Genomic DNA, 72,089 nt, shown 5'->3' with positions numbered 1-72,089 from the left:
GGGTATTGGATACTGCTGTGTGTATGGCTGAACTGAACTCTGGGATGTGTTCCACACCTTCAGAAAGTGATCACATTTAGTTTTTGGCTTCTTGCTTCTCTGTCTTCCTGGTATCAAAGTAATAAAGCAATAACTTCATGGAATGCAGATCCAGATTTGTTCTCTTTAATTATCTAGATAGCAAAAGTCAGCCTGTAAAATGGAAGGTCATAAAAKAATATATAACAAGAGTAGTGAAATCCCTGAGGGCTGTTGCTTCTTGCACATGGAACCAATATCTCAGTTGTGTYAATAAATATTGCTCATAGATGTTTCCCTTCTCACATGTTCTCTAGTCCACCTGAGGCAAGTGTTGGTCTGAAATTGGATTCATCTGAGTTTGTACTTTTCCACAGACACTGACAGTGACAGCAGGACCTTGTGCTGTGAGACAATAATGGTCATGACAGTTTAGCCCCTATTTATTCCTTCCATTTTGCAGCCCTAATAAATCTCTGTCAGTGACTGGAAAGGTGAGTGTCAGAGGAGTGAATTCCAGAGAAAGTGGGAAGATTAAATGGTATCTAACTCACAGTGCAGCTGGATGGATAATCTTTACTGTAGCCCATTCATTAGACACCAATGTTTCCATCATTTAACTCATTTTTCATTGATTATCAGTACTTGGTAACTATGTCATGTCAGTGGACTATTTCAGGATGTGCCATAAGGTTAAAAAGGAATTCCCTGTGCCTTTAACAGCAGAATGCAGCATGTACCAATGTGGATCTGTTTGTGTGAATCCAGCACGTCCAGGCTTGTCACAGCCACCTTAATGCCCTTTCAGTAACACTGTAATTTCTTCAAACAAAAGCTGTTGCAATTTGAACAGAAACATGCCTGGCACACAGGCGGTGTTACTGAGTGCACAGGACATTTTGACCTAATCATAGCTGCAAGGTTCAGGCTTCTCACTCGTACACTGTATTTTCCTGTTGAGCAGCATGTTTGTTCTAAAGGTTTAGATTTCTATGAAAATTTTTACTTTTTTGTTTTCCTGAAGCTTGAGTTGTTATTTAGAGACTAGTCCTCCAATTTTCTTTTCAGWAGAAAATTACTGCCCTTCTGTTTTTGTTGTTGACCTGAGACTGACTACAGATTATACCCTCTCTGTACTCATTTGTATCATAGGAACACCGTGTCCAAAAGATGGAGGGTAATTCTTTACCCTAAGCAATAAACACGTTGTCTTAGGCAAAAATGCCAACATAATACAGTGGTTTAGCATCATCAACCTGCACCTGTTGGGTCACTACACTGGAGTGACAGAGKTATGGATGCCGGGGAGCATCTCTGGAAATGATCTGGTCCAACTCCTTACTCAGAGCAGGATCACCTACAGCAGCTTGGTCAGGGCCATGCTTGGTTTTCAATATTTCCAAAGATGAAGAAACCACAATTTCTCTGGGCAACCATTCTAATGTCCTACCCTCATGGTAAAACTATTTCAAATGGAATTTTGTGTATCTCAATTTGTGCCTGTTCCCTCCTGACCTTTCAGTGGACACCAGTGCTTATATTTAAGGATTAGAACCTAAGCATTTAGCTGTTTCTGTTTGGGATTATTGTATCATTTAATAAAATTTCATTAAGTCAGGAGCTGGACTAAAAAGGTCATTTCTGTTTTTCCCACATGATGCTTCCGCACTCCCTCATTTGAAGTGCTGAGTCCTGCACTTGGGTCACAGTAACCCTTGCAGTGCTGCAGGTTGAGAGAAGARTGGCTGGAAAGCTGGAAAAGGCCCTGGGRATGCTGCTGACAGCAGCTGAACATRAGCCASGTGTGCCCAGGTGGCCAAGAGGGCCARTGGCACCTGGGCTGTACCAACAACAGARTGGCCAGCAGGATCAGGGCAGTGACTGTCCCYCTGTGCTGGGCACTGCTGAGGACACAACTCGAGTCCAGTTCTGGGCCCCTCAATGCAGGAAGGACATTTTGATGCTGGAGTATGTCCAGAGCTGGAGAAGGGTCTGGAGCTCAAGGAGCAGCTGAGGGAACTGGAGGGGCTCAGTCTGGAGAAAAGGAGGCTCAGGGAGAACCTTCTCACTCTCCACAACTCCCTGACAGGAGGGTGGAGCCAGGTGGGGTCAAGCTCTGCTGCCAGGTAACAAACAACAGGATGAGAGAAAATTGCYCAAGTTGCATCAGGGTAGATTTAGATTGGATATTAAGATTCGTTTTTTTCATGGAGAGTGTTGTCAGACATTGGAACAGGCTGCTGAGGGAAGTGAAGTCAACATCCCTGAAAGTGTTCCAAAAACATGTGGTTGTGGCACTTGAGGACATAGTTTAATGGTGAACATGGTKGTAGTGCTGGGTTGACAAGTTGGACTTGATGATCTTAATGGTCTTTTCCAACCTTGAAAATTCTGTGATTCTGTAACTCTGTGATTTCCAGGTCAGGAATATCTGAGGGCTGTAACTTAGTGACACAACCCTGTGCTAGCTCTTTACTGGTTCCCCAAACCGACATGAACTGTTGTGAATGACAGACTGTGTTCCTCAGGGACAGTGAGACTCATCATTGTACCACTGGGAAAATCACACTCTTTCCTACTGAGTTGGTTTTTCTCTTGTTTTATGGAGCATTCTGGTATCTGTTGAGAAAATTTTGTTTAGAAATGTGTATTAATGGTTCAGAACATGAAGTCATAATTTGTATAATTTGAAGRGAGCAGAACCACCTGTATGTCCAGTCAGAAGTTAGTGGTTAAACTGGTGCTTTGCTGAGCAGAATGGAGCATTTCTTACTGCACTCATAATACTCGACAAACAACTGTATTTGCAGTTTGGGGCTGTTAGATATTTGCAAGCACAACTGGGTGTCCAGATCCCTTCTAGCAATGGAAACCAGCAGGTCTTCTAATTGACTGCAGTACATCACAATAAGGCTGRTGTTAAGCCATATCTTCATCAAGGTTTGCAGGTAGAAAGGTAAATTCAGGCTGAAGCCAGGTGGCAGGTATAACTCTCCATATGTACACAAAATTATAGTAGTTTGACTTTTTATGACTTTTTAGCCTTTAAAAATATTTTTAATACTAAATTTATTTGGAAGTAAGCAAATATTATTTTGGTCTTATGAATAAGCTTAGAAAAAGGTTGAGTGATTCAGAATCCACTTTTTAAATAGTGTTAACTGAGACACCTGAGCAAGGAAAAGATCCAAGAACTATTTTCAGAGTTTTCCAGTCTTGGCAGGTTTAYAGACCAAGATGCAGCGTGCTGAAGTTGTCATGTGCGCAGCAGGAAATGACTCATGGGGAGCCAATATCCTAACCTGATACCTGTTTTGATAATTAAAATGAAATTAATGGTTGTTTATTCCTGCAAATAGTCTTGCAATAGCTTTCACGTACAATTAAGTATAGAAACACAGGTCTGGAATATCAAGTGATAAAACATGTCCTCCTGCTCTCAGTCGTATCTTGCCTATCTCTTGCTTCTTTGGGAACATTCAGTGATGCCGATTCAGCACCTATAGCAATTAATCTCTGACAGGGCTTAATTATTGTCCTGAGAGAAACATTTTCCTTTATTAAAATGCTGTTGCTCTGAATGATGCTATTTTTCTTTTTAATAGAACTTTATCTGTATAGAAGACATAGACCAAATTTCCTTCAGTCTTTGCTTCCTTAAACTAAACAAATTCAGTTCCTTCAGCTTGCCTTCAAGCTTGAGGCATCATTTCTAAATGTTAAGTGGTTTGGTRTGTTGTGGGKTTTTTTTGTTTATTTTAGGGGTGGGTTTTTTCACCTTTTCCAGTCTTTCTCCAGTTATTTTATATCATTCTTAAGCTCCAGTTTTCAGGTACAGGTAGGGTAAATAGCACTACCAATGAAAATTACTACAGTTAAGTACATCTTTACTTMATTGTTTATCCAACTCTCTTTAAAGAACACTTTATTTGCTGGATTTTTACATGTTTTTGAATACTTYAACATTTATATGATTCCTCCAGCCCTGGTGTTTTCCCAATAAAAGCTTCAGTGATGGTCTCAACTATTTGTTACTTGCCCTGCAAGTGCAGTGCAGYAGTACTGCACAGTTTGCAGCTGCCATTTGACTTCTAGAGCATTAGTCTCTCTTTGGAGGGAATTTAAGTTTTCCTTAGGGGTGTGATCAGACTCTGATCACCCCTCACTGAAAACAGCACAGTTTTGGAATCAGAGAATTGCTCTGACATAAATTCAGTGTGAAGGATACCCTCACCAGTGCTTTTGCTCTATTACCTCAGAAAACAGGGATACACCTCTAACACCTCCCCATCACTGTGTGGATCCAGTGTGGCTTTATGGCTCCCCCTTCCACTCTGTAATGTATAGCAGACTGATAATCTCTTAAAATATAAATCTAATAGCTCCTAACCCTTATTTGTGAGGAGGAAAAGTGTGTTGTGGGTCTCTTCACAGCTGGATTTATGCCTATCTGAATTACTCTGTGTGTGTGTGAGAAAAGATTAGTGACAGCAGTTCTGTTGCAGATAAYACCCAGTCCCCTGACTATCAGTCACGAGCAGAACGTGTGTTTTAGCAGCAGGGCAGAGCAGTTTGCTTAATCTTTTGGATACAAAGGGTAAAAGGTCTTGCTTCTGACCCTTGCTGAGTCTGTGCCTCACTCAGGCACCTTGGAAAGGCCCGTGAATCAATTTTGAGCTGAGGCTCTCATGCCCCGCTCAGTGCGTGGCTCCAGCCGCAGCATGGCTGGGCATAGCATGGTAACATAGCAACAGCTTCAAAATACAGAGCCGTATTATCTAGGAAATTGTCCCTGCACAGTGATTGCAGCAATGGCAAACACAATGTAAATAACGTAGTCACACTGAGAGAAAATTAAAMCAGGATTTATTTACTCCTTTATTTTTCCTTATGTGTTCCTTCTTGTGGCGCCCTCTTTGATGTTCTGAAAACAAGGCTGTTATCCCAGCATGGACTGTTTTTTTCTTTTGAAACATCTCAGAGCTCTTTTTTTTGGAGTGAAAAGTGTTTTCGGATTTGTGGATTGATTACTTTTTTGCTGCCCTCGAAAACCTACCTGAATAGCAGTTCTGTCACCTACTAAATGTATTCTTGTCCAATGCACAGCAATTTGCATTATATCGAACTGGTTGTTTCAGAAGTACCCAAAGAGTAGCTCTACTGAGATTAATATTTTACTAACACAAAATAATGCATAATCCCTGCAGAGCAACTGGTGATGATAATATGTCAATTATTTTGGAGTCTGCATGAGGAAARCAGCTTTTCTGCTCTGCTCTTTGTTTTTTTTAGATACCAAGGGTTGGATTTGGCACAATTTTGGATACAGGGTGTATCTGTAAGCCATTAACTACACCTATGCAGGATGTCTAGGCTCTTTTTTCAACAAAAAGCTATCTAAAATAAAATGATGGGAGGTTAATTCCTGTGGCCAAGTGCAGGCACCACCTGTAGGGCGAGGTTACTGGTTTGGTAGACTTCATTGTTTGTTCATTGTTTGGAGTGGGGCCTAATTCAGTCTTCCAGCCATGGGCRTCCTGTGCTGGTTTAAATGTCTAAAGACTTCCTTTTTTGCCTCCAGCTGYCTCTGCAGGCCCTGGGTGTCCCATAGATCCTATCTCAGGATTGTTTACAGATTCCTCAGCTGTCCTATCAAATGCTGCTGGATATCCAGGTTAAGGCAACAGCATCAAGCTACAAATTTTCACTGAAAACAATGACATGGTCACCTTAAGTTAAATAAATTGAACGCCTCCAGTGACAATTTAAATACAAATCTGGGATTACTAGATTAGACTAGAAATGAATTCTGCTAATGGATATCTGGAAACAAACTTTGGACTGGTTTTTTTCTCTCCAGGTTATTTAATTTCCCCTTTTTGTTTCAGTGTCCACACTCAGCAACAACTGAAGACCAATAGTGATCAAACATTGTGATGCTGGACACTTAYGCTGTTCACTGCACAGTCTAAATTAACCAGATTAAATAATCCAATACATTTTAGCATTCTTCCTTTAACTTCAGTCAAATTTTACCCTTTTTTAACAGCAATTCCCATATTTGTTGCAACTATATTTGTTTTAGAATTACTTTTTATTTTAGACACCATAGTAGAAGAGAAGGGCCAACTGAACAGACTAGATTTGAATTACTAGGTACCACTTCAGACACAGTTTAGGATTTTAACTGGGAAAATTTCCTTTGGTTCTTTCATTCATTTTGAAGGGAAAATTTCCACTATTCTACCCCTGTATTTACTGGTTCATTTAGAAATATTTTCAATGTGCTCTCATACCCTTGGTTGTGGCTGAAAAGTGACACATAAATAGGTTTCTGTWATGGTGGCAATTTTAAAAATATTTACCACTTCTTAATGGGAAGTATTATGAACCTTTATGAAACTGTCTTCTGTGAAAACGAAAAAAAAAAGGAGGAAGTGTGTCACTCTAAAATGAGTCATTGATTTGTCATCTGYAGGTATGATTTTATATTTAGATCTTTAGATGATCTTTTTCATATCAATTAATGAAACAATTGTAGTTGAATTTTTAYTGTTGGTAGTCTCTGATTAAGGTTAGACATGCATGACATTCATGATGTTAAATGATGTGATCCTGGATAGATGTGAAGGGGATTGGTCAGTGCACACCCTTGGTTTCAGTACATCCAGCCGTGTTTGAAACCAGGATTTTGATTCACAAGTTGATTGATTTTCTGTTGCAGACTCCATGCAGGTRTTAATGAAATAAAACTTGAGAACACATCTTCTGAGAGAAAACCATTATCTTCTGCTTATAAGCTTATAAAAAATGAAGCACAGAAAGGTAGAAATSTACACACTGACCAAGATGGTTTCTGTGGGGATTCTAGGTAATCTGCAAAAAAAAATTGTGGGATGGGAATTTTGGGACATGAAATAGAATCTTCTGYCACGGGCTGCCTCATCATGTAATCCTTCATTCATAGAGTGATCAAAGTCTATTTAGAAACTATTACTATTATTATTCATTTTGGAAAACAGTTTCAGAATGTCATTGCTCTGAAGGTTTGACGCTTCAGTTTCCAAATGACGTTTATTCATGTGCAGCTAAGACATCCTTGCTCTTGTGCTAGSATGGTCCATTAGCATTCATTCATGCATTTAGCTCTTTTTAAAATCAGTTTAGGCTGAGACAATCTCAGATGTTTTGGGCTTAAACCAACCAGTCCTTTTTGTCTCAATTTCTGCCAGTCATCATAGTAATCCCCTTCTGAATATATTTCCTTTGCACAAAGGTGCCTTTTTTTTAATCACAGCTGCATCTTGTCTCAGGTTGCTTCTGCTTTTATAGTTAAACTAAACAAGCAGCAAAAAGATTCTTTTAATAACCTCTTGGTTTAAGATACSTATGATTGTTTAAGCAAACAAATTCTATTTGAGGTGAAATGTCTGTATTACTGTGCTTTGGGAGATATCAACACTGTGTCCCTGTAGCTTGAGGGCTGGTTGAAAAGTAAATGGAAGGAGTGGAAATATTGCATCTGAAATTATAGGCATTTAATCACTCTTCTGACCTCAGCTTATATGTGTTTGGCCTATTTTTTATTTTTTTAAAAATCTATTTCATTAAAATCCAACCAGACAGAAGTGTTTTATATTTGCCAACTTTTATACTTGCTCTATAAATATAGTCATCCTTATCTGTAGCACTGATACTGTGGGTGGCCCCTCATGGCAAGAGGGTCTCTGTTAGCCAGAAATGGACAGTGAGGTGTCCAAATAGTGCTGGCAAGGCCTCAAAAAACAGGAATACCAGGAGAAATAATTTAAACCTATAAAATTTTTATTTTTGTTAATGTCATCAGAAATTCTTTCTAATTTTAATATCTATTAGCTAGGAACTTTCCAGATGAGTATTGGAGAAAATAATTCAGGAATACTGAATTTCATAGCGTAGAATTATTGACCTAAGAGACTTTCTTTAGCTTTTTTTTGTTTGTTTTTTTAATGTCACACTGTGATTCAGGCATGGCAGGTAACCTTTCTTTCACATTTCATGGACTTTTTTATATGCCATCAAAAAGTGCCATTAAGAATGAAGGTAGCACACATATCCCTGTTGTTAAAAAAAATGTGCTGCAGTACGCTGAATGCTCTAATGCTTATCCATGAAAAATATAAACCTATTCTCGTATAGTCTTATATGCCTAATGTTTAGCTATAACAACTTTAATTCACTTTTTTCTCACCATTTTAAATTAATTTCTCAAAACCCTAAGTTACTACAGTCATATTTCCATGAAAAATTACTAAAAGACTATACCAGATGAAGGACCAGAATCAAAAATCTGTTGTACACCCTGTGGCCTGTTTTGAAGGGGCAGCAATCTGCCTTCCCTTTCTTTGGTGAGCACATGGATTTGTAAATAATCACGGTAAGTAGTTTCTGGTTACACAGTACATAGTTACACAGTGACATAAAAAAGAACACCTTTGTAAAAACACCAGAGATTGATTTATATGTATATCATACTGCAYGATTGCATAATTTATTGGGCTTTAGGAAGCACCTTAAATTTACTAATTTCCACCAAATGTAGGCAGGATGCTTATCTGTTGAATCAGTAACTTCCTCATGGTCCTGACTTCGTGTCCTTGGTGTGCTGGCGCCTTGCAGGAGTCCTTATAAAGAACAGCCGAAGTTCAGAGCAGCAAATTCAGAGTCATTTGGTTCCTCCCTGGGAGATTACTGCGAGTGAAGTTTGGCCGGAGCAGAGTTTCTCCGCGGCCCCAGGCACGGATTGGCCCCGCACCGCGGCTGATAACAGCTAAAAATAGCCCCGGTATAAAAGCCCGGCTGCTGCTCAGCTGCCCTGGCATTCCCTCCTCGACTGCCAGCCAGGGAGGAGACCGKGCTCTCCAAGTCCCTGCAAGGATGTGACCAAAGAACACTCTGCTGCCTAATTCCACTTAACAATTAACTTGTCAAGACTGGACTGTGTGACTCATGGGGATGGTAACCAAGCACTACCTTATAACAAAAAAAAAATAGACACAAACTGAAGGCCAGATTTTCCAAGCAGGTTTTTCAAGCAGATCATGACAGGTGGGCTGGTGGAAAGTTTTTGGAAGGGTGCCTGTAGAATATTGTGTACAAGACTGTTGTACTTTTATATGTATTCACATAATCACCTGTATGGAGAGCATACTCTGTGACGGTGGAATTCTGAACACTTGGAAAAACAAACGTGTTTTCATGTGACAATGGTTTGACTAAGCTGGCAYTGAGGAGTCCAGGAGTCTATTCTTAGCTTGCTGTTGATTCTGGGGAAATTGGGTCATTTCCTTGCATTTTTGTTTGATTTCAAGCTTTTGTTTTAAGCTGTAGGCTGGGGGTTCAGTGACTTCAGTGGCTGAGTGCATTGCAAGATAAACCTTTGGGTGTCTGAAGTCCTTTGGATGAATAAAGAAGACACCAGAGTTGAAGAACTCCTTTTTTAAAGTCTGGCAAAAATTACATGAATTGAAAACAGTGTGTGAACAGGGAAAGTATTAGAAGGCATCAAAAATCAGTGGCACTATCAGCCCTATCAATCGTAAACTATTCCCACATTCATTATTTCCAGTGGCTCCTCTTTGATCGTATGAAGCTTTGCACTATGATGTTTGTATGTGTGGACTTCCCTTCATTTTATTTACAGAATTTTTTGTTGTTGTTGTTTACAATAATACAGTGCAAGGTTTATGAAATCTGAGGAGATTGATAGATGACCTGACTAACTTGCTTTCAGTTTTGATTCCTTATACTTAATTTTCTGGAAAGGTCATTCAATTACCTTTTAATTTGTTTAATTGCTAGATCTTTCATGGCAAATGAGATCATTTCAGAGGGTGTGTTTTTGATAGTTCTATACTCTAAAGTCTTCTTCTTCTGGTCAGGAGACCCAGCATGGGCAGAGGTGATAGAAATTTCCTCACAATGATTTCCACATAGTCGAGATGCAGAGCTGAGAGGAGTCAAACCTCACAACACACCCAATTTCATCCTCCTAAACTCTGCTTTTCCTCTCTGAAGGCCAACATTCTGCATGAACCTGTAGGCAAGACTTAACTGGAAAGTCTCTGCTGCCATCCTCTCCAAGGGAATTTAGGTTTTCTCTCAACATCATGAGATACCTTATTAATTAGTCTGATATCAACTCTGACTTGCTGCTTGGGTAGAAATGGATAGAAGTTGCTAAAAATGAGCAAAGGGGTCCATATCTCATTAGAGCTTTTCTAACTGATGTAGGTAAAACCTAGTCCATTTTGTACAGAGTTGTATCAGAATACCAGGTCAGAGCAGTGAGACTGCAAAGACAAACTGGCCTTTTGCATTTTGGTGGTCTGTGASGTTGCTCCCAGGTATTGCAGCTGGTAACTTTCTTACAAAAGTGATACCTGTTACATGTTCTGTGAAAATTTTGTGATTTTGGCAAAAGATGAAACATTTTYGGAAAATCTTCCATTTAATGGGAAAAAAAAGCCCCTTATGTCTTTCTAGTTAGACTACCCAGTATTCCCAGTTCTGACTGACTTAAGCAAGGCACCATTGTTATTTAGTCTGTGTTCAGTGCTGAATTTCACCAAAAATTTTACTTTCAGTCGTAAGCCAATCTCCTTTTAAAGAATTGCCACCACCATCTTTCCCTTAAGGATACAGGACACGTTCTCTGAAGTCCTAATGACCTGGGTTTGGTGGTTGCCAGCAAAAATCTTCTGATGTGAAAGTGTATTTGCAGAAGAGAAATTCACATCTGTGCTTAGCTAACCACCTTGCTTCAATTCATCACGGATGTCTGCATTAACTCTGCAGTGAAAAGGGTCCTCAAACAAAAAAAACACTAAAATGGGATATCGCCAAGTCAACATTAGGTGCTGCAAGATGCTGAACTCTTATGGTGGAGTTCTTAGAAAGGAAAAAAAGAACAAAGAACTCACCATTCATTTCATAACAGCTTGAGGTGATCCACTAAGGCAAGTGAGCTGGAAAACTTKGTGGAAACTTTATCACAGAAGTACMAAAAGGTGAAATGAAAAATGAATGAAGGCAATTTATTAAGGAGAATGGAAGAGTTCTTCAGTAGACTGTGAGGCTCAAGGTCAGCCAGCTGCATTAACACAGCCATTGACCGGGCGGACCATGTGTAGGGGTTAAACTTTGCTGCCACAAAGAGATGTTAAGGGTGTTGAGCCCTGCTATTTCACACTGATCCAGTGTGAGTTTATCAGGGAGCAAAAATCCAGAGGCCCTTTTCTTAAGCCAAACAGTACATGCACCCCAGAGGATCCTAAAATCCACAGTGCAGATCCATGCACATAACCGACTGTGCAGGTACTGGTGCCAGCATRTGAACCCATGGAGACTAGTCTAAGTCATGAGTAATTTCAAACTGAGCGGTTGAAGGCTTCACCTTTTTAGAAACAATGTGCATCAGACCACAGAATTTCAGCTTTCAGCCAAATTGTTTGCTAAACAACAGTGTGAAACACAAATGTATCCAATGAAATCAGCAGCAACCGTGCATTCTTTGAGCCTTATTTAACAGGAGGAATTGAAACATCCCGAGATTTGTATGAGTTGTGCATGCCACTTTGAACACTTCCTGTAAATAATAATTCATAAATCAGATTAAAGTAGTGTGCTGGTCTTTTGTTTGGGGGGTGATTTAACCCTAATTTGCATGCTCATGCTTCAAATCCTAATTAAATTAGACTTAATTTGGGACAAAAAGCATACAAAGAAGTGAACAGAAATAATCTAAATGGGGATTTGCACTCCTGTCAAATGAACTCCTGAAAATAAGACAGGAATAGGCATTACTTACTCTAYTGCAGACTTGGAAGTAAACTCATGTAATTTTASTTCTATGACAGTAGTGAGTCAACAATAATGAGWACATCACACTTACCTGRTGYTGTTTTTCTTCACCACACTAAACAGCATGGAGGATTAATTTTGAAAAGCAAGGGCTGAGGATTTCTACACTTCTCCTTTCATCAGCTGCATTATCCATATAGTTCACAGTTTGGGACAATCTGTCATGCTCTCCATTGTATCTCCTACAATACCACTTTCCAGAGCASTCTCAGTCCTGATTGGAAGTATCTTTTGTTTTTAATTGAAATGTCAGTTTTGGAATGATAGTGAAATAAAGGAATAAACCGCTGCTCTCTAGAAGCCTCTCTACTGAATGCAGCATTAGGAGATGATTTTGGACCTTTTCAGAGCCACTTCCTTACAAATGGGTACCTGTGGCTGTCTCAATGTGAGCACTGAGATCATTATCCATAATGAAATCCCTCTTCACACTGAACAGCAGCAGGTTTTTCTCTTGAAGGTGTTAATGCTTATTAATGTTACAGCAAAGTTTGATGCTGCATCCATGTGAAAACAGAATTATATATAAAAATAATTCCATGGTTTTGGACTAGAATTTTGTGAAGCTCCAGTCTGAGCTGATTCATTCTGTTAAACAGAGGAGTTCCGGCAATATCATTTTAGAGGTAAAATAATGCTTTTTAATAATAAGATAAAGGACTGCTGYTGTAGCTCATGGCTATGATGGATTCATAATACCTGGGGGTGGCTACAGAATGGGTTATCTCACACTGGCCAGTTAACAGAGAGCAATGATTTCTGGCCAAGGCTTTTCCATCCCATCCTGTTTCTTGGGACATTCAGGCTGCACAGCTGYAGTTGTAACTCTTGATGTCTTTTCTTCCATTACTTTGAGTGTGGRAATATTTACAAGAAAGAACAAAATCAGTTCTTCCATCAAACCAACAGATTCTGAGGTACTCTACCTCTTTGGAGTTGAGGGAAAGTATCTGCTCACCCAGTGCTGATAAGAAGAGCTTTGTATGTCGTTGCATGTCTTGTACATTTAGGGAGGTGGAACTTCCTGTCTGGCTCCAAATACCTGAGACAAATCCTTTTGATTTTTTCTGAAATTCAGACAAGAAATCAATAGTGACACATTGTAACTCAAAAGAAAATTAAAATTATTGGATTGATTCCTTGCASTTGTTAACTTGTTAAATGTGTTGCATGTCAAAACTACTAGCATCCAATACAATTTGCAGTTGCAAATTGTTAGCAATTCAGAATTGTCTMTGGAATAGGTGTTTTCATAACCCATTCAAACCAGCTGGGTTGGAGCCTGGCTGCTACTTAGGTGTGGGGKTTTTTGGCAACTAACCAGTTAATTAATTCCCTGCTAAAACCATACCCCCAAATACCATTTACTGCATTTACTGCAGCTGCACCAACTTTTTACTTCCTTTCATCACAACAATGAAAAACGTTGCGTGTGCTGTGTAAAACTTGCAATACCTGCCCTCATGGAATGAGCTGGATGGAAGCACTGGGGGATGGATGTGCTTTGTGCCCTGATCCTTCTTGGTAACGTAGCGGTCTGCTGGAGAACTGCATGATAGAGTTACATTCTGGATGCTTGGCCTCTGATTCACCCCCTCGGGACAAATCTTTGCTGGAAGTGAAGCTTGGATCAGGCCTGCGAAAGCTGATAGTGCACCAGAGCTCACCTACAATAGAGGTCTTATGTGGGGACGTGGCTGTTCCTTTTCTGAAGCCGTCCTCTTCTTTTATTCATGGGATGACGTGCTCATATTCATTTCTATATCTCATAAACCTCAAACTATAATGACTTGGCTTATGAGGAGTTCATAATTCAGTGTCTAATGTTCTTGCGTGTAACTCAAAGCCTCTGCTACTTCTGACTTGTGAGAAAATGATAGCCAAGCTAAGTGACTCATTCTTTGCAGTAAAATGAGCGTGTACTAATTATTTATCAGTGTCTTACCRTTAATTTGGCTGAAGAAAGAGCTGATTTCATAACACACAAAAGAGCTGTGTAGACTGTAAAAAMCATTATAGTCAGAAAGGTTCCACCCAGATGTAAGCGATAAGTCAGTTTTATATGACAGAAAAGCAGTAAATGCATGAAYAGATTCTTAAAGCAGTKCATAAATATATATATATATTTGTATGCATCTATATATATTTCCTCCTACTCACTGCTTTCTACAATGTTTATCCTAATTTCAGCTTTCAGAATCTATTTCTAAAAAGCCAGCATTATATGAACAAGGGYTCTGTTATGCTTGGTCTCTTCTAGCAGTATTTTTGAAAAGCTGAGGATTTTTTTTTTTTAAGTGGGCTGGTTTATTCTTTCTGAAGATACCTAAAAGCACAGCTGGAATACCAGACGTGTGGTATTCACTCCACGACTTCTGTAGCCCCTGAGCAACCTGCATCAAGCCCTGGGGCAGGGGATGAGTACAAGGTGATGCCTTATGGGTGGAAGCAAATGAGGAAGGCACCTTCCAGTGCCAGCACTCATACACTCCTTGAACCAGGTGGAATCTGGCCCATTCCTGCAGCAGTTTATATCAGGMATAGGAATGGAAATGGCTGAAGGGCATCTTTCACTCCCTTTCTCTGTATTGCAAAGTTTCCCTTCTGCTTTGCTGAGCCTCAGCACAATAATCTTCATCTGCAAACTAATTATAACGCACAGCTAAATCCAGACAGTAACTGGGAGGGAAGGATTTGAATGTTTTGACAYGTTGAGTCTCCACTGAAATTGCTACATCTGGAGTTGAACTTTCAGAAGCTCAAGGCAGGCACAACTTCTGGATAGAGGGATGGCACGTGCACAGAAATCAGGCACTAAAGCCACAGATTTCTTTTACTTAAAAATTACTGCAGGATTTGTCTGACCATTACATGTTTATCTCATTACCCTGAGCTCAGTGGAAAAAATTAGACACTTCTAGRGCACATTTTTTCATTCTAAAATAGACATCTAAATAGGTCACATGCATCACAACTTGTAAGTGCCAGTATCTCGAAAGCTGATTTTATTTCTACATTTTGGTTTAGCATTAGCAGCATTACCTCATTACTGTGCTCAGAGCTGGCAWTATTTTCTCTTCCAGAGCCAATAAAAACTCCCCTGTAATAGAACTTGTTCAAACCACTTACCTGTATCAAAAAATGTTTTCAGTGAGGCTGGAGCTGCAGGCAGCCTCAGTCAAGATGACCCATTTCCCATTGTTTCCTGGAACAATATTTAAAGGCAAATTATGTCACCATGAGGTGCTAAAGCAAAACAATTTTTCAACAAAACTCAAAAGCTTATAATTGTATAGCAATAATAGGATGCATTTTAGAGATACGGTGATTACTCTTAAGTTTTTGGCAGACTTTTATAACTGTAATKCATAATTACAATGCAATTATTCTTTCTGCCACATGTGAGCACACTTAGCCCATGTCCTTGGAAACTTGCCGGTAGGCCTAAGAATAATTGTACTCTAAATATTTGGTAATTAATATGCCTAATATGCCTAGTCCAAAAATTACATGTAAAAATTTGAAATCAAAGGAGTAATAACACTTAATTCTTTTATAGTTAACCTTCCAGTTACTTGAATGAGTGCTAATTAGATCTAAAAACCATAAGCATGCTTTTACAGTAATTATAATGATGATTATGTTGTAATTACAGTTGTAACAGCATAATGAGATTTACTCCTTAACCATTTCAGTCCTTCATGGAGTTCACATGAAGCAGCTGTTGTGGGAAAATTCCCATAGAACTTACCCAAAGGGGCACAGAGATGTTGGCTGTGACAGCTCTGGAGCTGTTTCAGATGCCTAGAGGTCACAGAGRGAATTGGAGATCACCACAAAAGCACACAGCTCAGAGCATTTTCAGGAAAGGCGAGTGCTCGATCATGTCAAAACCCTCCCCAAAAAGCTCTGTGTGTCAGGAGGGGAAGGTAAAATTGCTCGTGTCTGGCAGCTCGAGCTGCCAACAGCCTGTGAGCCAGAGCTTTGGCAGCCCTGAAACAGGACCAGGGCCAGAAGTGCGGGAAGAGACTTCCCGAGGGCAGGAGGATACAAAGTCCCTCCAGGGAGGGATGAGGATGAGCAGGAGGTGCCATTGACCCCTTTGCCTCTGCCCACTGTCCCTCCCRTGCCAGCACCCCTCCCTCCGTGCCTTTTGGCTGTGTCAGGACTTTCTATAGGTGCCACCTCATGCTCAGGGCTGGTGTTTGGTGCCCTCTGAGTCAGGCAGGGAATGCAGGGTGAAGGAAAGAAAGTAGAGATGACAGCAGCACGTCAGCAGCAGGCTGAGGCCCTTGGAACTGCTGTCCCTGCTCCACCCAGCGAATCATCGCTCTCCTGTCCCCCCTCTACAACCAGCACCCCGAGGGACACACTGAAAAACAGAAATGGGACCCAAACATTCCCATTCCTCTGCTTCCGAGCTCCATCATCTCTGGTGGCATCACCRCAGGTGCTTCTCTCACCTGAGTATTCTGTTCTGGCTTCTGTATCACTTTGTACCACAAACATGGCAGGGGCTGCTGAGGCAAAGCTCTGCTTTTCTGCCCATTCCTTGCATTGATCCAGCAACCGATGCACAGGCTCTTTCCCCCTTATTTTATTTAGCAATAACAATTTAGGATTTTGAACAGCAAGAGCAGGACACACACCCTGCAGAAAAAGCAGGGAAAAACATCCCTGTTGCTTAAATCAACGAAACCAGCSCTGCTGCAGGACTTCCTTCTTCCCTGTCCCTGGTGCTCCCAGCTGTAGAATAAGGGAGGGAACAACAAAAATGCTGAAAACGGGGAAGAGCAGGATTATTTGCTCCGAGACGGATCCTGCCGTAGGTACCAGGAGCTTGTCTCCTCCCCTGTGAGTTTAACCCCACCCTCTCTTTTTTTATGCTCTGGGCTATTTTGGGCAGGCAGCGAGGGCTGCGGCTCTGACAGATGAGGATACTGTACCAGAGCACAGCAGCACTTGTTGCTCTGAAGAACTACCGTAACAGTGRCTGCTCCTCTGCTGCCTGCTTTTTCTTAATTATTATTAATTTAATAACCTGCAAACTTGTTTACTCTGCTGCTTTCGAGCTTTATCATTACAAATGATGTTTTAAGAGCTTTGTGAGAGTGATTCAGAAGGGAAACTCACACGCYGTGCAGTTGAAACCTCCTTTTGCCACTTAATAGCAAGAGATCAGCTGGTAGCTTTGGGGGTGAAAAATGACAGACTCTGTTGCTGCTAATGGGGATGGAAAGGACCCTGAAATTGAGCTCTTTGTGAAGGTAAGTTGCGCTGTGAACTGGACACTGGTGTGACTCTCGGATCGGCTCAGCTTCTACTGAATAATCAAACTTTAATTTTCTGGCGCTGAGCGGAAGCGGTGCTTTGACAGCCTGTTATCTTTTGCACACACGCTCACTCTGCTTTCTTCTTCGTGACATTAGAATTAGGTAATGTTGTGGAGGGAGAGTCAGAGTTCCTGTGTTTTATTGTTAATTCTCTCCTCGTGAGTTTGTTCTGTTATTCTTAGCCTGCTGCCTGCAATGTACTGTGTCCTAACTTTAGACTTGAGGCTGTAGACTTCAGGTTTTGCTTTATGAATCCTGACTATCTTTTCCATTTTTGGGAAGAGCTGAGGGCTGCCAGGGTTTGGTACCTTTGCAGAGGCTTTCAGGTCTGAAATGCTGATGGATCATAAAACAATAAGGATTGAGATAGGCTGGCAGTCTTCTGATTATTTACTGCAATACTTGCTTTTTTTTTCTAAACCAGTAAAAGATAAATCAGATTTTACTCTCGGTTTCCTCAGCCCTGAAGCTCATTGCGATCTTATAGAAGAGCAACTGARAACAGAAACCAATTTAATGAAAATATAGAAAAATGAATACACCTGTTATGTGGTTGKGTTTCAGAATGTTTCAAGTTGTGARYRACTGTTGGTCTTGGGCTGTGAAAAACTTACCCTCAAAATCATTGGCACAGTTGAAACTTATGACAAATACAACCTTATTAATAGCAAACTTTGTGCAAACTCTGTCTCAATGAGGAGCTCAGATTTTTTTGATGCTCAGAGAGTTTTAAAGCCTCTACAGCCATTGAGGCTGAAATCCCCTATGTCCATGTAAAATCATGGAATCACAGAATGGTTTGGGTTGGAAGGAACCTTAAAAATCACCTTGTTCCAATCCCCCTGCCATGGGGAGGGGCATCTTCCACTAGACCTGGTTGCYTAAAACCTTGTCCAGCCTGAACACTTGCAGGTGTTTGGTCTTGCTGAGTTTGAACTACCCCTGTAAATCCTTAAGATTGTTATTAATACGTAGGAGTTACCTCAGACCCTTTGCAAACAGAGCCATGAATGATTAGGAAAGCAGATTCCAACCCCTCCCTTCTGTCAAGATKAGGGTATGTAATTGCTTTGTACTCCCTGACAGATATTTTGGGCTGTAAGTTGAAATGTCAGCCACATCTGTGATGTGTATACATCACACATGTTCCTTCACACATCTTCCAAAACCAGTCAGTTCAGGTGCAGCTGCTCTGACTGAGCCAGCAGTGAGGTGTTCTTTTTCCTAGCAAACAGATTTGACAAGAATTTCAGGTTTGTAAGTGCTCTGTGGACCCTTTGTACAGAGAGATTAATATACTAAAATGGACCAGCGTGAGTCCATATAGCCAAATATCTCACCTCTTACAAGTTGTTTCTACCAAATTGAGTTTAATAGAGATGTTTGTGGGCTAAAAAATAGGTTGGTGAGGTTGTTGGGCACTCTGTCATYAGTCAAATGTGTGCTGGAATGGAAATCTGTTGCTGCTGATTTGTTTTAGTGCTCGCACTATTTCACCGAGGCTGATACGGATGTTTGTGATATGTGGTTCTTTGACTGCATCAGCTGTTAAAGTGAAGGTCATTGCCCAGATTCATTGTGTGAAGCTCCAGATCCATAAGATATTGGGAAAAATGAGCACTGAATTAAACCAAAMCTTGCCACAACCTGAAGATTTATAACTCCAGAAAGAACATTTTTAGTAATGTGACTTCCTGCATAATGCATATTGCAGAATTGCATAGAGACTCACATAAAACTCAGAGCTGGAGCAAAAGAATTAATTGGTATCTTCCTGGAGACTTTCCATTTAGGTTGAAAAATTGTAATTCTTGATGTTTTGGAAAGGTGCCATTAATTTAATTAAAAGTTTAAAAGGTTGTATAGTAAAGCATGTAACCAGACTATTAAATTACATATCTCAGAAGTTCAAAAATAAAAAAGAGAAGAACATCCAAAGGAGAGACAAGCTGAAAGCTGAAAAATAGGACCATGTAAGAGAATAATGGGCAGGTAAAGGGCAGGTAAAAACTTTTCTGGAAGATGACTTTGCAAATAATAGGATATTAGTAAGGGGAGATAAACAGGGAGGCTGATCAGGAGACATGCTGCTAAGGGGAATATTCTTACTCTATTTTAAGGCTGGAAAGAAGAGAAAAGTGGAAGCTTCTGTAGGACCATGAGATACTGGGACRAGCAGCAAATATAAATATATTGGACCACACTTGAGGCAAGCTCTAAAAGCAGGGGATGTTKGGATCAATGAGAAATTCCTCATTTGATTTTTGTAGAGCTAATACTTCAGCCTAGGAAAAGCATTCTATCCTGCATCCTTGAATGAACACACAGAAAACACAGAGAAAGAACAGTGAGAAAATATAGGGCAGTAGATGTGGCCTGGTGGAAACTATATCTTCYACAAGCCCAAATAAACCAGAAAGGGCTGTTTTTCAGCAGCCACAGTGTCTSTAATAAAAGCATTTTCTGTCTCAGGTTAAAAAAAGAAAGGTGTTACACAATTGCTCTATTTCCCTTTTCTGTTTATCAGCCAGGAGTGCAGGAGCCTCTGACAGACAAGCAGAGAGCGGGGTTGTAACCAAAAGAGCTGCTCTGTAACCTAATGCAGGTTGGCTCAGGATCTCCTGAGCCTCACAGACGGGCTGGGCACTGCCAGGACACARCTGAGCTGCGGTGGCAGGGACAGGTTAAGTGGTTATCACACCTATTTGTTATCATCCCCATTGATTTCACTCTTTTTCTAACGGTGCCCTAACCTGTATCTGTGAGGTATTTCTTTTTAAAGAAGTGTTTTTTCTTGCAAGGTGCTTAAAGGAGAGCAAACCCCCCCAAATCTGGGGCAGAATACAAGGAGAGTGATGGTGGGAGTGCTGAGGTCTGGAGATGGTACTGCCTTGATCAGAGGTGCAGCTTGTGCAAGCAGGCCTTTGGTGAAYGCTGAAACTCTCCAGCAGCAATTCCCTCTCTAAACTTGTTTGACAGGGAATTGGAGGAGGCTGCCAGAGAGAAAAGTTTGATGCGTGAGASGCTTGTGGCAGCAGCTCTGGGGAAGTGAACATCAGGAGGTAGTGCTTGCTCTGTGCTTAACCCAGCTTGCTGTAATTCAGGCAAATTTCTATCCTTTGTGTGCTGGAGAAGCAAAATGCTTCTGTATAAGTGACGTGACACCTTGTTGAAAGGTACATTTAGCTTTTCTTGGCAGTCTTGCACCTGTATACATGAAAATTACTAAACTGAAGTATTGCTCTTTTTACATGAAGTAATACAATTAAAATTCCTAAGGGAGGACCACAGAATATTGATGGCTTCTTTCTGTTTGCAATGGAAATGGTGTTTGGATGTACATTCCTTGCCTTTCAGGATTAGAGCAGTACCTAATATCTAGAAAAGTTAATTTGAAGGGAGATCTGTTGTACCTGTGGTAAACGAAACATGATGCAAAGAAGACTGCATTACTCAGAATGAGTGCAATCTAGAAAGCAAACAAAGCCCATAAGTGGACCAAAGTACATTTCATTTTAAAAAATCTTCCTTCTTTGGAAGCACTCTATATCAAGATGTTTCGTAATCCATATTTTTGATAATGAAAAAATGGTGATATCATGGTAGCAGGAGAATGTGTGGTAAACTGGAGGCAGCTCCTTCTAGGAGTTATTGTTGTGGCATTGATGAATTAATTTTAAGGATTGATGTCCTGGGCTGCACTGAAATCAGTGGGATGAGCCAGTCAAGAGAGGTGATTCTGCCCCTCTACTCCACCTTTTGAGACCCCACCTSCACTGCTGCATCCAGCTCTGGGGTCTGAAGCAAAATAAATATGTGAACCCATAGGARTGAGTCCAGAAGAGGCCACTAAGTTGATCACAGGGCTGGAACACCTCTCCTATGAGACAGCTCGGAGAAGAGAAGGCTCCAGGAAAACCTTGTAGAAYCTTCCAGTACCTAAAGGGGGCTAGAGTGGGATCTTCCACAAGGGCACATGGGATAAAGGGAAATGGCTTTAAGCTAAAGGAGAGTAGGTTGTTACTAGATATCAGGAAGAGATTCTGTACTCTAAGGGTGGTGAGACATTGGGACAGGTTGCCCAAAGTTGTGAATCCCTGGCAGTGTTCAAAGCCAGGCTGGATGGGGCTCTGAGCAGCCTGGAGTAGTGGAAGGTGTCCCTGCCCATGGTAGGGGGCTTGAATGAGATGATCTTTAWGGTCCCTTCCAACCCAGGCCATTTTAGGATTAGATGAGTAAGAGCTTTTGMTTGAAATGTGTAAGGCTTTACTCACAGGTTTACCCACCACCCCTCTAGGGAAAATGTGAAAGTGCTGCAAATGTACAAACCAAAAGAGACCTCTYAAAGGCCTTGAGCTTCCACAATCACTACTTCAGACATTTAACATGTCCCTGTCTGACAGCTGACTGGGTTTGTTCGGATTCTGTGTAAAAGTGATGGCAAGATTTTACATCAAAATTAGTATTGCTGAATGAATGGGTCAGTCAGAGAGCCTGACTGCCAGGACAGAGCAGTTATCAACAAGTGTGCTCCATCAATGTCCCGGGAGCTGCTGCTCTCAGGAAGGTGTTACTACCCCTCTTTTGGACACAAATATCCCAGAATTTTTTTTTCAGAGGTGCAAGTTGTTTTTCTTTTAAAATATGGGGTTTTTTGGGGTACATTTTCTAGATTTTTTTCTTAAAAAAGTTATTTCTGCTGAAAGGTGATTTCAGATCAACCTTGGTTTGGATTTTGGTGAAGTCACATAGCCTTAGAGGAAGATATAAATAAAAAAGTTGCACCTATTATAAGCAATTGTCCCACACTATTAAGATTTTTTGTCATTTTAATGTAAGAGAGTCACTTTGATAAGAAAACAGATTTCAGTTTCAGAATTTCAGGGTTATCACAACCMATACTGGCTTTGCAAACCTTGAGAGATAACTTGACAGGAACCTTTTAACCCTTTAGAACAAGATAAGCTCTGTGGTGTGTTTGATTCATTGACTCCCCTCAAAAAGTTTTTTTTTTATTGATGAGTAGAAATCAGAATCAGATCTGGAKGGCTCTAAAAGTTCATTTCTGTTTCTTGAGAGGCGTGGGTATTATGACCTCAGCTTGGCTTTCACACAAAGTCATTCCTATGTTTAGCTAAACTTTCTAGATAAAGAGGAAATAACAAAGATAAAAAAAAGCACAAGGAAGAATAATGTTACTGAAACATCTGGTCCAACCTGTCTGGTGCTCCAAGACTGACAATAGCATTTTTTTGTTGCCAAGCCTTTCACATTTCGAGGGAGCCACAACCACCATGGTACAGTGTGTGCAGTCTCTGACACTTTGCAGCTGTCACCCTGGTGGTGGTATGAGCACAAAGATTATTGTGTATCTTGAATTTTTACCTTTTGSAGCTGCCAAGCAGGTGATGGGCACCATGGTCTGTGTCTCTTCAAACTTCTTTTGGTGAGGCAGTGCATGATCAGAAGCCTGRGTCTCTTCCTCCTGGGCACTGGCTTTGTGCTTTGGTATTAAGGTTACAAAACTTACAAGGCTTACCAGTAGTCTGGAAAYCAGGGAGGAAAATAATTTTACTAGGTTTGTTTAAACATCTGTAACTGAGTTTCATAGGTTCCGTGCAAGAGAGCTCAAGTATTTCAGTGTAATGGTTCTGCTAAGATCTTGTCAAATCAGGAGTGACAAATCAATAACAACTCYACTTCTGGCCCACTTAAATCAGGGAAATGCTGCCTGGACTGATAGTTGCTTCTCTAGTATTTTTATTAAGCATTTTCAATAAAGTAATTAAAAAAGTATAGAAAAACATCCATCTTGTGAAGGGTTAATTTTGCTTTAAGATTATGTTGCTAAAAGAGAATAATTCTATAAATTGYCAAATAGCTGCCTAGCAAATGTTTTAAAATTGAGAGTTGCTAGTTTTTCCTTGTGATGAAGAAAAACAATACTTTGAAGAAGCTTTAGCCTGAGTTTTACTACGCAGCATCCGTGTGTCTGTTCTGTCTCTGAGCATTTGCAGGTGTTGTTTTGCATCAAGACAAGTGCTTTGTTGGTGGGAATATTAGAGACAGGCAGTAAATAGTTTAAGCAGGCCAAGTTTATAAAATCACTTGGCAGAGATATATTCATTATCCCTGCCACCTTGAACCTAGTCTGGAATGCTTTTAGGATTTCTTGGGAAACTGGGTCTCAAGTTAAGAAGGGATTTCCAKCTGTGTCTCCTGCCTAAATTAATGGTTTAATCGATAGTTTATGGTTAAAGGWGAATGACACCCTCATCTGCCATGGTTTGGGGGTTTTCCTCTATAAATGGCTGTGACCATTTGCTTTTCATTAAACTTGGTGGCATTGATACATATATGTATCAAAACATCTGATTAAAATGAAACACATTCSAGTGCTTTGTTGAATATGCATAATTTCTTTAAATGCCTTTATAAATTGTATCTGTTCAAATAAATAAGAATTCAGAAACATTCAGCTTGGGTCATATTCTATGGCCACAAAAGCAAGTAAGTTTTGTACTTCTGAGTTCAGTGGCAGCAGAACTAGCCAGCCTTATTTGAAATCTTGTTTGAGCTCCACTTGCTAACTCCTTYCTTTTTTCCATCTTTTCTGAGCCAYGTAGTCAAATTGGGTAAATACCATGTTTTAATTTTACCACAAAGAACTGGTGATATTTGTAATTACTATTGCTTGTTCTTAGAAATAGTCACTGGTGTACTTTGGGTGCTCTATGTTTAGCTGCAGGTTGCTCTTTTTCCATCTCTGGCAGCTCACATCTCATCAGACTCACAGGTTGTTGTGTCATGGCTCAGTGATGACAGTGAAGCTCCCGTAAGTGTCCTCAGGAAACTTTTATTGGCAATACATGGCTCTGCTGAGGCTAATCCAGAACAGCAAATGTCACTGGGATCGTTTGACATAACTTCCCAAAAATACACGGGGATCCTTTCCAAGAGAGCCAGCAGGAAGTACGTCTGCCCGTGCTCCTGGATTTAATGTTGGTATCAATTCACCTGCCTGTGTCAAATAGAATTTCATGGAAGGCTGTGTAAAGATTGTTTAGGAGAACATACTGATCATTACAGCAACAATATCACTTATGTCTTGTGTGGGACATAATTCTTCAAAATGTGGCAGATACCAGCAAAATAACCCCAGCAGTGCTGCAAAGAGGTAACAGAAACATTATTTTATTGGTTGTATTTCCATTTTTCAGCTAAGAGCTCTGGAATTTTTCAAATTACTTCTTTTTAACAGAGTCAGGTAGGTGTTAAAGGGCTGTGACTTAATGTGTTAGATTTATACATGAATAACAGAAAGTTTGAATTATAAATTTCTTTTATTTCAGCAAAGGCTGACACAAAATCAGGGAGAATGAGTTGGAATAAGGAAGGGTTTGTTTTTGTGCTAGATTCAATCTATAAATCTTACATGAAGCAGGAAATCAGAGCAGGTACCTGAAGTGCTATAGTAGGTACTTTGTAAATAGCTTGAAGTGATTTGTTTGATGCAGTAGAATTTCAAGTGGAAATTTCCTTGTTCCCTTTCCTTCCTTCTCTCTTGTTTGCCCCATTGGTTTGCACTTCTGTTTTGCTGACATGCAGTAAAACTGATCTGGATGGGGTAATAGTGATATATATCTACATCTGGAGCTATGAGTTAAAAAATCTGTTTTTGTATGTCTGAGGAGTTTAATTAGCATCATGGATTCCTGGCATGCTTTTTTATATTAAACTTGGAAATTATTACAGTGGAACAGAAGTAATTCAAACTGTATCCAGCTGTGTTTTACAGTTCCAAAGCCAGTAATTTTATCTAATAATACCTAAGGGTAGAACTTGATTGCATTTACAACATGTCATTGCTGTTTGTTATATAACTTGATTGCCAGTACACACGTAAATGTAGAACGATTGAGTCCATAGGATTTTTTCTCTGACTCTCCTAAATGTAATGATTCTTTGTAAATGAGTATTATTCTCACTCTCTCAAGAATAATTTCATGACTTACGTTTTAGAGTGTTTATGATTTTACCCTTATATAAGTATCACTTTTTAAGTGGTGGTGTTCACTGGCTGAAGTGATCTTCCATGATATTACACAGAATCACCTTTGATTCAGTGGCTCTGATGCACCACGGAATTTTCATGTGTAGAGTGTCACAAGAGGAGATGATCTCAGAAAAGAGACKGAAGCACAAAACACCTGAGATACAGTTCTCTAACACAGCATAGCAAAGCTTTGCCATGTTAAAATGGCCCCAGTGTTGTCAAAAAAAACAAATCAACTTTTTTTTCAGCTTTCCATTCTATGATCAAATCAGCACTTCAGCACTTTATCTTAACAGAAAACAGCAGCACAGCTCCCACCATTCAAACCCTCTCATTTTTATGATTTTTTCTAATCAAACTGTGAAAAGGTCCTGCAATGCAAATTTTRCATTTTGGAAATGCTTGACATTTGCAATACATGTCAAGCTCAGTAATATTCCCAGGTTTCAACCCAAATTCTTGGCAGGCTTTCTTTACTTTTGTGCTTTTYTACCTCTTTCAGTGACCCAAGGCAAGTTTTTCATGCTCCCCTCACCTTGATAAAATGCTGATACCACTCTTCCTCTAGTGCCAAGTTTGTGCAGATGTTTTGCATCTTCTGTAGGACCAACTTCTCTGCTTTTCCTTCTTCTTACACATTCAAACTCTAATTTTATTTGAGTCTTACAATCCCCATGATTTCTGTGTTGGTCCCCAAAGTAGYCTGGCTACTTCTAAAGAGGTATTGTGTATCTGTAACACAGGTACTTCTCCATTTTTTTTTTTCCTCTGTGCACCTGATTTCCAAAAGATGTTAAAATAGCTTCTTTTTATGTATTTCTGGCAAGCCTTCATAAAACTGAATTACAACATTAATTGAAATGCATTTCAGGGKGTTTGTTGTATTAATTTATTAATGCATCTGTAGGTCAGTAGGAGTTGAAGCTGTCCCTGCTATTAAGCTACTCTGCCATAAAGGACATTGTATGAAGGGTGAAGGTGCTCAGATAGTGACAAGTGAAAATTTGCTCTTCTAAATCCTCATTTTGATACTAATTTTGTGTGCAGTGCAGATGACAGAAGCCCATGGCATTTACCTTTATATATTTGCTGCAAAATGTTGAATGTTCAAGACCTGATACTCAAGGCTGAAACTGATTTTCATTTACTTTACATTCTATAAAACTTGCAAAGATTTTATATGAGAATACTAATTTTTTTCCACTACTTTATGTAACTAAGGCTGAAAAAAAGCCATTTCTTGATTTTTTTTTTCCCCTTCTCTTGTGTTTTATGGAATCATAGAATAGTTTTGGTTGGAAGGGACCTTAAAGCTCATATAATTCCCACTCCCCTTCAAACAAATACCTTCCACCTTCCACTTTCCTCTAGATGAGGTTTTTCAGAGACCCATCCAGCCTGGCCTTTAATAGTTTGAAGAAAGGAACATCCACAATTTCTCTGGCCAATCTTTTTGTTTCCTCTGGTCTAAGAAAAAAATATCATGACTCAGTTCACCATTCACCAGTATGTCAGGTGTTAAAACTTCTTTATGATTCTGGGAATGGGGTTTATGCACAGAGGAAATTTGCTTGATTGAAGTATGGCTTTAGTTTCTGTTTCTCTTAACCATGAAGATGCCAAAGCAGATACAATTTTTTTGAACTTCTGCTGCTATTAAAGACATGTAAGTGTAATACTCTTCTGCTTGGAGAAGGGCTCATCCCTTCCAAAGAGTGTGCTGCTGCAGGCTCACAGTGGAGCCCAAAGCATGACGAGCTAACCCTTGTATGCTTCATCTCAGAAAACATCTGACAGCAGAGTCCAGCAATTGTCTGTAATTCAGAAAAGGCTGTTAGCATCTGTTTTAAATGTTAAGCACTTGGATTTTTTTGGTGAAAGTGTTGATTTTTGGTTTTTTAAATAGCTATTAGTAAAACACAGGGTGATGCTAGAAGTTTTCCAACCTGACTAGACGCTGATAGCAATTAAGCATCCTTAGATCCCAGTTCTGCAAAGGAGGCTGTACAGGCTGCTCCATGCTTTGGCAGCCACTGCTGAACATGATTTTCTTCACAAAGCCCATTCCCTGATATTAAAAAAAAAAAAAAAAAAAAAAAAAAAACACCCAAATGCCTTTTTATAGAAATTCTGAAGCACTGTGAAGTCACGGTCAGCACCTTCCAGGTGCAGAAGCTGAGAATCTGTGGCCTTGTGCAAGGACAGCCAGCAATAAATTCATCTTGGTCCTGTGCTTTGTCCTTTACTCATAGCTCTGGTGTCTTTGGGGTTTTGTACAGCACTCAGCATGACTGATTCAGTAGCCACACAGGTTTAGTAATTCACAGTAAACAGCCCAATAACAAACACACAATCATACTAGTCACAGCTATGCATTTTTWYTTTTTTTGCCATTGCTATTAGGGAGAGGCCAAGGTTTAGATTGTCTTTTGGCTGTCTATTTTAAACACAAACAAAGCTAATGTGTTTTAAGACATTGGAAAAGAAGTAGATAGGAATAATTTTAAGKCTTAAAAATTGCTTAAGATTGCCATCCTGAAGGCAATCTTTCTCCTTTAATCAAAAGAGCAAACATCACTTGACTGCAATATTAAATATATCTGTGGGGGCTTTTTAGTACAGTGGTAACAAGTATTGCAAGACAGAATCACAGAATAGTTTGATTTGGAAGGGACTTAAGGGAAAGGGATTTGATTGGTTTGATTTGGAAGGGACTTTGTTTACTTCCAATCCCTCTGCCATGGGCAGGGACACCTTCCACCAGACCAGGTTGCTCCAAGTCCCATCCAACCTGGCCTTGATCCCTTCCAGAGATGGAGAATTTACAACTTCTCTGTGCAACATATTAATAGTTAAGGTCAAATGTCATCATGTTAGGAGTAGACTTAATAGTAACTATAAAGGTGATTGATTACCTATTGGAACGAACYACCCAAGAAGTCATACCTTCCCTGCCTCTGTCTCACATCAAGACTAGATATGCTGTAATGAAGCACACAGACTCAGGGACAATAAAGGAATAAACAGGCAAGAAAATATGCAAACTAGCAGGGCATTGCAATGGAGGAGGYCTTGACAAACCAGAGCTGGGCTTGGTTCCAGTAGAGAAGGAATCTTTGATTTCTGTGTCTGTGAACGACAGCACAAACTTGGTTGAGGCTGATCTGGCAGAAATGATGCTGAGAGGCTGCTTACGTGTCCTGGGTGTGATAAGGGATTGTGATTAATTCAGGTGGTGGTTAAATATGAGATTGCTTATCTTATATGCTTATCATATTTGGGGCAGACTTTGGAAGAGCCTCCAAGGGCTGAATAGATGTGTGCTGTGTCAGTACAGGTCAGACCTTGAAGATGACACGAGGAAGAGCTAAGGTGGGAGATACAAGAGTGAATTCCCTTTCTTTCTGTCATTGCCTAAGTTGTGCCACAATTTTGTGCCTTGGCTTCATTTCCTATGAAACATTTGCTYCAACATCCATTTTCATATCTGTGTAGTCCAGTAGCATGTCCAGCTAAAAATGTACCCCTTCCTTTTCCTTTATATAGATGAGTGACTGTAAAAGCTACTCGGGCATTGTGGATTTACTCCTGACAAAATACTGAATTAATTCTCAGGTTGAGCTGGTGCTTCTCTGAATTGCCAAGCTTGTCCTCCCTGTGGCATTTTAACACCCAAATAAACACCCTGAACCTTGACATGCAGGACACACAGCTTGTGTTGTGCATGCTGCTGCATGCCTGTACCTGTGTATTGTCCCAAACAAGTGGAAATCAGRGAAACCAGCCCCGATGGATCATCGCTATTGTTGCTGGTGTTTTTCTAGATTGTGACTCGATTTGTGTGGGTCAACAGGCACGYTGTGTTACTGCTTTCCTTTTGCTTTTAGCTGCTGAATGGGCAACTTCAAACAGATGCAATGCATAACATGGGGGAAAATTATTTTCTTTCACTGCCCTGTGTTTTGTGAYGAGCCATTGCTGCTGATTCAGTGTGCAACTGGAAATCTGTTTTGTTTGTTTATTTTATTTATAGTATTTTTAAAAAAGCTCTTCCTGAATGAAGAGGGATCAAATCACGGAATATTCTTGTAGGTTCTAGGTTCTCTCAGAATGGCAGTTTCAGTTGTTTTTCTGTGCTCAGTTCTTTTTAAGCCCAGGACATGCCAAGAGGATCCAGTGCACCAACCCCCTTAATAATTAAAATTATTTTCAGTCTTCAGTTAGGATTTGGTTCACTTTAATCCACTTTTTGTTTCTGAGTGTTGACTCACCCATGCAGTTTGACAAGGAATTCTATTCTGCCTTGATTCAGTGAGTTGCCATTTCTTGTACCAAGATACTCTAAATTTGAATTTTTGATTGTTTCTGAGTCTTGCAGTTAAGGGCTAGATCTAGTCCTAGGTCTGGGTCTTGTTTGAGGTTCAAAAATGATATTTTCTCTGCATTAGGCACTGAGTACTCACCCTGCTCCAAGATGTAGCCATTAGGAGYTCCTCAGAGCGCAGGGATGTAATCTTCTGTTACATCTTTCAATTCCATATTTACAAATCTTGAGTTACATATTTCTCTAAACACTCCATAAGTCTCTCATATTCAGTCTCTAATAAAGCAGGTGAACATGGGTGTGGGAAGACTTGTTTCAGTGTGGGAAGTATCCATTGCCCATCCTGTCTCAGCAGCACGATGATCTGTGTTTGTGGGAACATCTCATTCTCTCACTGAGCATGATCTCTGCTCGATGGCCTCATGATTCAGTTTATCTCAAAAGAGATGATTCAACAACAACAATAAAAATAATAATAATAAATGTTAAAAATTAAAAATGCTGACTGTAGACAGCTCTTCAGGTCCAACCTTGAAGAGCTGGGGAAGGATATGACCAAGAAGAGAACTTTAAAGAAGTTACATAACTTCTTAGAAGTTAGACAATTTTTAATAAAGTTTTATAAACTTTGTAAGCTTTATAGAGTTATAATTAGTCCCATGACATCTCTTTCACTCTGGGCACCAAGGATTATGAATTTTTTAACTTATTTAAAAAAATTGAATATTTATTAAACATGTATTTAAAGCCATATCCATGATCTTTGAAAGTAAGTGCAGTGTTATTATTAATCACCTTGTGCCATGATGCCAGAAAGAGGGATTTTGTACTAACAAATGTTTGGCTTTTCATTAGAAGTGTGATATTGTAAGATTTCTCTTATTTTTTATTTTTAAAAGACCGCCTACGCGTGCTTGACTTTTTACAATTAAAAAAAAAAAATCTCCATTTTAGAGAGAACTGTAAGTAAAGATGAAAAAATAGCTAATTCTTGAGATCTGATTCAGGCCTTGAGGGAATTGTGTCTAGCTGTATAAAAATGTATAGAAAATGTTCAGAAATTTTCCTGCCAAATGCTGGTTTCTCAATTACCTGATTAACCTGGATTGTCTCCAGAGAAGGCGGCACCTTCTTTTGAACTTAACAATAAATGGGTAAGGAGATTTAGAGGGCATGACCCTCATGTCACACTCCATTTCCACTGTATCAAAAAGGATTTAATTTGAATAAAGCAGCTGGGTGACAATGTCAGAGAAGCAGAGGCTGGGGGCAGATCACAGTGTTGCTGTCACCAGCTTTTGGTAAAGGCCAGGGAAGGGGCGCATGGCTGAAAGGTGAGKGGCATAAAATGAAAACAAATCAACAAAGTGGTATTTTTTTTGTGGTAGAGAGAGAGTGAGAAACAGATATTTGGGAAGAAGGCTGCTGATTGCTCCTGAGACAGGTWTGAGAGGAAAGAACAGGCTGGAGGAGTTTTGCTGTACAGCCATTCTGGGGCCCATTGCTGGGCTTTTTGGACAGTGCTCCACTTGGAGCATGAGGGATTTAGGAGTGGTCAAAGATCCCAGAAATAAAAAGGACAGGAAGAGGTAAAGAGGTGCTTGGGAAAGTTCAAWGATATTGTTAAGATTATTTTTAAAGTTAAAAAAAGTATTAATTATTTTAATATATAGCAATTATTAAATTTAATCAAACTTTGGGTTTGGTTTCTTTTCATGCTGCCTRAGAGGATAAAATGAAATTAGAGGAAATTCAGTCAGAGCATCAAGTCAAAATTTGTTTTGAGATAATTGTCAAAACTGTTCTGTATGGAAAGTTTTAAAAGCATTTCAAACTGGCCCAAACAGTACTACTGAGTAAACAAGAAATGTGTTCCAAACTCCTCTCATTGATCTGTTTTTTTCTATTTGCAATATTTATCATACATTATTTTCAGAAGCCCATGCTGCAAAAAAAAAAAAATTTGTAAATTCTACATTTACTAATACACACACTTATTCAAAATTTCTCAGTAGCTTTTGAAAAGCATCACTGTTTATTTTCTCCAGCATTTGATGTTGAACACACAAGTTGTTTTGCTTTTAGGTGAGTCCCAAGGAACATTTACTTGCTGTTTGTGTTTATGTCTTAGATTCTTGYTTTCACTGCAGGTATTTACATTTATAAACTCAGAACTTGCTCTCTGTTTTGTGTTTAATGAAATATTCAGAGAGAGTGGCATCAAAAAAGAGTGCCTGGTAGTGCAGCACCCCTCTATTGGCTACATACGAGTGCATGTCTGTGTAGATGATCAGATGAACAAATACAGGAGTAAGAGTACATAAAAAGTGAAAAAAAAAACAAAAAAACCCCTAAATACTAAACTCTGTAATTATTTCTCTGTGAGTAGCTGGAAACCAGAAAATTTATTCATATGGCATTTTTATTCTCGGGGCATTAAGGCTGAGTCCAAATGCCAGTAATATTTTATTGACAGTGAGTTTATTGGAGGGATTGTGGGTTGTGCTGGGGAGCCTCACCAAGATGCAAACATCAAAGCAGTGATGGKTTTGGGCCTGTGGTTTGCTGCTCCTTTGCAGCACAGCTTGATYTGCTCTCGGTGAAAGTCACAATCATCACATCTGGGAGTGGAGCATCTCCCATGCCCTCGACAGAGCTGTGAGCTCTGGAGATGCATAAGGAGAGAGGGAGGAAGACTTGGTCCTGCCCACTGTGGGACACCCCCTGAGGGCTGCCAATGGCTCATTTAACTCACTCAAAGTCTCTGATGAATGGCGTTTTTATGATGTTAATAAGATACAAAACGAGACCCCTGAGGGTACATTATGGGGTTGGCTGATGTGGTAAATGCCCCTATCAGCAAYACCCACCATCCAGACCTTCATTTGCAGTGCCTGCAAAAGACTCTCTTTTCTAATGCTGCAAATAAAGTCATGGAATTTCAATAAATAATTCAGCTCTGGATCTTATTTCGGGTTCAGCATTAACTTTCAGCACCTGGCTGCTGTTATTATTTGTTAGTCTGATACGATGCTTAGAGGCATGGAAATTTGGCTGCAATTCACCAACATTTGCAGAATATGCTGTATGACCAGATTGCCATCCCTGGCTCAGAGATTTTTAACAGACGTGCAAATTCCAGATGTGCCAGATTTAATTCTTACAAGAAAAACTGCGTGCAGGATTCTGGTACTGTAATGGGAGCTCTGCATTGAGCCTTGTTTGGAGAAACAACTCCTGTATTTGCACCTGATCTCCACTAGAAACAGGAATAATTTGGCTATAATTTGCATTGCCTATGATACCTTTTGACAATGATCTATTTCTCATTTTGTTTTCTGCAGCTGCCCTGGGGGGATTTTTTTTTAACATCTAATTAGCTCTCAGTATATCTAATCATCAATATCTGAAAGTATTAAAATATGTTCTTTGTGAATAGATAAATAAGAGTATTCACAAATTCTTTCTTCAGAACACATAAACCCACTTGYAGTTTTAATCATTTATTAGGAAGGAACTAGTGAATCCAAAGTATGACTGCTTTCACTGAAGCCAGTGGAAGATTTACCATTAGTGGGAATATTTTGTGTGAATACTGGCTGTTATGAAATTACTTAAGGTATATTATCASTGAATCATAGAATAATCYGAGTTRGAAGGGACATTTAAAAGTTATATATTCTGACTCCCTTACAATRATCAGGGACATCTTTAACKAGATCMGGTTGCTYAGAGCTCTSYCCAGCCTGACCTTGAAGGTTTCCAGGGATGGGGCATCCWCCACCTACTCTGTTAGAATATAACACATTAATGGTGTGGCACCTAAAGGCAAAACCCATAATGAGATCCTGCAGGCGTGAAATTACAAAATGAAAGAGCTGCATTATGGATATACAGAGCATGAAAAGCCAGTAGTATCAATATCTTACAGGACAAGATCCTTCCAATACCTGAAAGGAGCTGACAAAAAAGATGGAGAGAAAATATTTACAGGAGCCTGGAGTGACCGGATGAGGGGGAATGGCTTCAAATGGACAGAGAAGAGGTTCAGATTGGATATTTGGAAGATGTTTTTCCCTGTGAGGGTGGTGAGACACTGGCACAGGTTGCTCAGAGAAGCTGTGGCTTCCCCATCCCTGGAAGTGTCCAAGGCCAGGTTGGACAGGGCTTGGAGCAACCTGGGATAGTGAAAGGTGTCTCTGCCCATGGCAGGGGTCAGAAASAGAAGATCTTTAAGGTCCCTTACAATCAGAACCATTATGATTCTATTATTTGTCTTTAAATAAAGAATGTGTGACTTTATTGTTCCAAGTCCTTACCTCGTCCTATAAGATACACCATTGTATCCAAAACAACCAATCATCTCTATTGACTTTTTACTAAAATTGTGATGATTTTCTGAATACTGCTGTGTCCTGACTCCCCAAATCCTGTCTGTAAGGCTCCTTCCAATACTTAAACCCTTAAAATGGGAGGTTGACTTCCCTGGCAGCGAGAGCTGCTCYCTGCAATACAAACTGGGAACGCTAGAGGGGATTTTACTACCACTCTATTTCAGGCGTGTGCCTCTCCCGAAAACCCTTCCAAAACATATGTTCTAGTTCAGCCACAAGATGTTGGCTGCAGGCTGAGCGAAATCTATGTTTGTATGATTCAAAAGGTCAGGAAAGATTATAATAATTGTCCCTTTTGGCCATGAAACCTCTGAGTGAAATTCTGGTCCCGGGCAAAATTGCCATTGATTTCACTGGGGCCAGACTTCATCCCGTGCAGGTCAGAGGGAAGCAAAAGTCTGTGGCACCAAGCACCCAACAGAGACAGCAGGAGCAGCTTTATTGTCAGAGTCACTAACATATACTGTAAGAAAGGATTTTTTTTAAATATGTGCCTCCTCTCTGCTCTGCAGCAGGATGAAATAAATCAGGAACAGTTTTACCAACTTCTTTTGATTTCTTCAAAGCCTCCACTAAATGCAGATTACACAACCTCCTTAGAAAGCCTGCTTTGTGTTTCATTAGTCCTATAATTACACTCGTTTTTCCCCTCCTAAATCTTTATTGTTGCAAATTGAGCAAAATACTTAATCCCTTCCTCTGTGGGGAGGAATAACAATGGATCATCATCCTCTTTGGAAAGGAGCCTTGTACATGCTTGAGGACTGTTATGTTGTAGTAGAACAACACATTATCCTGTTGCTGTCGGCTGTAGGTGCACAGACTGATGATTCATATTGTTTGTGATTTACGTAAAACCTCCCTCTCTTCGCCCTCACCAGCTATTCCCCATCCTGCATTTTGTTTTTCTCACATCTTCCACCTTGAGGTTTGTTTTACTGAATTTCATATAAGTGATTTCAGACACTTTGTTCCAACTTCYTAGCATCACTTTGCGTCTACTCCTCTCCTGGGAAATCCCAGTAACCTCTCTGTGCTTGTTGTTGTCAGGAAATTTTGTAAGGTTCTGTCTGTTCCTTCCTCCATTTTGCTAATGGAAGCATTAAATATGACTCATCTTGTCACAGACCTTTGYGGTACCTCTATTTGTTATGTGTTGATGCACTAACAGAAAACTTGATTATTGCTGCTCCATAACTATTTTTTCAGCTACTCGTACAAACACTTTGCAGAGGTTTCATACAGGTCCTGTTTCCCTGTTTTGTAAATGAAAATACTGTCTGGATCTGATGTCATAAACCTTACAGAGGTCAGCTTCTGGGTACCTGCTGCTTCCTTCGTACCCAAAGTGCTGGGAACCCTGGCAGAGAACAAAATTTGCTTGGGTTAATTAATGTCTTTTGTTCCTAATATGTCCATATTGTCATTTTTATCAACTTTAGATTTCCATGTGCACTTGTAAGTTACTGTTACTCATTGGTTCCAGTATCTTTCTATATATTAAGCTTGTGTATCTTCCATTTCCTGATTCTTTTCTTGTTCCTGTGGTGTCTCATTCACAATGAATTATTGATGGGTCCCCAAAAAGCAAAGCTTTTAAAAGCTGTTCTCTGAGGTTGCCTCCASTGGCTGATGTGGGTACCCAGGATCCTGTGCCAGTGATGGGAGCACAATTGCTTTATTAGATTGAAAAAGGCTCAGGAATAAGGGTAAAGGATGATTGTTGTTTGTCCATCAAGCCAAGAATGAAACACCTGTATTTTCAGTCTACTATGTGCTGAAGCACAGGAACTTTTTGCACAATCTGCTATCAAGAATGGCAATTTTTGGTTTTGAAGAATTTTAAGATTGTGCTCTAAAATGCTCTAAGTCTAAAATCCCCATTTAAAAACATTCACAACATTATTGAAAAGAGGCTGTGGTGGGTTTTCTGTGAGACGCGGAACTACAATAGTAATTTTAAAAGGAAATTTTGGCTGCTTCATGGGTTGCTGGGCAGCCAAGAGCTCTGCTGGGATTTAATGGCTTTGTATGGTCCCAGCACCCTGCCTGTCCTCAGGGGCTGGCCAAAGACCACAACTCCAGATGCATTCCCATGGGGATATGGCCGAAGTCTTTGTGCATCTCCATCAGGTATTTGTCGAATTCCAAGTGAACTCCTGTAAGAATATTCTTTCAATGGAGATTTTATTTTTCAACACTCCTAATTTTTTTCCTAATTGCTCAAGAAGTTCACAATCAGTGTTACTTCCCTCTTACAGGGGCTTTTAAAATCAGCTTTTCATTTTGGGTGGCTTGTGGCTTGATTTGCCAAGTGTAGAGTTGATACTTGTGAGAAATCAACTGCCTTCAAATTGTTTCACAGGATCTAAAACTTCTGGCCACTCTGGAAATGTCAGCCTGCATTTATCACCCATCCTTTAGACTGTRTTTTGATGACATTCAAAGTACATCAATTAAAGACATGCTCTATGTGATTTCTTCCTGCAGCGTTGGTGGTACTTAATGAYTCTCACTCTTCTGGGGTCTTTTCCCTAATAAAAATCCTGTTAAAGTAGATCCTGGTGTTCAGAAATTCCTCACAGCAGAGAGGCTGGAATATGGGCTCTTGGAAAAAAAAAAAGTTGATACAAAACTTATACACATATATACATATATATATATATACATATATATATATATTTGTATATATTTGGTGTAGATATATTGTATATTTGTATATATTTGTTATAGATCCCTCTACCTCTGATTATCTGATATTAATTTCTTATTAGGTTGACCACATGCAAAGCTAAGTAACAGATCTACAAATATAAATGAGAACAAAATAAAATCATGTTCTAGGTTGTCAGATCAGTCTGTGCCCTTCTACTCTGCTGATATTTGTCAAGTCATGGAACTTTAGAAGAAAGCAGAAGAGGTGATGGAATAACATGGAATAATTTCCATGTGATGAGACCATTCACCTGTGCCTAGTGTGTAGTTTTCTAAATTCAAACTTCAGAGAAYTGATTTGAGTTCTCAGACATAGAAAAGTTTATTTCAGAGCAAAACTTATTTAATGCAAGAGCAAATACAATGGCCAGTGGCTCCAACRAAGCCCTTGAGGCAACTGAGACCCATTTGTGCAGGTTGATCCCTGTGCATTCAGTTCTTCTGCTCCCAGGACCACAGCAGATGTGGCAGACGAATATGATCTTTAACTGTGAATATCCTAATCCATCATGAAAGGATTCTCTGGAAGTAGCCAACCTATGGGACTAATCCCTTCCTGCCCATGCTGCCCCTTGCATGGATATAAAAWGTTGAAAAATCGTGATTTACCAAACCTAGAGACAATATTTGTCATGTGCTAACTACATGATACCCCCCAGGGGTCTCCAATCTGTAATTCCATCTCCTGAAAGTCCTGAGTGTCTCAAGCATACAAATGCATCTCTTCCAAAGCTGCAGAGATCTGAGAAGTGCAGTGACAGCTCCTTGGAGGTCCTCAGCCCTGCTGATGTGCTGCTCAGCTGGTTTGAACCCGGTGTGAGGAGCCAGCTCCTCTCAAATTGGCCAGCAGTGCAGACCCAGTTTAGCTTATGTGAATCTGAAGTATATGCCTGTATGTAATGCCAAGCTTGGACAGCATTTTGGCTGCCTTTTGGAGAGCTGGCTGAAGAGTCTCACCACTTCCTTTTTGTTTTGTTACTGCCCTGACAGTCTTTCAGGCAAATGCTCTATTTTTGTTTGACATGTATGCACATGGTCCATTTCCATATGTGTTGTGTGCTTAGGAATATATTCCTGCTCTATCTTGCCTTCCCTTGGACRGCTCTACCCACAGCTTCTCCTAGCAAAATGAAATCTCAGGAAAAGTCCAAWGAAGTTAAAATGCTGCACAGCAAATTTATTGTTGTTTTTATAGGCCCCTGCTCAGGAAARTACTTAAGTATGTGCTTAAGTCCTATTGAAATCAACAGGACTTAAGAACATGCTTAAAGTCAAGCATATACTTCCTCTGAACTGGGATGTATTTCAGCACATGCTTAAATGCTTTCCTGAACCAGAGCCACAGTCAACAAGAGTGTCCTATGACACCCAGGGCTTGTGTGACAAGATTTACTTCTTACTTGAGACCTACCAGTTCTGCTCGATGAATGTACGGTGCTTAATTTGCCTCTCCGTTGGTGGCACTCCAAAAAACTCACTGGCTTTTGCATTTGGACAAGAAGTTGGGAAAGAAAGGAAGGCAAGAAAATGGAAAAAAAAATATTCCTTACTAAAGCAATACCTTGGCATGTCTGATCTCATGTTGCAACTYCTGATTTTTGCCTGCAATGGAGATTTGTGCTATTGTGTRTGTGGTATAATTACTAAGACAGATTTTTTTTTTTCCTAATGGCACAATTAATAGGATATTTCCTGGCCTGTTCTGCATTTTGAGTGGGATTTTCACTTCTCCTTTGGGTTCTGAGCGTAAGAAGAGTAAGTGTCAAAAGGCAGGAGCTTTCCCAGTTTTAAAAGAGAGAGGGTGTAACCATGTGTAATGTGAGTCTCAATTTTGATTGTAGAGATGATGAAATAAAATCCTCCTTAATCCTTACTGGGAAACACTGAGGTGAATTAGTCTGTTTGTTTTTGTTAACTTGTTATAATCCTTTTGTGAAAGAAATGTGTTGTAGTATCATCAAAAATATCTCCCTGCTTTACCCCAAAAGGCTAACAGAGCCCTGGACCATGTGCAGAGTGACCTCAATGCAGCGAAAAATGAAAGGAGAAGGAGAATAGACAAAACCAAATATATTATTTGCCTGGAAAAACACAGTGCTTTGCCATATGCAATTCTTTCCAGCACTGCCATTTTTGAGCTAGATGCTTAGTCATTATTAATGATGGTGTATTTCTTCAAAATTCTGTATTTTGGGAAATAATTTTGCCTTTTCTTCCCCTCTTAAGGTTAGTTAAAATAATATACAGTAGTCTGTGTGTATTGGAGTCCCTGTGCATGTACCAGTTGGAGTATTTTTGGAATATGTGAGGAAGCTTGTTCCAGTTATTTCATTTATAGCAAAGTATAAACTTGAACTTGAGAAGAGGTCCCTGTTCACATTGGTCAGCTGTGCTGTGCTGTGGTTGGAGGCTTTTGATGCTGCCATGACTTCACAAAAATACTTGACACAAGTTCATAAAATCACTGAGACCATTTGTTCTCCCTCCCAAAACCTCCTTAATTTTGTTAATTGATAAGGTGTCCACGCAGCCCCCACTTGTGCACACAAAGGTCGTTAAGGCTTAATTAATTCACTAAAAATAGCTGAACTATTTAAGGAGGAGCACCTTATAATTAAKAAAGGAGAACATGTTGTTCATTCTTGTCATTACTCAGATAGAGTAAAGCAGCTGGTATGGCTTTTCCTGGTGTGATTATACTGAGTTCCAGGGCAGGACCTTGTATGAAGGACAGAAACAGCTGGAGATGAAGTAGAAAAGCATACTTTTTGAGTAGGTAAACTAATAAAGTTATGTTTGTGGGAAGCACTGGGAGCAGAAAGTGATGTTTCCAAGATGAAGAAAAGTAAGTCTCTAGAAATTCAGCCTCCACAAACCCCAGACTTTACTGTTACTGGGGTCCACATTCATCCCCTTTAAATTCAGACACTCGGTGGATTCAAAGTGAAAGGTGGACAGATTGATCTTTCAGATGTGCATCTTGGCCTTGCCTGGACAGGAAACTTTCCCTTGGGCACCTAAGTCAAACTTTAGTGGAGTGAGTAGTGACTGGCCAAAGAATCTCGCCCAGCAAATCCTCAGATCTGTTCTACTTCTCCACAGTCACTATTGAAATTTGCCTTTTCAGGTCCAGCTCTTCTCTACTGGGAATGCATTTTAACAACTCTATCTCCTTTATCCAAGTGCTCACAAAGCCTCACAGTCCCTAGCTGCARCCTGTTAATCAGAATTGTCAGAACTGTCCCTACTTGCCATCATTATATCAGAAATATCCAATATTACTGGCAGGGAGAGTGCATATATCACCAACTTGCTCTGTTTTATAAGTGCTCCATCACTTTTACTGTGTTTCAGGGAAACTTCATGAGAAAGCTTTTTTGAATCGACAGCAGGGTGAAATGGTGTTTCTCCAGCTTGTCAATAATTTGTTCTTTTCTTTCCATTCACTGCTTGAGTTCTTGATCTTGATGAAGGTATTATTTAATTGCTGCCTTTCTGAGTCCTTACTCTTGGACAGATATGTAATAGGTTGGTATTTAGRCACTACTGGAGTGCTTTAAGAAAGCTGTTTTCCTTTGAAGCTCAGAGTGACTAAGCCAGGGAAGTTTTCTTTCTCATCTCCTCCTGGTGGTTAATAGACTTCACAAGGGATCTCAAAACACTCTGATAAGCCTTTGAAGTTGTTACCTACTAAGGTTTTGCTCTTTCTGAGTGCTGAACATCGAATTACTGACTGCTGTTAGAAGCAATGAAAAGGATTCACAAAACTGACGGAGCCTTGCCTACAATTTCCACAGAAAAAGAGCTGAATATAATGGATAAATTGTGTTGCTGGGGAGATTTTGATTCTGTTCCCTCCTCTGTCACCAGTCTGCCTTGTGATTTGTGGTAGTATTTTCAGTTATGCCAGTCACATGAGATCAAAACCCATGAGTCAGTCTCCACCCAAATCATGAGCCTGGCTTCCAGATCCTGAAGCTTTGAACAGAGATCATACCGTACTTTTTCTTTGGTTTATCTTTTGTTTTTGGAATTTCCTCTGCCTATTCCCAGTGTGTCTCTAGCAATTTATGTTTCCYATTGCTTTGGAAGTGTTGAGTAGGAGTTTTGACCATTTGGGGCTGTTGGAGGCCTTGTTTGACCTACGCAATTTTATTTTTGATCACCAAGTGAATCTCATTTGTTCCAGATTTCACATCTTTCTCCTTTGYCCAATGACTTCTGCATCCCTTAGCCTCACACAACCCATCCCTCCTGTTTCTTCCTTATCATAGTCATTCTTCCAGGCACACGGTGTAACTCTTGGGGTGTCCTGTGCTAAGAGCTGGACTCAATGATCCTTGTGGATTGTTTCCAACTCAGCAGATTCTGTGGTTCTGTCATTCTGTAAATCTGTGGATTTGTGGTTCCATGAATCAGCTGCTCTGTTCCCCCTTTAGTCTTCTGGTCTGGAGATGGTTTTTCACCATTCCCTTGAAGGGTAGAGAATGTATAAGAAGATTCAGGTTTGGGTAACCTTTAACCTTTGCTTAAGGATATACAATTGGAGAGAGTAGAGAAATGGTGTTCCTGTGTCTTTCCCGAAAAAGATTGAATTTTGATTTTTGACTAAGGTGGTGAAAAAAGCAAGGGGAAATTTGGTGTCATATTGCTGTTTGCTCCCTTAGYATTTRCCTCTGTTCAGGARGGGTAAGGTGTCAAAATCTCCTRGCRATGGTTYAACGAGCTAAATCCAAATTAGAAAWCGTGACTTTGCAGTAATTATGCCATGCACTCTGGTGGTGCCTTTTATTYCCATGGTGGCATTGTTGCTGTTGCCATGAAATTTGCAGAACACAGCTAACAATTTAGTTCATAAAATTCTGCAGAACTAGGCTACTCACGCCTCAGGTAGATGGGAAATGCATCTTCTTTTGCTCATCCTCACGCCCTACCACTCTTTCACCCACATTGTTGGCTGCTCCTTGCTTATCCCCAATGTGCCAGACATTTTACAAGCCCATAATTTCAAGCAAAACTGCAGCCAAACTGTTCTCCCCTATATCCAAGTACCTCTAGAGTCTGAGTGCTTGAAGCTGAATCTGAACCCAGAACAACACTCTTTACACAGCTCTAAACTTTGCAACAGTTGTCTCCAAGCCTTGAATTCACACTCTCCCCATAGTYTGGTGACAGGAAATGTGGAGTTTGTTTTTAAACCCAGAATAATCAAAAGCTGCATTCAACACATGAGAAAGATTCTTGATGCCCACCAGAAAATCATTTGGTTGAACATTGCTTAGGCAAGGCCTGAATTTATACCAACTGGACGTGTCTCAAAATGTTTCTAGTTGTTCTGGGGATGTTTCACAGAGCTGCAATAATTAGAAGGGATATGTTCTTTAAGACASAGAAATGCTACCTCACAGCTTGAATATTAATAAGAGAAAATTTATGAGAGCCAACAGAGTAATATAATACAGTCTCCAAAGGAAAAGGGCATTTATTTGCTTAGCTCTTTCATCAGCTGTTTTCGGACACACACTGTGTGCATAAAATACAGTTATGCAACCCGTGTGGGTCAACAGCGGAAGGTTGGTTGCTTCACCAGGATTATAAGAATCTTTTAAACACAATGGTACCACAAATTAAAATGGAAATCTATCAAAACCATTATCGTCCTGAAAGCTTTGGCCACAAGCATAATTATTGTAGAAGGATGTTGTCCTTGGCCTCAGCTTTGGCTCAGTTCAGCTGGTGTTATTTGTATCCCTCCATGGCTCAGAGTTAGAATTTGCATGGCTGAGGACCATAAATTTTTAGAGGAAAAAATATGCTGTTTCCTTAATGCTAGCACTAGCAGTTTTGTATTGTTGTGTCGTGGTTTGTAGGCAACTCATTGGATAACAGAGATAGGAAAGGACTGTGTGTGGTGGCTGAAACCTGCCTTGAACCTCGGAAGGATTCAGATGGAGGTTTCTGTCTAGACCTGGCTGTTTGTGTCTGAGGCAGTTGCTTTACGGAGTCAATGTCCAGAGTTTTTGGGTTTAACTCTGAAGTAATTGTTTTAGATAGCAAAACAGTGAAGCAAACATTGAGCTGACATAAACTGCAGTCCATAGACCTAAATAGAACARAGAACAGGTGCTGAGTTTTTCCACCCTGCCCGTGAAGCAGGAAGTCCTGTAGGGATGAGAGTAGTTGAAAGAACACCCTGGATGCTGCTTGCCATCAGCAGGRGACAAATGTCCTTGGAGCTGCCCTCAGGAGARRCTCCACATTGAGCATCCTTGAGCTCCTGACAAAGGCTGAATCCTKCAGTGACTCCATTCTGGTGTTGATKATAAAYKACATTAAATAACAGGCACTGTTGGTTATTTTTAAAATGCTTATTTTTCTTTCAAYATCCAATTTTTCATCTTGAGGKAGGTAAATGAGTAACAAGTCTGAAGTCCATTTTTCCTCTCTTTCCATCCCCCAGGCTGGTATAGATGGAGAAAGCATTGGGAACTGCCCATTCTCCCAGCGTCTCTTCATGATCCTGTGGCTCAAAGGAGTTGTGTTCAACGTCACCACTGTTGATCTGAAAAGGTAAAAATTGTTCAGTTTAATTGAAAATAGTTGTATGACCCAGTGTTTGCAATATAGAAAGACCCTTCCAAGTTAAATCAGATTTTTATCTGGCCTAGAGAGCCTGTGGTGCACAACAAAATAGTTGGGATTCAGGTTTGGTTGTTGTTTTTTTTGGTTTTTTTTTTTTCACTTGTTTTTTTTTTTTTTTTTTTTTTTTTTTTTTTTTTTTTTTTTTTTTTTTTTTTTTTTTTTTTTCACTTGTGGAATGTTTTTATATTAAACAGGGTGCTTGGGGTAGTTTCAAAGTCTTCTAACCACAAATTACATGAGAGAAAAAAAAAAAGGGCAGACTGATTTTGTAGGAACTATAAATATCTGTGCAACTACCCGACCATAAAGATTAGTGATTTCATGAGTTTTTCTCTGCTTGCAGAAAGCCAGCTGACCTGCACAATCTGGCTCCTGGGACCCACCCACCTTTCCTGACATTTAATGGAGAAGTCAAGACAGATGTTAACAAGATTGAGGAATTTTTGGAAGAGATTCTTGCACCTCCAAAGTAAGACCTTCGGATTTTTTTTCAGTCAATATTCCATTTCCTAGGAATGAAAGATGCCCTAAGAAGTGTTCCTAAAAAGCACTCCTTCCTACAACCTTTACTTACAGGAGTAATATTTATTTATGAAACTTGCTGGCTTCAGTGAGATGACTTCCATGTGTGAAGGTTACTTGTGTGACTAATAACTGCAGAATGTTTTCTCTGTACACATTTCAGGATGCCCTTGTATGCAGAATTAAGGAGACCAGTGCTAGAAAAATTTTGTAGGGGTCTGGTGGCCACATTTTGCAAAGCTAAAAATAACTTGGAATAGATGCTGAGAATTGCCACAAAATATCTGTGCCAGGAAAAGCATTTTACAGTGAAAAACCAGAGGTTCCTGAGCTGTATGTTGTGTTAGGAAGGTTGGAAGGGAAGCTGATTACAGAGGACGMGAGGCTCTGGGGGCAGGAAAGTGCTCATTATTCCAGTCAAGAAATGACAAGAGCCCATGACTGGAAGTTATAACCAAACTAATTCAGATTAGAAATAAGGCCCAGATCTTTCCAGTAGGAAAAAGCTACCAATGAAATGTTTAGATTTACCAGATATGCCTTAGTCAAACATTTTGGACTTAATACAAGGATAAAGGGAAAAAGAAATAGTTGGCTTGTAAGTTGGGCCTTAGAATCTATGAATCAATCAAATTTGGATTGGTTCCTTATAGARCATTTTACCTTCAAGTAAATCAGCAGCTATAGGCTAGTCTTGAGGCAAGAGATCAGATATTTAAATTTTCTATACTCTGTTCCAAGACCCCTGAAGTCAGTAGGACTCATAAGTTTGTGTTTATCTTTCAAATCAATACATTCCTTTTCACCAAAGGTCTATAAAAAGCAATGCAGAGGCTATATTTATGTTTCTTCACCTGCTCAATCCTAACTCCCCTTGCTATTCCATCCTGGAGTTAATTTTCAGCGTAGAGGATTAGACATGACTACCATTCATAATGGAGAGAGCTGGCTGCCAGACAGACTCCCCTGCACCTTTCTGGAAATTTATGCTTCCTTCTGCTTTAAAGCTCATTTTGGATTGTGGTTACAGAAAGCACAAGTGCAATTACCTCTGTTCTGACACCATCATGTGTAACTCTCCACACGCCTGTCTTGACAGACAGATAACAATAGGGTTAAGAAGGTCTTGCCAAGCTGTTGTTCTGAGATAATGACCGTTAATTGCAGTTCTTCACGCAGGAGGTTTTTCTCTCTTCTGGTAAATCTTGTAGCCATTACTGTAGTACTGGTTGCAAGATGTTACTCTCGCACTGCTTTTGCCTTTTCAGGTACCCCAAGCTGGCTGCGAAGCACCGCGAATCAAACACTGCTGGAATCGATATCTTTTCCAAATTTTCTGCATACATCAAAAACACCAAGCAGCAGGATAATGCTGGTGAGTATGACCACTGCCAAACGTGCCAGGGAGTTTGTGTGCTTASAAGTGGAAAAATTTTGCCATTCTCCATTTTACTGTAAGCTCTGTTCAGATGACATCAGGTAGTGCTGCTGATCAGCTGGAGGTCRTTTGTTAGGTGGACTCAACATGTCCACAGTTGAATTAACCACATCTGTTGTAGTAAATAAAACAGGCACAGAGTTTTTGGAAGCCTCTTTACCATCAGCCATGACATGACTCCTGTCTATACAGCCCAATTTCTTCACCAGAACACGATCCTTTACTGTTTACTGGAAGAGACTGGTGGACTGTGCTACCTCTACTCTGCCCAGGCACTCACTGCTTAGTGCATGTGTGTTGGCTGGACCCAAACCTGTGAGAGCAATTTATACTTTATTAGATTCCCATTGGGCTCTTGGTCCCCTTATCTTATGATTATGTTATGCTGTTTAGCTAATTTGTTAATATAAACTGAGTTATATCAAGACATTTAATATAAAATAATTAAAAGAAAGAAGTTAATGTAGAAAATGTAATTGTGCTCTGTAAGCTCCAGATTTTCCTTCACGTTTGTTTGTGAAAAGACAGAGCCCCCCAGAAGCCAGATGCCATTCATATTTACATGGATCCCACACTGTCTTAGTAATAAAATTTCTGTTCTTCCCCACATTCCTTTCCCCTCAGAGAGGCAAGATTTCAGCAAGTCTGAGCTCCTGTTGCTCCTCAAAGCTGGGGGATTTACACATCCCTGTCCCTTGAGATGACCTAGTAGAATACTTGCAGTCCTTCACTGATGTACCTCCTACCTTATATTCCTGGTTTCACWGTCAGAGACCTAAGGCATGTTGAATACCGTGTGCTCAGATAATTCAGAAAAAACTAGATTTTGCAGGTTCCAGTTCTGCCACACATTTCATCTGTGCAATTATATTTCATTGCCTGGGGCTGACCCATGAGATAAAAGTGGGTAAATGATTTATATCRGATAACAATCTCCTCTGTAATATTTTTGTGTTGTTAACAGAAGGAAATAATTACAGTGCTTCACTTCTCAGTGATGCTAAAAACTTGGRCTTTTTGGCTAATGCTAATGGGGTGCTCAGCTAACCTCTGTAGGAAGTTGTAAAAGGAAGATAAATTAAGAGTTAGACTAAATAGATGTAACAATGAAAATGAAATATCTTGGCCATTCACAAGGAATTTTTATGGTCTGCTCTGCAACTCTAAATCTTCAGCTGTGCTGCCCCACATGCACAATCCTAACTCCTGCTTCTCAGTGACTGCAATATTCGAATCCCTGGATTTGAATATTCAGTCCCCACAAGGGCAGCTCCAGCCAGGAATAAATGGCTGTCCTAGAGGTGTCTGCATCTGGCCATAAGCAGAGCTGGAATTCAAGGTCAAATATCCACTATGGTGAGATAAGGAATCTAATTCCATGAAGAGCTCCACATTTTTAGAAGCTACAGTATGATTAAATGGAGCTTTCCCTAGTTCTGCATAACAATCTCTTGGTTTAGGTACTCTTGTAAATGACARTTAAGCACACCAAGGTTGTGGAGACAAGAGCTGTTAAGCTGCAGGAGAGCAACAATCTTTGCTTCCTGCAAACATCCTCACTCCACTTTTCTTAGCTGGTTCCTCCTCCTGTCTTAGCCAGACACACTGCACTCTCTGAATGTACTGATGCTCAACTTTCCTCYTCAAAGTAGAGAAAAGCTTTTAGCTTAATTTTTTTTTTTACAGCTGGAGTGCTGCAGTTCAGGGAGAATAAAGCAAAGCTGGGCAGAGTAGCACTGGTTCTTTCTATCATTAACTGAGTTCTTTCTGTCAATGAAGTAAAGTTCCTGAGGACCTTRGGGTCCCTGGGACTGTCAGTGCAGACCTCAATTTCAGCAGAGTAATTGAATTCCAGTTTTCAAGGGCTGAGGAAGAATGTTTTCTCCCTTATCCCAGGGACGTTTTGCTCACCTTCTGTCCAGTTCATCTGATCAACAGCAGTTATTSTGAAGGCCAATTTGTATGGAAGAGAATGAGTTAGTGAAAAAGTAGTTGTGTTAGATATTTTGAGCAGTGAAAAGACTGTGGGCAAAGAAGAAGAGCAGCACTGTGTACAGATTTCCTAATGAACGTAATTCTTTTTAATTGGTATTTTGTAAATTTTTGTAAAATTGCAACACTGATTCAAAYGGAATCTGTGCCCTGATCTGATGCATATCATTTTGCAACAGGTCCTGCTGTATTATTCAAAATAATAGAATATAATAGAATCACAGAATCCCCAAAGCTGGAAAAGACCTTGAAGATCATCAAGTCCAAACTTTGAATGTTCATGACCCTGTCGATTAAACCAGAGCACTGAGTGCCACTTCCAGTCCCTTCCTGAATACTTCCAGGGATGGTGACTCCACCACCTCCCTATTCTAATTCTTAATAACTCTTTTGTGACTAAATTCTTCTTGATGTCCAGCCTGACCCTTCCCTAGTACAGCTTGGGGCTTCCAACTGAAGTAAATAGTTTTGAAATCTTATTAATATTATAGTATATATTTTTATTTTATACATTTATTTTTATACATTGTAATAGTATTTTTGTATTATATTATATTATATAGTATTTTATTATATTTTTATCTTTCCTATATAACAGCAGTAGTAGTTTTRTATAGTTCTGTGACAATAAAAAACATTTTATAAACATAAAATGTAATTACTTAGATGAAGTCACTTTATCTGGCTCCACATAAGCAGGTGAGATCCAAAAAAGAATAGAGATTGTTGCTTATGATTATCTTAAATGGTTCCTGTAGATGCCAGCTCTGAGATAAAGGTGATAGATCTCATAGTCATCCTCTTTATCAAYTCCTAGCTCCAGCTGACTCCAGTGCTTGGCTCAATCTGGAAACCACACCAGTGCCTGGAACATCAGCTGCACATGATCAAAACACAAATAGAAAAAGACTTGTTATTAAGTTAAAAATAAGTTATAGAACCCAGATCATTATATGAACAATAATTTTGATTTATTTTTGTTTGGAATAGGGGAGTGCTGAATARCAAGGTAGCTAAATTAGGTTGTCTAAATTAACTCGAGAGTCAGGGGAGTGAATTCAATAACAGGTGGGATACCAGGACACCAGGTACATAGCCAAATGAATTTTTTTTTCCAGAAAGTGGAAGAAGACAATAAGAGGAAGGTTCKGAAGATAATAAGAGTGGTAATTGCTTGTTTTGGTGTTTGGGTCCTCGTATGAGAGTGAACAGATACAAGGAGACGTTTATACCTCTGTTTCTAAGATTGTGACCCCCTCTGCTGGCAAATATGTGAATGTATAAAACAAGCAGCGTTACACGAGCAGCTTTACAATCAGGRTGGAAACATCCCCTTAACAAAACAGGGCTCTTTCTGTCAAGACAGCTTCCTCTCACAAATGCAACGTCGTCAAAAGAGAAGTGTTTCATAGTAACCTGTCAATTTTGACAAAGTTTTCATGGAAAAAAACATGTTTTTTCTGGATGGGTTAAATTTACTTTGAAGTAAAAATGCTTTAACATTACAGAGAAAAATAGTGATTTTTTTCTGGATTCATGCAGTACTTCATTAGCCACACACCGTTATGTTTTATGCCTGGCACAGAAGCAGGTGATAACATTCTCCTGTAAGTCTGCATGGCAATATGTTATCGATCATGATTCATTTACTTACCAAAGGTATTTGGCAATGAGGCTGCCCTGATTTAATAGTTCCCTGAATTTCTGATTCTTTTTTTTCTGTCTTTGTTTTCCTAACTTTTCTGTCTTATAATATAAAAAAGTTGAAAGTTTTGGAACGGGCTGGCGAGGGCTGTAAGCCCAGAAGCAAACATGCTCATGCCATATCAAAGCCCCACCACTTTTAAGCTTCTTGAAAGGGAAGGAATTGATTCCAGATTCTCAGGATGTGGCAAGCTGTGTTTAAAGAAAGTGTGTGCATTTATTATTTCAAGTCAGTTCAATCAGAACTTGATTCCTTCCACCCCCTGTGCCACTTGATAATTTTATAACAGCCCTGTTTGAAGGAGTCATCTCCTCGTTGTGGGATTAGATCTGTGTCTCAGTAGCACGACTGGATTCTTCCCTTCTCTGGCTGTTGTCACCAGGCTTCACCCCTTGTGCCTAAAATGACAAATGCTCATTCACACTAGGACAGAGGTCTTTGAGAGGGTTCATTGACAGCARTCTTGAAAATTATTTCCTGGAAGCTCTTTCTCAAGTTTTCACAGTTTGAGAGGTTTTCGTTGCTTAGTGATTGTTTCATATCGAGAAGAAGTCTGAGCACAGGAAAGTAAACTGAGGTYTTGTGTGTTTACTTTGCTTCCTCTGGTTGATGCTGAGCAAGTCACTCAYGCTCTGTATGGTCACCAGGGTGGCAACAATTTATGTATTCATCGGAGGAGGATGAAATCTAATTAACTGGAATGCTGTGTACATAGTCAGCATCCTGCTTGTTATTTTTACTTGCGAGACTGTGTACTGCAAACCAAGGGGACAACCTGGAGCAACCACCCATTAACTGTCCTGCCTAAAATTGTGAGTTCTTTGGCTCATAGAATGAGCCCTTTGATAGCATGTAGGAGTTTAAAAAGTTGTTCTTGAATTGAGTTCTTAGGGGGCACCAGCTCCAGTGTGGGTGGGCGCATTCATTAGCGGTACGGAAGGATATTTCACTGTGCAGCTCCTCAGAAGGCGCTGAGCTGGGAGACCACCAACACAATTTCATGCAGAGGAATTTCCAGCCGTCTGACCAGAGGACTCCGCTTGTCTGGTTTGGATTTACATCAAGAGGCCAAAAATAAAAGCGCATTTAAATCATTAACTCACATGTGATTAAATGCCGTTCACCTCTCTCAGTAGCTCCATCACACTCTGTGGTTTGGTGCGTGAGGTGGGAAATGCCTCTCCCGRTGTGCTGTGTGTGTACACGTGCAGTGGAAATGCGCACACACGTACAGGGCTGGAATTAAACCTGCCCTACATCAGTTTTACACCGTGGAGTTGCTCCTGCTAAGCAGAGGGTCAGATCCATAGCACAGGTATGTGCACAGGCTGAATGGTGCACAATGATCCTTTCCAGAAGCCCTCACACGCCTCTYGAGATGAGCAGAARATCAGTTTCCTCCAAACCCCAGTGTAGAATATTTACAATAACACCAGTTCCATGGTCAGACCCTCTGTGGTTCTGAGGGGTGGGAGCTTCTGTGGTGGGGCAGCCTGGGACATCCTGACAAGTGTGGTCTGGTTTGGCTCCAGCAGCAGGGGACCCAAACATCTGTCCCCAAATCGTCCCTGCATGGTGGGGATGGGCAGGGAGTCACCTCCCTTCCTTCCAGCCTGGCTTCTCTCAGCCACAGGGGTCAGATTATAACTGCAGCTCTGATATGGCTTCTCCTGAATCTTTGGTCCTTCTGTCTGACCTGTTCCATGCCCAAAGACTTCACCCTGTGACCAGCAAAGTTCCTGGCAAAGCTGYTCTTGAGTTTGCCAGAGCAAGTTTAAAAATCTGTGTGAATGCTCTTGTATTGATGGGAAGTTTCCTGYGACAGGGATCTTGGATCAGACTCTAATTTGGGACCAATATTAATGCTTTATGCTTTTTGAAGATTTTCAAGGTGCCATATAAATATAAATAAAAATAAATAGAAAAATAAACATAAATATAAAAAATATAAATAACTCTAACTGTAACTATAATGATAATTATAACTATAAATATAAATGTATAAATAAATACAAATATCGTGTGTGATCTCTGTGTACAAACTTGCCATTACATTTTGTTCTTYTTTCTCTTTAGTTGAAGAATTTTTACTTTCCACTGCAAACCCCACRTCTGTCCAAGGCCCAGCACAAGCCACAATTTGTCCTGTGCTGYGACCATACCAAGTTTTCTCTGTCATGCAACCAGGAAGGACTAGAAAGATGGTTTTTAATTGTTTTAGAGAAAATTATTTGCTTTGTGATAGAWTATGTCAGGATGACAGATCTTCTAGTGGAAGGTGTCCCTGCCCAYGGCAGGGAGGRTGGAAATAGATGACCTTTAAGGTCCCTTCCAACCCAGGCCATTCCATGATTCCRTGCTGATTCCATGATTCTTTAATTTTGGCCTTTTGAAGCACAAAAAAAAGAGCAGCTATTTCAGAACATGTTAAACAAGTTTTTATTACTCCCCCTGAGCTGAATAACGTTGGGCTCATGGTAGCTGAAGTGCTTGGCAGCTTTACAAAACCAGCCCTAATATAAAAAATACCCAGTCTTTAAAACATATGTAAAATAGCTTTTCTGCAACATTTGTGGCACATAAAGTACCAAATACATGTTGGTGAGTGTGATATAAAGCTTTTATTGCCATTCATTTGGGATGACCCACATAACTCACTCATGATATGTTAATAAAACTGTTCACTCTGTCTCCTTATAAAAACACACATATAAAGACCTCTAAAACTGTGGTGATAGCTTTGTGCTAACTTGTTAAGGAGTGCTGCAAGTTGCATTTATCATCTGCCCCAAATTGCTTTATCTGCTTTCTGCCCAGTAATCAAAGACCGATTTTAAAATGCTCAGGAACAACAGTTTGTAAAATAAGTTTTCTTAAGAAATAACTTTCTGAAAGTTGTCCCCAGAATCATGCTGGCTGGAGGCCCACGGCCATCAGTATTCCTATATTCTGTCTGGTACCAGTGACAGCTTTAAAGACCAATATCTTTTGACCTGCCAAAACTGAGAACTGAAATATTATGCCATTAGAAGGAAGAGGTTTTCAGTTTTCTAAAATGATAATACACCATCACCTTAATCTGAGAAATATGTACCTTACAAGGGAATATTTCTGAACTTTATGTCTTTTAAGACCTTGCTAATTGAGATACAAAGATTTCCTGATGGAAATGTGAAAAACACTAGTTGAAAACAACACAAAAAGAACATTTTCTGTAAGTCCAGATGTGATCAGACTGCAGGGTCTCCAAGGCAGGAACTTGGTATGCCTGTTTAGCAATCTCAGATGCAGCCATTCTGAGAACTGTAAATACTTGCAATAAATTTACTAACAGATTCAATTTTCTGACACATCTGTGCTGAAGCGACTTCGAAGGCTTAGAATACCATAGGGAGGAAGAGAAAAAAAATGTATTTACATAAATTAAATTTATGGCACATGCTGAAGTCAACAAGGTTAAYGACATGATGAAATTAAGGCACGTTCTCAAGCCTTTGCTGAGTCAGRGCCTGTATGCAAGGCCAGGCCTAGACTAAAACACTTGCAGTGGGAACAGGAGTTGGCAGACGCTCTTCCTTAAGAGGGAATTATTTCCCCTGTGTGTTTGAATATTCCTCCAAGTGCTGCTGGCTTCACTGGGATGCTTTGTTCTGTTTCCCAGCCGAGCTCCCATGTGCACACAGGAGCAGTAGCACAGCTGGAAGTGGATTAGAGCAATCTGGGGCAGCAGTCCTGGGAGGAATTAAGCGTCTCACTGCTGGAATGGGAGGCCTAAATGACATTATTATTTAGAACTGAGTTTTAACTTCATTGCTSTATGGTTTTGCCCTGGTGGGTAACTCCCTTCATTACAATAGACTTGCTGTATCCTAAGTGTGTTCACCACCACCAGGACTTAGATGAAGTTGTGGCCTTACTCAGTTCAGTGACCAAATCTTATATAACCAAATTTTCAGGTTTACATCCCCAATTGGTCTGGATGTCCTGACAGGATTATTCACAAGCTTCTATTTAGCCATTGCAAGCTATCACATGATAGAGAGCCCAGCAAGTGGCTCTTGGAAGTCAGTTTGCTAAAATGTTGGTGACTTCAAAGAAAAAAGAATTGGCCCAAAGGGAAAAAAATTGGCCCAGAATCTGTTTTTCTCTAAACAGATTTTTTTTTATACATGTGAATGTTCTTCATAAAATAACAGAGAAAATAAGAATGAAAAATAAATGAAAAACAGTGTTGCAAAGTTTCTTCATTAGATCTTCAGTCATTAGCTTTCAGCTTGAAAACAGTGCTAGAGATGAGGTGAGAAAGTGAGAATTAGAGACATAATTCTTGTCAATATATCCTGATTCTTCTGATTGCAGAAAAAAATCTGATTTTCATGGACTTTGAGGCCAGAAGGATCTTTGGGTTATTTACTCTCATCTTCTGTAAATCACATCCCAGTCAGTTTTCCCCATTGAGCAAACATTCTTTATCCTTGAAAGGATTTTATTTAATTGAGCAGAGAATAGGTGTAATTGAAGTGTCATTGGTACACTGAAGTGTCATTGGCCTTTAAAGCTTTTTTTCCCAGTCCTTGAGAATTGTATTACTGTTTTCCTTTGACCTCTTGCTGGAATTCCCAATGCCTTTTTTTTTTTTTTTTTTTTTAATTGGGGACACCAGAATTAGGAAAAATGTTTTTAATGCTTGCCCTAGTTGCAACAGCGGCAGTGTGACCTCCCTACTAATACTTGAATTATTTTCATACATCCAGACTTAATTATAACTGATTTTGTTTCTGCTCCTTTCAGGGATTCTAAGTTGAGGCATAATCACAATGATCGCAAAATCATTTCATGGGGCTTGAAACAAAAAAATCTCAAAAGCACAGAAACAATGGAAAAGAATTAAGATGTGAGTCATTTGTAGATCTCATCCTCTCATGGCTTTTTGTGTCTCAGTAACAATTTATGAGCACAAAGGACAAAAATTTCTGGAAATTCTTAGTTAGATTTCTAACTAAATCTATTTGAGACTAAGATTTTCTAGGTGAACTGAAGGATTTGGGAACTTAATAACTTTAAAATTTCCTTCTCAAGTGCTGCTAGGTAGGCATTGCTGTGTCTCCCTCTCATGTCTTCACCAATGCTGGAATTCAATAACACATTTGAAGTCAGTGGAATGCAATTGGGATTATCCTGGTGTAAACAGAAGCAGRCTTTATTTTTCTACTTGCCCTGAAATTGAAAGAAATTGGTATTAAAGATTCAAGCACCAGCAACCAGTACAGGAACAAATTCCTCTGCTTAAATCTTGAAACACAAGGGGTCCCCACAGCACCGCTGCTAAAGCCCAGCTGCACTCTCTACCAGGAACTTCCTTAACTCGAACGCAGATACATGTRGCTGGTTTTCCTTTGTTAGTCCCAAAATCCTCTTATTTGCTCTTTGGTAGTAAAACAAAAGTTTACACTCTGAGTGAACACAGAGATAGCGGAGCGATAACCTCATGCTGTAAATAATGTGTGTTGATAATCTGCAGGGCTTGATTTTTTTTTATTAATTTTTTTTTTCCAAGTTCTTGAAGCAAATCATCTGCTGCTTGTCTGCAGTTACTTTAGGGACACCTGCACAAGACTGACATGGCAGAGGTCAGGATTAGGCCCTCGGGGATGTGCCCTAGAAATGATGCTTGTCACTTATGTGCTGCTACAGAGCCACGATGATTTGTGAAATGYAGGTTTGGTGCTGCTCTTCCTGGGGCACTTGTAGGCCAGTAGTTTTACATTCACTTGCTTCCTTCCCTCAGGGTTACTTGGACTCCTAAGAGATTTGGAAATGAAGCTTTGCTTTGCTGTTATTTGAACACCTGGGTTTTCTTCTTAAAAACCAGCATTTGAAGGTGCTCTGACTGCATTCTTCATGATAATGTTACGAGTATCACATTTATTTCTTGCCTCCATTGTAAAAATGGATAAGAAAAGGGAAGGAGGGAATTTGAGTTKGCAGCAAAACAAATAGAAACAAGCCAAAACAATCTTTCTAGATGCTTGAAAAACATGTTTAATTTACTTTTAAAGGCATTATTGATTCACCTGCTTCACTAGGTTTAATTTGAGAGTAGGACACATGGTATCACAAAAATAGGAATATGCCAAGACGTCTCTCATTTTTGTTATATTTGCTGTTTAGTGGCCAAACAGTATTTTTATTTTATTTTTATTTATTTTTTTTTTTGTTGTATATAGGAAGTGGTAAGGCAAATGATTTAAATTATTTTTCTAAGGTCATATAGAAAAGTGAAGAAGAGACTCACATCTCCTAAACCCTCTTAACCCATGGTTCTCTGTCAGGATAAGGTACTTGGGAATCAAGCTCTCAGACTCTCATTCCTTCTATGAAGTTTTTGAGACACATCTGTGAAAATATCCCGAACATTTTGGATGAAACTCTAATCAATCAATCCACCTTAGCACCTCCATTTCTCTCACTGGACATACACAGAATATACATGTGCCACATGTATGGAAAATACGTCCCAGTTTTTGCCTTTTTCAGAGCATGTCTGAAAGGGGATTTATGACCAGAGTTGTGGGACTGTTCCCATGTGTGCCCCTGTGTTTTTTGTGACTCACCCCACTCCTGTTGTAAGCTCACCCCAACACTGGCCAGGAGTAAAAAAACCCTTTTCAAGTCTCAGCTCTGAAGTGACAAGTCCCATCCTCTGTCTGGAGGATGAATATGAGCCCCCATCCCCTAAAACAACCCCAAACCAGGAGAAAGTGGAGTTGAGGAATGAGACACTAATTTATTTCTCCTGTGTACACAAGCAGGTATTTGTTGATTCATTAAGTGGGTAGAGACAGACAGATCACAGCTTTTCCGCATGGATGTGTGGGCATTTGCCTTTATTGTGGGAACATGAACAGGCCTCTTTTCCAATGAATATTGAATTATTTATCTGCAGTGGAACATCTTTAATAGGAGAGCTGAGTCACCCCAGAAACTCCCTTTGGCCCAGACTTAGGCATCTAAATGCCTTGGATGCATGGGAGCACAMAACCTTTATCCTTCTCTGCATTTCCAGTGGCTCTCTCAGTGACCTCCCACTCATTTGCTGCTTAGAGCTGGGGATTTTATGAGACAGAAACATGCCTGGAAAGGATGCTGCAGTGCTCAAATTGGCAATGTATTTGCCCTGTGGGGAGTAAACCCTAATATTTAACGAACTTCTAAAAAAATCTGAGGTATTATCCTACATCACTTGGGTGAACTGTGAAATTATATTCAAAGGGTAGGATTCATCTTGCCTGACTTCACCTCCCTGAAAGAGAGTTGTCTAGTCTGAGCTAGTCCTTTAGGTTTCATCAGTAATTCACGCAGCAAGAAGGGCATGTGTGGGGTGAGTCACACTGCTTGGAATCAGATGTCTCAGGCAGTGGGATGGAATTACCCTCTGGAGATGCTCAATCCCTCTGAGCACAGAGGGACCCTACAGAGCCAGCTTAGACGAAGCACCTGACTCTTAAATGGCTGAGCAGAAATCAAGGCAGCACTCAAATCCCAAGGGTTTTATTGAAATCACAGGGGGGAGGTAAACTGTTCAATATGGAGTAGAGAGTCATGTGTACTGCAGTCACAGCWCCTCAATGGAGAAGAATTGATCTATACAGATTAAAGTTACAATACTCTGTTGAGCCAGCTTGCAAGAGAAAAAAAAAGAACAGGATGGAGAAAAAAGAGTGAAAATATGAATCTTTGTTTTTTAATCAGACGGTCAGACTAGTATAATGATATTATTTTCTTACCTTAAATTGCTGTTTCTTAGCTGGTTCCCTTCCCCTACCAGAAAACAGTATTGCATCTCATATAATATCAAACTGTGAATCTGGAAGTGATCAGGAAAGGTGGTTTGTTTTTTTAAAGGAAAAATAAATCTCAGATTGTTTGATTGAGACTGTGAATATTTATGTACTGTTCCCCCTTTTCCCTCATTGCGTATTTCACCAAGTTCATTTGCGTGTGTTACGGGATAAATCTTACTGGAGGGCAGTGGAAGAAAGCAGTAAAAAGGGAAAACATCAATCAGTGATCCAGGGTAGCAGCAGGAATCGTTCATTTTTGTACATGGATCATGGTTTGTTGAACTTGCYTGGGCTTGACAATTAAGAACCTTGCAGTTGTGCCGAGGTCAGCCTCAGGTAGTTTCAGATGTTGGCTACAAAAAACAAGATGTTGCTGGGCTTCAATGGCTTTGAAGCCTTGTTGTCACAAGGATAATCATTTAGAAAGAGGACCATGTGTATCTGTTCTTGGAGAAAATGTTTTGTGACAAAAGGTTTATTTAATAAAAATGCCATGGGTGGTGTGAGTAACCTGATTTATTGCCAAATGTGGGTGGAATTTTGTGAATAATAACTTGCTTTGGAAAGTAAATGTATTTTCTCTCAAACTTACTGAAACAGAAGGTTATTCTCCTTTTAAATGGCAATGATACTTTAATTTTGAAGATTACCAATTTCTARAAGTGATGTGAAAATGATTGACTATCTGGGCATGATTTACTTAACCAACCCTCTCCAAACATTACTTTCTYGTTTCCATGTTTGTTTGGAAATCTTGCATTACTTTGCTTAAAGTTTGCTTTAAAAGCTAACTAGTTTTGCTCTCTTTTCATATAAATCAAATAGTTTTTATGCTCAACTTGCTTGAAGAATCTATTGTTCTTGCTACTCTGATTGTGCSCTCTGTGCCTTGCATCTCATTCCATAATAACTATCAAGTGAAATCCTTATCCTGCAAGGAGTTCCACACAAACACATAAAAAATGAGTCATTTCACCTCATTTTAGCTATTTTAAATGTAGGTAGCCAGTCTGCCTGTGAGACTGAGAGAGAGAGAGAAAGAGAGATTGAGGCTTCTCTGGTGGTAATTCAGCTTTTCCTAGGCTACTATTTTAGGATGGAATGATTTGCCTTCCAGTGGCTCATTCAGGCCACAGAGATTGGTGTTTATGTGCTTTGTCTGCTTTGCTATTTCTCCTTGTCCCAACATTAAACAAGGAAGGAAATATTTGGAGTTCAAGGAAGGGGAAAAAGAGTCCTCATCTGACCTCTGCAAATGCTGTGGGTRTGGGCAGCCTGAATCAGTTTTACTTTTTCCAAACCATTTTTCTTTTACTACTTTCTAGTTACTTTCCATTTTGCTTCAGCCTTATTTGACCCACAGAAAACAGAGATGGAAACGACCGATGACGCTGGAAGTTTTATGGCTTGTATTATTTCAGGGGTCAGATAAACTAATTGAAATAGTCTCTTTTGGCTTTAAAAGCTGCTGGAGAAATCCTAACCCCACTGAAGTCAACAGCAAAACTTCCACGGGCTTCAGGATGGCCAAAATGTCACCCTGAGTACCTATTAATGAATCTTTGTCATCTGGCCCTGTGCTTGACTTGCAGGATTGCTCCAGGCRTTACATTTTCCAATGTTTTGTTCAGATGTGGTATTAAGTACTTCAAGGCACAAGGATTTCTCTCTGTCCCCTGGAAATACTGCACAGGCTAATAGTTTAAGGAAGTTTTTGCCTGAAGAGTTGAGTAACAGAGCCAAAGTCTGTTCTTGGTTGAACTGACTGAATATGGAATAGCTGAATATGGAATAGCTTGTTGACAATGCAGAGTTACTCCTCTTTCATGTCAGTGTAACTGAGAGCACAATTTTGCCAATTATTAACTTTTGTTACATTATTTGTATTTCTGTGCATGTCAGAATTTGTTAATCTCATTGTTCAACATCAAGAAACCTTCTGCTGAAAACAGAACGTCATTGTGAATTAGGTATCATCAGCTAAATTGAACCTCACCCTGTGCATTTGACAGATGGTAATACATTCATTAAGTGTTCTGTGGTTGCTTTGAGGTTGGAAAGTGCTATTTTTCTGGCTTCTAACTCAGGATTCTTAAATRAAGTTGTTTAAAATCATAGTTTTGAAGGGAGAAGAAAAATCACAAAAAGCTCATGAGGCTTTTTTATTAATATTGTTGTTTACTATTGGTGGGATGACAGGGCAGGACTGTGATTGCTGGAAGTTGTCTTTGGCTGCATAAGTAGCCCAGCATGAAGCCGAGAAGGCTGAGAGAGATGGTTCCACCATGGATTTTGTGTGTACAGGGGTAGAACTTCTTGGAATTTGAGGTTATAGTAAATATATCCCAGTGGAGGCAATAATATGCTGGTGCCTTTGTGCTTGGTGATTTCACTGTCCAGAAAAATGGTTTTCAGGAGTTCAGACATTTCAGCTGCTTCAAGGATAAGCTGATGGCAGAGCTCCTCTCTCAGAGCTGGTCACATTTGGGATCTCTGTGTTCCTACTGAGAGTCTGCAGGGTGGGGAAGCAATTGGAGGTAGAAATTTCAAAAGCAGCCCAGAGCCATGTACTCAGGCTTGGTTCTGCTTGGTGTTGTAATATTGAATCCTCCACCCTGATGTTGCCAAGACAGTGCAAGGGTGACATTAAATACTTTAGGAAAAGTTCTCCCCACAGCTCATTTAGGGGTCACCAAAAACAAATGTAGAAGAGAAAATCCACTGAACACAGAGGAAGCTCTCAGGGTGTTTAATTCAAACCTGTTATTTTAATTTACTCACTTCAGGGAAGATTAATCCCACCCATTGGCTGTTATCAGCAAACTTATTTAGTTATTTAATGATGTTTCCCACAGAACAAGTTGCCAAGGGAATTAGGTGCTTAGCCACTTMTGAAACTCGCTGTGGGTGGTACTCTCACAAATGGGAATTAGTAATTTTTCAGTTCTTCACTTATTTTTAAACATCTTCATCCAGTCTGGTGCTGTSAGTGGTGCTCACATGGCCCCTGCCCTGGGGAGTGCATCCTCTCCCCTGTTTTCTCACTGGAGACAATGTGGAGAGCCATCCAGATTTTCATGAAACAGCTGTAGTATGGGAAGTTTGGAATTAAATCCAAATTTAAGGAATTAAATCAAGATGAGTTTGGTCAGCAGTAGGAACCCAGACAGTTCTTTCCTCAGGAAGAGTCCCAGAGCATTCAGAGCTGTAGGCTGTTCTGAAAAGGTTGTTTGAATTTCTCCATTTGCAATTTTCCACCTTTCACTTAATACTTAAATATCTACCAKGTAAGAGAGCAAATTAGTTTCTTTAAACACCCTCCTCCTTTGAGTGGGGATTTCCCCAAATACCTTCTCAAGGAACATAAGATTTCAAACCATATGGATAAATCTGAGTGTGTCAGGGCACCTAGAAAATAGGATTTGCAACATGGATATTTGCATATGGATTTCAACCGTTGACAGGCTTTAAAAATCTGACCCAGTGCACCTAAAATCCATTTGATATGGCAATTTTTTGATTTTAATTACCTTAGTTTTTAAAAATTCTGTCACTATTTAATTGGAGGGTTCTCTCTTTTCTATTATTTTTTCTATTTTCCTGGCTGTTCTGAGGGATTTACTAGGACCAGGAGAGTTTTGATTAAATAAATGGGATCATTGGTGTCACAAGTAGTTGTTCTGTTCTTGACTACCAGGATAGAAGATGGTCCTGACCGTGTGGCGATTTCATGGTGAGATGTCAGGATGCTGTGGGCTGCAGCAGAGCCTGTGAATTAGGTCACACATGTATTGAACCCTGAACATATGCTTATTTCTGGCCCAAAGCTGCCGTATGCAAGTGCCAAGGATGAATTCAGATAGTTGTTTTTCTCACTGTCGCAAACAGGCTTCACTCCAGGCATTGTTTTTGGGACAGCCATGACGCACTTTGATAGAGCAATGAGAGTAAAAAAAAAAMCCAAAACCTAATAAGTTCCAGAAAATTATGTAAACACATCTCACCTTCTCCTCCTGTCTCTGTGCACACACCTGACTGACCCCATGGACTGGCACAAAGCATCAGACGTTCTCCTGATCCTGGAATATTGCTCAGATGACTTGGAGAGTCAACAATCCTACTGGGTGAAGGGAATTCTGGGAGACAGTCAGCATTGAGCCAGTTCTCTAAAATCCAGATGAACAAAATTGAATTAAATCACAGTTRATTCCAGCCCATTGTCTGTAAGAGGACACAGTCTGAGGCTGACCAAGAGAAGGAGAACTGTCCATTCAGCAGGTGTTACAGGTCAAACCAAAAAGAGATTTCTAAGTCCTTTTGAGTGCTGCCACACTCCCCAGTTCCTTCCCTCCTGTGGAAATTGTGGGACACAGGACAGCTGCAGGCGATTAAAGGCACYGCTGCCAGCATCTGACAGCAGAATGTCAGTGTCAGAATTCAATTTGAAATGATTAAATGAGGGATGGCAACACTTTTGTTTTATGGATGGCAGCACTTCAGTCGCTTTAGATGCTCYGCTTTCAGAAATAAAATTCCTTCCCTCCCTGCTATGTTTGTGGGGGTGTTTTCAGTTGGATTGCAGTCATTTCTCCAGTCAATCAATTAAGCCAGGGTTTGCCACTGTGTCTCAGAGTCAGCCACAAAAGAGCTGGTAGGGTTCCCTGGTGCTGGGCCAAGAGCCTTCAGTGGGAGCAAGGCATCAAGAGGCTTAATGTGACTTCCACCRCTGGCACAGGTTTAATGGATGTTAGGGCAGCAGAGAAATCATGTTCTGTGGTGCTCAGCTCCTGCTCTCTCAGTGGCCCTGGACGTGCTGCCTTTCTCCCTGTGCCAAGAGCACAGGGGCAGCTGACAAAGAGCCTGTGGAGCTGCCTGTGCCAGCAGGGCTCTCTGTACAGGGTGATTGCTGCAGCCCTTTGGAGCTCCTGTTGTGGCCCATAAATATTTTTAGGACCACAGAATCATCAAATTGTTTGGATTGGAAAACACCTTAAAAGACCATTTAGTTGCAAACCCCCTGCCATGGACACCTCCCACTATCCCAGGTTGCTCCAAKCCCCATCCAACCTGGCTYTGAAYACTGCCAGCTTCTSTGGCCATCCTGTTCCTGTGCCTCACTACCTCACAATAAAGAATTCCTCAATATAAATAACCAAATTTCTTCTGTTTCAATCTGAACCCATCGCTCTTTGTCCTTTATCTCCATAGGCCTTGTAATGCTACACCACCTGAGTAGCTCTCCCCTAAGTTCAGGGGCAGCAAGTTACTCAGAGATATAAGATTTTACAGTATTAGGCCATTAATACTGACTCCAGGCCACATCTGCAGCAGGTATAAATCACTGCAGGTAATTTTCACCAGCTGAAATTCTGGCCCTAAGCCCATGAGTCATGTTGTTATTTTTTCACGTTGTAAATTCTTTCTGTTCCTTATTTATGTTGCTTTAGCACTTTGGGGCACTTGTGGGGGACCAGGACTCCATCATGCTTGTCACCCTTCAAACAGAAACACGGAAGACCCTTCTTGCCCCCAAGTGTTTGCAGTTTAAGTAACACACAAACCCACGTAGAGTTATTCAGATTTTTTAAAGTGCCTTATTGCAAGCAAGTTTTTCTGTTATCCTGACAGTGAAGCATAAGAACACAAATTCCTTGCCTGACTGAAAAATTTGCACACTGCTGTAGAGGTCTAGGTGGGATCTGAAGACTGGAGCCAGCAGCAGTGTGGGACATGATCTTCAGTAACCAAACTAAGAGGTTTGGAGTCTCCTCTCCATTGTGAGACCCCATTTGAGACCTCTCAAAAAGAGCATTTTCACCCAAGTTGCACCTGAGTTAAATGGGAATTGTAACACTGGCTAATRCCTCATTTATAGTATGTCTTTCAGCCTCATGGAGCTCTGGTTAACATCTTTGGAATTGATATTGCTTTTAATTACTCTGGAAGGGGGTTGAAAGAAGTAAAACTAAGAATTGATGGAGCTGAAGTAATGCTAGAAAATGCAGCTTCATTGCAGTTCTACGTGGGTGGTCAGAAAAATGAAGGAGCAGTATACAGGTTCCAGTTCCTGTGTATGGCTTTCAACAGACCAGAAGAATATTCCAAGGAACACATGTTTTTCTGATGTCATACTGACAAGTTGTTTTCTGCTTCTGTGATCTCTTTCATTGCTTTTTGTTGTTTGTCAGAGAAGCCATGGCACAGCAAGGTCCCTGTGTCCCTTTTCCCACTGCAGGATGAGCKTTATCCTCWGGCAGATGTACCTTGCTGGGCTRCTTTGCCCAGATTTTGTAGGTTTTRGAACATGAATTAACAACAAAGAAATTGGTTCTTGACTTTTTTTCCTAGACACTACCATAGACATTGACAATGTGTGTTTATAAACAATCCTTATTCTGCCCTAATCACATATTCTTTGCTTTTTTTGGCAAAGCTCTTGAAAGGGGCTTGGTGAAGGCTCTGAAGAAGCTGGATGACTACCTGAGAACTCCCCTGCCAGAGGAGATCGATGCAAACAGCACTGAAGAGGATAAAGTRTCTAAACGCAAGTTTCTGGATGGGGATGACCTGACACTTGCTGACTGCAACCTTCTGCCCAAACTCCATGTTGTCAAGGTAAAAAATGTCATGAGATGGTCCAAGAAGCCTTATCTGACACTGATGTGCCTTGCTCTGACAGCTGAGTCCTGAAGCCAATGTGTATTTCACACATTGAGTCCAAAAAGAGCACTTTGAAACACACTTTCTCCTCAGTGTTTCCTATATGTTACAGGGAACTTTAGGACATGGGAAAACTGTCCCATCACTAATTAGTGGCAAAGACAATATTAATTTCTAAGGTGTCTCGTCTCTTTATTTTTACTCTCCTGCAAGAAACACCAGTCTTTCATATTAATTAGTTCCTAATACTYTTAAGAAACATGTCAAAACTTTAGTCAGTTCCCACCCATTTGTAACTTCAGAGCAGCAGTCCATCTCTTTGGGGAATATTTATTCCATCTGGTATTTCACACAGAGAAGTTAAGAAATCAAAGTCACTGCCGAGGTCCAGGATTTAAGATGTTCTATGGTTGCTGGTATAGTGCAAATCGTGTACATCATCTTGACTTCGAAATGTTGCATTTATTTAATTTATCAGATGACATGTTGCTTTAGAGTAACGCAAGTACCTGGCAGACCTTGGCAAGCGAGCAAGCTAGGAATTAAAGCCAAGTCATGCATCTAATTTGGCTCTGTGAGCCAAAACATAAACTGAGCCTGGGAGCTGACTGCACACATGCAAAAAGAAAAAAAAAACCCAACCAAAAAAACCAGAAAAGCACATAAGTCACCAGGTAAGAAATGTGATAATATCCTCACAGGTTTAACGCTTTTTTTGGCTTGTCTTCATTGGCGACATTGCAGTCAGACAATGCAAAATGAATGTGTGGCCCCTTACTGTTTTTTGTCTCCTTGGGATGAAATGAAAGATGTCAAAAGAGACTTAAAATTTTTCTCAGACAAGCATAGCCATAGRATATTGCCTGAAAAGCAATTTACAGATAGAAGAAAAGGGTAAATTATTTTTTCATTTGATGGAGGATGTGTGCTGGAAATTTTGAAAATGTTGACTTAAGTTGCTCAGCAGGTTTTATCTTCCCCATATGCGTGTGAAGCAYCATGGAAGGCAAGAATGTTTAATTAAATGCAGTTTAGGACAGGATTTGGACTTGCATACACCAAGTRGATCCTGGTAATAAAAACAAATCACAGTCGTTTCTGAGAACATGACTATCCTAAGAAATCTGAGATGGAAAACAGCTCTACCATGTGCTTTAAAAATAAAGGGGAACTCTGTGGCACATATGTATGTAATTTATGCCCAGGAACAATTTTATACTGTCAGAAAAATTAGAGATTGGAAGCACTCATTAAATTAGCTAATCCATCCCTTCCTATCAGCTAGTTCATTCTGTCACCACAGGCTTATTCTGTATGGTATATTCCTACAGGGAAAMTGAAATATCCCAATCCAGCAAGGTACTTAACCAACCAACTAGCTTTAAGTACAGATTAATCCCATTGACTTCAATGGGACTGTACAGGTGCTTAAAATTAAGTATGCACTTAACTATTTTCCTGAATAAGGGCTTGAGTGTTTTTAGAAATCAAAAATTTGCCTTGATGGACAATTTCCTAGTCTAACAAGTCTTGAAATAACCATTTTCTCCCTCAGTTTATCCCAATGCTCCTGTTTCTAATATATGCTAAATCATCTTGGTTTCCTAATCATGGTACTCATACCACCCTGAGTTTTTCCTTTTCATGAACACAGATACAGCCTTCCAACAGCTGTACGTTGTTATATCCTCTGACACCATTGGTCAGGAGAAATACATTACATATATTAAAAATACAATACCATATATATGTATAATAATGTTAAACATAATAATTAATATGAAAATATRTAATAATCATTACTAATGCCTTTCTCTTAAATCTGTCTTGCTTTTTATGATTCAGCYCCTTCTTATGTGGTGTCTCAGATTTAAGTGATGTACTTAAGACTTGTAAAAAAGCTCCAAAAACCTCAATATTGTAAAATCAATGGACTTCAAGTACTATAAAAGTTGCAATTTGGTAAGAGTAGCTTTAGAGTGTCCTTAGGCCAAGCAGCTGCCTCGCAAAATAYGGGACAACCAGCAGTCACTTCTCAGGCTTTTTTATGGTAAGACCCCAATCCTCCAAACCTTCCTCTTGCTTGCTATTAATTATATGACAGAAAAGAGCAAGAAGCTCCCTAAGAAGGAACCTGGAGATACATCACCAGTGAGATGCCTTTTTTCACGTGTTTTATCTTTGCTTTAGATTGTTGCAAAGAAATACCGCAACTTYGAGTTCCCGGCGGAGATGACGGGGCTGTGGCGGTACCTGAAGAACGCCTACGCCAGGGATGAGTTCACCAACACCTGTGCAGCAGACAAAGAAATCGAGCAAGCCTAYGCAGACGTGGCCAAGAGGCTCAGCAAGTCCTAACTGCCCCCAGCYGTGGCTCAGTATCCCCTTTTACAGACTCTTCTCCTTGTTGCCTTAAGATGTACTTTATCCTTATGCTGTCTGGTTGGCATCGCTATGACTTCACCTGTTCCAAGTGGGCAGGGACAAATCTGCCTCTCCCTTGAGAAAAGAGAAGGCAGCTCTATTGGGGGTGGGGGGTGGTGGAGACCTTTTGAAGTCWAACCCAAAATCTGGCTGAACTAGTATTATTTGCAATCAGTATTGGAAATGAATCCACATGACTAGTTTCTTGTTCTGTGTTCAGGATACATTCATGACCTGTATTCTTTAGASTTTTAAAAATAGCTGAAATTTCAGGTAAGAGAGTTAGAAACACATAGGACTGGTTCTTCTCTAGGTTATTTCAAGGACRCTTTTTCCCCCAGTTCTATTAAGATCCTTGAGGCATGAACAAAATATAAGAGAGAGAGAGGAGAAAAATAGGAGTTTGACCCTAAAGCAGAAATGCTCTTAGCAGTTATATTTAAATAAACTCTGTGAATGCATCTTCTGTCTTAGCAGGCCCAGGAGTTTATAGGGTATTTATTTTTAACTTGGCGCAAGAGGGGGAAGCCTGAGCGAATATGTCAGACTTGCAGATGCTACTCTGCATAAAATTTGCATGGTGTTGTTGGATCCGAATGTTTAAAGCAAAAGAGAGTGAATGAGCAATTGAACAGGCAGCCCTTGGAAGAGCAGGGCCTGTGCCAAATGCCCAGTGGATGTGCTGGTGGGTAGAGACAGACAGACACAGCAATAACAGGGGCAGCAGATTGACTCCAGCACCCACAGAGGGAATTGGCACAGCAAACCAAACCACGTAGGATATTGTCATCTTGACTGCATGGTTGCCAGTTCCTTTATAATTGCTATCTTGGGAAACTCACATCAGCAGCRGGAAGCTGTCGCTGCGCACGGATTCCAGGCAGGGGAAGCGCTTTCGTCGCCTTGGGCTCCAGATGGGTCACTTTCAAGCACTCATCATCTCACCCCAGGAGGAGTTTGCTCTGAGAGCCTCGAAGSGGGCAGGCTGGCACAGTGAGAGGCACATTTCCAGCCAGGAATTCAGCAAGAGTGCTAGCACAAATCTGGGCATGATGCCTCAGTCCTGCTCATCCAGGCTTTACCCATCCCAGTTGATAATTCTGAATTAGGGTTTCTTTCTAAAAGAGATTGTTTTGCTCTATCTGCAGTGCCTGCCTGGCACATCTGCTTCACACCAGTGATTATTTGCACGTTCCTTTAGCAAATTCAGAATGACAGCTCTTTCCCTTGAAACTCGTGCTCCAATATGTACAGCCGAGCACATGGCTCGCGGGTTTCAGGTTGGGGGGGATTTGCTGCTGTTTTAAATGATAAAATAAAGCTGAGCTGTAACCTGATGTGGCTCCCCTTCTGATCAGAGCTGCTGGAGCTGCACTGATTTGAGGGGAACCCCAAGCTGGTGAGCTGTGACCGAGGGGAACCTCACAGCAGACTTGTTCRCAGCCAGAGAGCTGGGAAAGTGGAACAACATTGAAAACCAGCCTCTGCTGTGTGATTCTGATGACAATCTKAAACCATCCTGTTGCTTTGGTGGGATTATTCCACTTTTCACACTAACCCAGCTGGGAGTAGAATGTTGCTCATTGACTGAAGAGAGTTTGCGGTTGGTTATTGTTTTGTGTGCAATGGTCAATTTGTTCTGAACTTTCAAAACCTCGGAAGAAAATCCATGAACTCCCAAGTCTTCTCCTAGAACGGGCTATTTTAGCAGTGGCTAGACTGGAGGGCAAAGGCTTGCACTCTTTAAAATATTACTGAGAAATCAGCTGGCTCAGAGAACACTGGTAGCAGCCAGAAAAATGTAATGAGATTAGAAGTGTCTAAACAAGCACATATGGCTTGTTAAAAACATTTCTTCATGAGATTGGAATTATTGTGATATTATTCTTTTTCTTTTAAAAATAATTCAGACAATTATTTATTTATTTATTTATGTCATTTGACTCGATCCTTTCTGTCTGTCTTTCTAGTTTTGTTTTCACTCAGCACGTGGGTCTGGATGGCTCAGTCAGTTTAGAAAAGTGTTATTATCAAAGCTCTGCAAATTCGTTCCCAGTGAAAAGTCTTCGATCAATGGTCCTGGGGATTTTTTACTTTCAGTATGATCCTGTTGATCAACAGAAAGTACGTTTTTCCCAGTTGTCTTTTCCTAGGTTTTCACTTCAATCAGTAGCTTTGCTTAGTCACAGTTGCAGTGAATCTTTGAATAAAAGACACTGAATCAGATGCAGACTCTTGCTCTCTGATTATTGTTTAGCTTCTGAAAGAAGGCTGTCCAAACATGCAGCAGTTCTTGGACAGGTGAACCAGGGTCTGCCCTTGATTTTCTTCTCAGAATCTTCACTGTTTTTCTGAATCTCATAATTCTGAAATGCTCTTATATGTTTGTCTTTATTATTCATAGAAGAGGGACAAATCACAGTCTGTTGATTTAATTGACCTCAAATTGCATCTGTTTTTTTAAAAATTGTGCTTAAAAATGGTTRGGCTTATATTAAAAGAAAATGAGCTATAAGTGCAATGAGCTTTTTCTAAGACGATTTGCATGTTCTTCAAATATTTTTAAGATTTCATAATAAAATCTGAAAATCCTCATGCTAATTTTCTTTTAATTCATTACAAAAAAAATTTCTTACATATCTTTGCTTTTCAAACAATATTCCAAAATGTCTTGATAAAATAAATTATGGATATGAGAAAATATTAGAGGAAAATGGAGCAGTTTTCAGCTGTGGTGCCTGTTCTACTTGAATTCAAGTCTCATTCTGCATCCCAACTTTGCATTTTGTTCATAACTCTATTACTGGCTGATCCAAGATTGTGGACATGTWCAGGCATTCCTTGACCTTTGTTTGGGTTTGAAATCTAAGCTCATGTTTTCAGATCTGTAACTTTCACTCACCTTTGTGCTTTTTTGGCTTTATCCATAGCCAGAAGCAGGAAATACTGGAAATCCTACATAGGAAAGTGTTTTGCTAAGATTTTAAGCTCARTTCTCAAAACTCAGGATCCATCACCAACACAATTTAAAAGGGCTCCAGACTCTTTTAGGCAGAGTATTTTTGGTGACCTTCCATTGTATTTAGAATTATAAGTAATAAATATTAATCATACAGGATTGTATATCTACATTGGCAAGGCAGCATTTCTGAAAAGAATCTAAGTGACAAGACAGACATTGCAGATTTACAATAACTTTGTTCATAAATTTTTTTGCAAGATGTAAAGAAAGACATAGTGCAGAGGGGGAAGAAGCCAACAATGTGGATTTAATCATCTACATTTCAGAAATGCAGACCAAATGTCTGTGAAGATGTCCATTTCATCCAAACATTTCTTAGATACTTATTTCAAAGCTCTCTGCTCAGTCAGTCCAACACTTCATTCATATTGGAATGAATATTGATTTTTCTTCTATTAGCAGTGGTATGGGAGTTCTTGAGGATCCCATAGATTAGTTATCCTTATTCTCTGCTGACTGATTCACCCAGAGGTCATTTTGCTGCACAGGTAGGACTAAAACATATCTGTTTAAAGTCTGTTTAAACCAGGGCTTCTGAGAAACATTTTTTCTTATAGAAATCACATCAAGATTTTGCTTTATCAGGAATATAGAGCTCCAGGTTACTCCTCTGTTTGCATCAGCTGAAAAGCCACTGCCAAGGGGGAATGACAGTCTATATCATAAAGAAAATAAACAACTTTGTTTCCTACAAGRAAGTTCAGCTGAACTGCACGTAGCATTTATTTTAAACATATATTTATTTTATTCTAACCCCTAAACACCTTTCTCCCTCTCTTATCTGTGCTCAGCTTCAGCTCCAAGTTAGCTGTAACCATTTCCTCAGTGATAAGTAACAGGATTCTTGTGGAAAAAGTGTTTTACTGTAACCCTTCCACCTGGTGGGATGAAGCCCCTGTCTGCATCACCTGAGTTTGGATAATTAGCTGAGTTGAAAGTATTGCAAAAATCTAGCCAGTGGAAATCACACTCCTGCAAATCCAGAAGCACATGGAAGCATTATTTTTTTTTAAAACGAATTGGTGTTTCAAAGAAAAAAAAAAAACCCAAAGTCTTGTTTCCTCCTTCATGTGTATTCTTTTAAGCATCAGAAAATTTGCCTTTGTTTATTACTCTTCTWGATGTATTCCTTATTCTTGAATTACTTTTGATATTAAGAAATATTTTTCCWGTAATATTTTGCCTTTCTGCTGAATCTTTCACCTCTTTATTAATTTTGATGTCTGCAATGACGTTGTAATTCCAGAGGAGGCAGGAAAGCAGTAAGGTTTATACTTGTTGAGCAGCTGAAGGAGGTAATGATTTTTTTTTATTTTTTTTTTTTTTTTGAGAAAACAGTATTAAAAGCATTAGAAAAATTGTGTCTTTTCATCTGGGATAATTTAACCAAGAGTGATGGACTGTTTAGTCTGGACTGTGAATTTCAGCACAGACACGAGCAAGGCAGCATGGTGAAGGTGACTTTGCCTAGGGCTTTCTCTGAGGTAATAGACCTGTTGCCTCTGAGTCACAAATTTTCCATTTCCTCCTTCCAGGAGGGATGTGCTGGTTTGGACACCGAACTATGATAGTCCACTGGGTTCTCAGCAGTGAAAAGAGGAATCCTGTTCCTTTTTCTCCTCTTCCAGCTCATGTGTGGGGAAAGCAGAGAGCATTAAGCGGCTTTATTTCCTTTATTTCCCACATTGCAAACAACACTCGACCCCAGAAAAGCCCAGAAACCCCATCCAGTGATGTTTTCCAAAGCTTGTTCAGTCCATTTTTTACCATGTGACATAAAATCCCAAAGAATCCCGCGTAACCCCTCAGGCACTCCCCACRCAGGACTCAGCAGCCTCTCAGAGACCACAGCAATCATTTTATTCACTTGTTTCCCCAAATCATTCCCCTTTCACCACTCASTGGAGAGATGCTGCTCCTGAAGACTCTCCCAAGGATGTGTTTGGTGCATTTGAGCTGAGCAGCTCTGAATGATGACGTTGTCACAGCTCAGTGGGTTGTGCCTCTGCTTCCAGGGGGACCCATCACCCGCTGGAGGAGCTGAAACTGCCCCAGCAGTGACGGTGCAACCACGATGAAAGGTTTAAAGGCCACCTTTCGTCCTGACTGCAGTGTCAGAGCTCAGCTGGGGCCGTCATCCAGCGCTAATGARCGTTTCTAGCTTGCAGCATGTCAATAGGGACTACTGATGTGTTTAATGTTAAACATGTGCTCGCCTGCCTGCCTGGAGAGGGGCCTAAAAGTCATGACAGAAAAACCTACATTAATGAAGGGCATTATTATTCTCCTCCCTTTGAAATCTGGTGGCAGAATTCCCAGTGGGGGAATTCCCAATAGGAATTCCCAGTAAAGCCAAAGGCTGCATAGGCACGAAGATGTTTGAGTGCAGAGAGAGCAGAGCACACTCAAGGAGAAAAGGAGGCAGCAGCAATTTAAAGGGTCTTAGTGCAGAAGAAGGACAGCAGGTGGTGACTGGTGGGGCACGAGCAGTGCCAGGCTCTGTTCTGGTCCCATGGGATGTTCAGAGTGGCACCAGGCTGTCCCAGTGCGATGCCAAGGCATGTTCTGCTCTATCTCCAACCACACTCCCTATGGTGGAGTCCCACAGCACAACGATGCCTCCATTGTGTCTGCCTCACTCTTATTATGAAGTGGCTTGTCTAAAGAAAACTAAGAAGGGTGGGGGATTTTTTTTTTTTTTTTAATGTATACATGGAGTAAAAACAATCCAAATATGCTTTAATGGTTCTCAACATGATACTGTCAATTCTCACCACAGGGTGGAATTTGCTGGTGGAAATTAAATTAAATTAAATTAAAACAGAAAAGCTTGGCTATTGCTAATGGGTACTACTGGGAGCCCTAAAAGCTGTTTGCAGTGTAGAACCATAACAGGAGTGAGCATCCTTTAATTCCCAGAATTGCTTGGGTTTCACAGGGTCGTTTTAGCTTATTCTGCTGCACTGCTGAGAAGTTGCTCTTTCCCTGTCTCTCTAGGTCTATAAACTCTGAAGAATTTGGGAAATGGCTACAGGCACCAAATTAGTCTTTTTCTTTTTCACTTTTTTTCCCCCCCTTCTTCATTAAATTAACTACTTT

The 72,089-nt window shown here is 40.1% G+C and overlaps 1 protein-coding gene across 1 annotated transcript; it reads left to right on the top strand.

Moving 5' to 3' along the window:
• Positions 1-16,849: 16,849 nt before the first annotated feature.
• Positions 16,850-68,488, top strand: CLIC5 (chloride intracellular channel 5). Its single transcript, XM_057375451.1, has 6 exons — positions 16,850-17,186; positions 43,202-43,311; positions 43,727-43,852; positions 45,174-45,280; positions 63,318-63,499; positions 65,735-68,488. The coding sequence occupies exons 1-6, from the start codon at positions 17,124-17,126 to the stop codon at positions 65,900-65,902; spliced, it is 756 nt and encodes a 251-aa protein (XP_057231434.1). The 5' UTR covers positions 16,850-17,123; the 3' UTR covers positions 65,903-68,488.
• Positions 68,489-72,089: the final 3,601 nt, after the last annotated feature.

This window comes from Malurus melanocephalus, unplaced genomic scaffold (genome assembly GCF_030028575.1).
Source record: "Malurus melanocephalus ecotype Western Australia unplaced genomic scaffold, MMel_1.1 scaffold_249, whole genome shotgun sequence".
Lineage (NCBI taxonomy): Eukaryota > Metazoa > Chordata > Aves > Passeriformes > Maluridae > Malurus > Malurus melanocephalus.
The sequence above is the reverse complement of the archived record's forward strand: the minus strand, read 5'-3'. Positions and strand labels throughout refer to the sequence as shown.